The 72,089-nt window shown below is 40.2% G+C and overlaps 2 protein-coding genes and 1 non-coding gene across 5 annotated transcripts; all 3 read left to right on the top strand.

Moving 5' to 3' along the window:
• Positions 1 to 11,101: 11,101 nt before the first annotated feature.
• On the top strand, positions 11,102 to 20,860 carry LOC131895115 (disks large homolog 5-like). 3 transcript variants are annotated; one of them, XM_059245534.1, is made up of 7 exons: positions 11,102 to 11,287; positions 13,283 to 13,445; positions 14,897 to 15,028; positions 16,090 to 16,273; positions 19,261 to 19,376; positions 20,338 to 20,431; positions 20,597 to 20,860. In XM_059245534.1, exons 1-6 carry the CDS (start codon positions 11,155 to 11,157, stop codon positions 20,408 to 20,410), a joined length of 801 nt encoding a protein of 266 aa, XP_059101517.1. In that variant the 5' UTR covers positions 11,102 to 11,154; the 3' UTR covers positions 20,411 to 20,431; positions 20,597 to 20,860. The 3 variants fall into 3 exon arrangements, with proteins under 3 accessions (XP_059101517.1, XP_059101519.1, XP_059101518.1); XM_059245536.1 differs by lacking the exon at positions 11,102 to 11,287 and adding an exon at positions 11,689 to 11,799; XM_059245535.1 differs by lacking the exon at positions 11,102 to 11,287 and adding an exon at positions 12,386 to 12,585.
• A 23,443-nt stretch (positions 20,861 to 44,303) lies between these two features.
• On the top strand, positions 44,304 to 44,410 carry LOC131895396 (U6 spliceosomal RNA). Its single transcript, XR_009375158.1, has one exon. It is a non-coding gene; the product is annotated as a U6 spliceosomal RNA (small nuclear RNA).
• Positions 44,411 to 51,166: 6,756 nt separating this feature from the next.
• Positions 51,167 to 52,270, top strand: LOC131895188 (zinc finger protein 120-like). Its single transcript, XM_059245610.1, has one exon. The coding sequence runs from the start codon at positions 51,396 to 51,398 to the stop codon at positions 52,050 to 52,052; it is 657 nt and encodes a 218-aa protein (XP_059101593.1). The 5' UTR covers positions 51,167 to 51,395; the 3' UTR covers positions 52,053 to 52,270.
• Positions 52,271 to 72,089: the final 19,819 nt, after the last annotated feature.

Genomic DNA, 72,089 nt, shown 5'->3' with positions numbered 1-72,089 from the left:
TTCTCCACATTCTCCTCTTTCTCCAGCACCATGTCTGCCTGCATGCCTCTGTGTCCTGCCATGATCATAATGGACCAAACCTCTGAAACTGTAAGCCACCTGATTAAATGTTTTCCTTTATAATTGTTGCTACGGTCATGGAGTCCCTTCACAGCAATACAAACCCTAACAAAGACAGTAGGTATCCATCATAATCATAGAGAACAATGGACTCAAAAAGAATTTAACTCTCGGACCACCCTTTGGGCACGGAGCTCTGATATAAACCAGCTCAGATGCAGAATATCTTGTAAGGGTTTGCACATTTATCTGTATTTGTTACAAATGCTTTTAGACCTGTATCATCTATGTAGACACCACTGCAGAGCAAGTCCAAGGTCAATCAATTCACCTTGCTAAGTGGAAATCTGGGACAGCCATGTGTCATGCAGTGGAAAAGAGCTAATCTGTTGTTCTACTCTGAGTACCAGTGTGCAGAGTCAGAAATACCTTTCTCTTGTGTTCTGCCTTTTTGCCTCCTATTACTTCAGGCATGACCTTTCACTGATTTAACTAGAACTTCCCCAACACATGCAGTCAGTCCACCCAGTCCAAGCCAACTCCTTCCCATGCTACTCACCCTAGTTATCTCTGTGTTTCCAAAGACTAGTGTAATAAATGTTTCCCAAGTCTGCACAGAAACATAAACTAGTACATGAAGAAATTAACAACTCAACTTCTAGGCAACTAGAAGATGTTTTAGATAGAGACAGTAGTGGCCTCTACCATCACGGAGAATGATACCTCATGACTTATATATATTGAAGACTGCATTATTCAGGGGAGAAAAAATTAAAATATAGAATTAATATTAAACTACTGAAATGATATGGAGGTATTCAGAAAAAAGCATTGAAGGAAGTTTTGATATTCATTTCTAGATACTAATAGCAAAGTTTATTTCTCATATTTCTGCTCTTTGAAAGTTATATATTACATATTTTCTAATAAGGCAGATGCAGTATCTCTGTTGTAAATTAAAAAATTATGTCTTTTGAAAAAACATAACAGGCACTCAGAGTTGAAGGCAGAAAAGGTCTAACAGAGCAAGCTGGCCACACAGAAAGTTGTGCTTCCTCCTTGGCTGGGGTCTGGGAGTTTGGATTTCAGTTTATCTTTATATTTATATACACATGTATATGCTGTTAGATATGGTTGTACATATTTTGTACACCATACTGATACTTATAAAAACATGCACATAACCATACCCATAGCTCTGCAAACAACATGCGTAACATATATATGCCTACCAATACAACAAAGGTTGTTTCTTTTTAATTTATTGCTAAGCAATTTATTGTACATCTAATTTAATTCAAAATGTATTTCTGTGTGTGAGTATGTGTTTGAGTATGCATGCAATTGTGTAGACAAATACATGTTTTTAAATGTATGAATGTGGGCACATGTATGTGTGTATTCTGTGGGAACAAGCATGTGTGTATTGTAGCACAACATTGATGGTGCCCTCATCCTTTAAGATGGGCTAGTGGCACTATTACAGTGGGGTGGGGCATGCTTGAATATGCTTCGTTCTGTGCATGAAACTTCCAGGATTCTAGAGCACTGATGTTGTCTAGATGTAGCTAACAATGTGTAGATGTTTCAGGATTTTTTTAGATGGATATCTACAATCTATGTCACATGTTAAGTGCCTAAGATAACATTTGACACCAAGCACATGAAAGTTTTCAGTTTCTCCTTCTTCTTCCACTGCACTTTCAGAATATAGTAAATCACCACCACCAAGTAAGTCTAAAAGCACTTACTGCCTATGCAAAACTAGGTGAAGACCAGAAAATTGTGGGTTCCCAGGATAAAATGATGTCGACTGGAAGACTTCCAGGTGGGATGCTCCTACTGCAACTGTTACCACAGGCCTCCAGGCTGAGACAACAAAGAGGCTTCCTTGGTGGGCATCTGTATAACTTCTCTTCTTCCAGATTCTGCTGCGGCAGACAGAAAAAGTATTTCTAACTCTGTGATTAGATAGCTGGTTTAATTGAGGCCATACTCCCTAAATCCTGTTTGGCTTTGAGGGTAGCACAACACTTACATTTCATCTAGAAATAACAGGAAGAATTTCTCAGTTTTTCTTTTATAACTGAGATTTTATTGCTTAAGGACCAGTAGAAAAACATGTTAATTCAGTTTTGTTTTCTTTCTTTTTGCATGCCACAATTCTTAAGTGTAGGATTCCATCCTCAATAAGACAGAGGAATGGAGTACTGTGATACCTTGACCAACTCCTCAGATCTCTAAGATGCCTCCTTCCCACTGCCCTTCAAATGACATGTTAGGGCAAGAAAAAAGCATCCATGACAAAAAAGAATAAAATGGAAACCCAATACTACAGAGACTGAGTCAGAAGAATCGCTGGAAATCTGAGGCGAGCCTTGAGACATAAACTTCTAGGGAAGGAGAGAGGCATGAAGGCAAAGGACAATGGGAGATTGGGAAGTGATATGCTCAAAGTGGGATATGTCCATTGTTTCTACTACTAATCTCCACTAGCATTTGTTAGAAAAGGTGACAACAGCTGAGGCAGAGTCAGCACCTGTCCCAGGACTCCACTTTCCAAAACGGGACAGGATAAACTGCTGTTACACTGCTATCCAGTGTGTGACAGCCTCAGAAGTCATTAACCACCATGATGAGAACAAGTAGGGAAAGCCTCATGGCTCTATGCTTTCTGGTCAATCCTACTTCAAATTGTGTTTAATGATGGTGAAGAGACAGGCTGGAGGGCCACTTCCTGAGACTTAGAGACCAGCCCCAGCTCCCATCCTGCTCTGGACCTCCCATCTGGACAAGAGGTGAGTGCTTGGGCTCATACCCAGGGAGGCCTGCCCCTAGGTCACATCTCTGGGCACCAGCCATTCCAGGAAAGACGTGCCCAGCTTGGCCCCAGGTTCTGGCCATCTGGCAGGATCCCCTCCACCCCCACTGGGAAGGTTCCCCTTCTCCAAGACCCCTGGCAGACTCTGCAATCTCCACATCCTGCCCCTACCCCCATCCCCTGAGACCCCAGCCACTTCCTGAGAATTAGAGACCAGCCCCCAGGCTCCCATTCCACACTGGAGCTCCCATCTGGACAAGATAGAGAGGCTTCCTGAATCTGTCAGCTCTGTCTGGACCAAGAGCGCTGATAAGACCAAGAATGAATCCACAAGGAGACGGGCAGATGTCAAGGCAGAAGTACATACAACAAAATCAAGAGCAATACATCACCAGAACCTAGCCCTCCTCCAACAGCTAGATCTGAACATCACAAAATGGAAGAAGCAGAAGACAGCAACCTTATGAATAACATCATGAAGAGGGTAGAGGCTTATATAGAAGAAATCACAAATGAAATTGAGGAAAAGACAAGCAAAAAATAGGAAGAACGCTATAAAAAACTAGAGGAAAGGAGAAATAAAGCAGAAGAAAACAATAAATCCCTGAAAGAAAATCATGAAAAAGCAATGAAACAGATGAAGGAAACAGTCCAAGACCTGAAAAGGGAAATAGAAAAAATGAAGAAGACACAATCAGAGGGAATGCTGAAAATAGAAAATCTGAGTAAACAAACAGGAACTTCAGATGCAAGTATAACCAACAGAATGCAAGAGATGGAAGGCAGGATCTCTGGCAATGAAGATACAGTAGAACAAATAGATTCATCAGTCAAACAAAACACTAAAGCCAACAAAGTCATGACCCATAATGTTAAAGAAATCTGGGACACCATGAATAGACCAAACCTATGAATAATAGGGATAGAGGAAGGAGAAGAATACCAACTCAAAGGCACAGAAAATATATTCAACAAGATCACAGAAGAAAACTTTCCCATCTTAAAGAAGGAAATGCCTATGAAGATACAAGAAGCCTATAGAACACCAAACAGATTAGACCTCCCCAAAAAAGTCCCCTCGCCACATAATAATTAAACAACCAAATGTACAGAATAAAGAAAGAATATGAAGTGCAGCAAAGGAAAAAGACCAAGTGACTTATAAAGGCAAACCCATTAGAATAACACCCGATTTCTCAGTGGAGACTTTGAAAGCCAGAAGGACATGGACAGATGTAATGCAGATGCTAAGAGACCATGAATGCCAGTCTAGACTAATATACCCAGCAAAACTTTCAATCATCATAAATGGAGTGAACAAGACATTTCCAAGACAAAGCCAGATTTAAACAATACTTATCCACAAACCCAGCCCTACAGAAAGCACTAGAAGGAAAATTCCAACCTAAGGAAGTCAGATACACCCTCTAAAACACAGGCAATAGATAATGCCACAGCAGTAAACCCAGTAGAAGAAAACTACACACATAGTACACCCAAATAAAACCAGGAATGAACAATCACTGGTCATTAATATCCCTTAATATCAATGGACTTAATTCCCCAAAATGAAACTTAAGAGACAAATAAAGAACTTAATTGATGTCATGACTCAAATGGACTTAATTGATATCTACAGAACATTCCATTATAACAAAAAAGAATATACCTTCTTCTCAGCACCCCATGTAACTTCTCTAAAATTGGACCACATACCTGTCCACAAAGCAAATCTCAACAGATACAAAGCAATTGGAATAATCTCCTACGTTCTATCAGACCACCATGGTTGAAAATAAGATTTCAACAACAACAAAAACTATAGAAAACCTACAATCTCATGGAAACTGAATAATGCTCAACTAAATCACCAATGGGTTAAGGAAGAAATAAAGAAATTGAAGGCTTCCTAGAGATCAATGAAAATGAAGACACCACATACCCAAACTTATGGGACACTATGAAAGCAGTGCTAAGAGGGAAATTCATAGCACTAAATGACCACATAAAGAAGTTGGAGAAATCTCACACTAGTGACTTTACAGCACACCTGAAAGCTCTAGAACAAGAAGAAGCAAAATCTTCCAGGAAGAATAGATGCCGGGATAAAACCAAATTGAGAGCTGAAATCAATAAAATAGAAACAAGAGAACAATACAAAAAATTAATGAAACAAAGAGTTGGTTCTTTGAGAAAATCAACAAGATAGACAAGCCCTTATCCAAACTAACCAAAAGGCAGAGAGAGAGAGAGCATCCAAATTAACAAAATCAGAAATGAAAAGGGGGACATAACAACAGACAATGAGGAAATCCAGAGAATCATCAGGTCATACTTCAAAAACCTCTACTCCACAAAACTGGAAATCTAAAAGAAAGGGATAATTTTCTGGATAGGTACCACATACCTAAGTCACATTAAGACCAGATAAATTATTTAAATAGTCCAATAACCCTTAAGGAAATAGAATCAGTCATTAAAAGTCTCTATGATGATATTTTATTTGTACAGAAATGTGATTTTATTTGTATGTTAATAAATAAAGTTGCCTGAGGGTCAGAGCTAACAGCAAGCCATAGCAGAGCTGGGCATTTGTGGTGCACACCGTTAATCCCAGCACTTGTTAGGCAGAGCTAGGTAGATCTCTGTGTGGTCAAGGATACAGCCAGCATTGGAGACACACGCCTTTAATCTCAATACCAACCATAGAAGATCTGGAGGTCTGCACAAACAGGCAGTGAGGAGGCGGTCATGTAGTTGGGTTTACAACCAATGAGAAGGCAGAACAGAAAGTCTATATAAAGACAAACACTCAGGAAGTAGGTCTCTCTTGGCTGAAGAGGCTGGCTGCAGCAGACGGGTAAGGCTCTTAGCTCTGATCTCTTGGCTTTGGTTCTGTGTTTCTTATTTAATAAGATGGTTCATTACATCTACAAGTCTCCCAACCAAAAAAAGCCCAGGACCAGAGGGTTTCAGCACAGAATTCTACCAGATCTTCAAAGAAGAGTTAATACCAATACTCTCTAAATTGTTTCCCACAATAGAAACAGAAGGAACATTACCAAACTCCTTCTATGAGGCTACAGTTACCCTGATTCCTAAGCCAAACAAAGATGCAACAAAGAAAGAGAACTACAGACCAATCTCCCTCACGAACACAGATATAAAAATACTCAATAAAATACTGGCAAAGTGACTCCAAGAACATATCAAAACAATTATCCACCATGATCAAGTAGGCTTCATCCCAGGGATGCAAGTGTGGTTCAACATATGAAAGTCCGTCAATGTAATACATCATATAAACAAACTCAAAGAAAAAAACCACATGATCATCTCACTAGATGCAGAAAAGACATTTGAAAAAATCCAACATCCCTTCATGATAAAGGTTTTAGAGTAATCAGGAATACAGGGAACATACCTAAACATAATAAAGGCAATTTACAGCAAGCCAACATCCAACCTCAAATTAAATGGAGAGAAACTCAAAGCAATTCCACTAAAATCAGGAATGAGGCAAGGCTGTCTGCTCTCCCCATATTTATTCAATATACTACTTGAAGTTCTATCCAGAGCAATAAAACAACATAAGGAGATTAAGGGGATACAAATTGGAAAGGAAGAAGTCAAGCTTTCCCTATTTGCAGATGACATGATAGTATACTTGAGTGACCCCAAGATTCAATCAAGGAACTGATACAGCTTATAAACATATTCAGCAACATAGCACGATACAAGATCAACTCAAAAAAATCAGTAGCCCTCTTATATACAATGGACAAAGAAGCTGAGAAGGAAATCAGAGATACATCTCCCTTTACAATAGCCACGAATGATATAAAATACCTTGGGGTAACACTAACCAAGGAAGTGAAGGACCTATATGACAAGAACTTTAAGTCCCTGAAAAAAGAAATTGAAGATGTCAGAAAATGGAAAGATCTCTCATACTCATGGATAGGCAGGATTAACATAGTAAAAATGGCAATCTTACCAAAAGCAATCTGCAGATTCAATGCAATCCCCATCAAAATACCAACACAATTCTTCACAGACGTGGAAAGAATAATTCTCAACTTCATATGGAAAAACAAAAATCCGAGGATAGCCAAAAGAATCTTGTACAATAAAACAACCTCTGGAGGCATCACGATCCCTGACCTCAAGCTATACTATAGAGCTACAGTAATAAAAACAGCTTGGTCCTGGCATAAGAACCAACATGTGGACCAAGGGAATCGAATTGAAGAGCCTGACATTAATCCACACACCTATGAACATATAATTTTTGACAAAGAAGCCAAAATGACACAATGGAAAAAAGAAAGCATCTTCAACAAATGGTGCTGGCATAACTGGATATCAACATGTAGAAGGCTGCAAATAGATCCATATCTGTCTCTGTGCACAAAACTCAAGTCCAAGTGGATCAAAGACCTCAACATAAATCCAGGTACTCTGAACCTGATAGAAGAGAAAGTAGGAGGTAGTCTTGAATGCATTGACATAGGAGATCACTTCCTAAATATACCAACAGTAGCACAGACACTGAGAGAAACAATTAATCAATGGGACCTCTTGAAACAGAGAAGCTTTTGTAGAGCAAAGGATATGTTCAACAAGGCAAAGTGACAGCCTACAGAATGGGAAAGATCTTCACCAACCCCACATCTGATAGAGGACTGATATCCAGAATATACAAAGAACTCAAGAAATTAGTCATCAAAATGCCCAAAAGTCCAATTAAGAAATGGGCTATAGAGCTAAACAGATAATTCTCAACAGAGGAAACTCAAATGGCTGAAAGACATTTAAGGAATTGCTCAACATCCCTAATCATCAGGAAATGCAAATCAAAATAACTCTCAGATACCACCTTACACCTGTCAGAATGGCTAAGATCAAAAACACTAAAGACAGCTTATGCTGGAGAGGATGTGCAGCTAAGGAAACTCTCCTCCACTGCTGGTGGGAATGCAAGCTTGTACAACCACTTTGGAAATCAATATGGTGCTTTCTTAGTATTAAATTGGGAATCAATCTTCCCCAAGATCCAGCTATACTACTCTTGGGCATATACCCAAAAAATGCTCAATCATATCACAAGGGCACTTGCTCAGCTATGTTCATATCAGCATTGTTTGTAATAGCCAGAACCTGGAAACAACCTAGATGCCCCTCAACTGAAGAATGAATAAATAAAATGTGGTACATATACACAATGGAATACTACTCAGCAGAGGAAAACAATGACATTATGAGGTTTGCAGACAAATGGATGGATCTAGAAAAAATCATCCTGAGTGAGGTAACCCAGACTCAGAAAGACAAACATTGTATGTACTCACTCATAGGAGGATACCAAATGTAAAGCAGGGATGACTGGACTGCTACTCACAACTCCAGGGAGGCTACCTAGAGAGCAGGATGCCTGGAAAGACACACGGATCTCCCAATGACGGTGAAATGGATGAGATCTACAAAGACAACCTAGATGTGAGTGGGGGTAATGAAGGGCAATGGTCAAGGGAAAGAGAGCTTGGGGGAGCGGGAGATCCCAGTTGGATCAAGAACAGAGAGAGAGAACAAGGAATAAGAGACCATGGTAAATGGAGAACACATGAGAATAGGAAGAAGCAGGGTACTAGACAGGTCCACAGAAATCCACAAGGATAGCTCCACAATAGACTACTGGCAATGGTTGAGAGACAGCCCGAAATGACCTACTCTGGTGATAGGATGGTCAATCACCCTAATTGTTGTGCTAGAAACCTCATCCAATGACTGAGGAAATCAGATGCAGAGATCCATGTCCAGGCCCCAGGTGGAGCTCCAGGAGTCCTATTGGCGAGATAGAGGAGGGTTTGTATGAGCAAGAATTGTTGAGGCCAAGATTGGAAAAAGCACAGGGACAAATAGCCAAACGAACGGAAACACATAAACTATGAAGCAATGGCTGAGAAGCCCTTACTGGATCAGGCCCTCTGGAGAAGTGAGACAGTTGATTAGCTTGATCTGTTTGGGAAGTATCCAGGCAATGGGACCTGGACCTGTCCTCAGTGCATGTGCTGGCTGTTTGGAACCTGGGTCTTATACAGGGATACTTGGCTCAGCCTGGGAGGAGGGGACTGGACCTGCCTGGACTGAATCTAACAAGTTGAACACAATCCTCAGGGGAGTCTTTGCCATGGAGGAGATGGGAATGAGGGTAGGCTGGGGCAAAGGCTGGGCGGCGTGAAAGGGGAGAACAAGGGAAGCGGTGGCTGATATGTAAAATTAAATTAAATTATAAAATAAAATTGAAAAATAGATATGCATATTGTATAAAAAAATAAATAAAGGAAACATACAGCAAGCCTACAGCCAACATCAAACTAAATGAAGAGAAACTCAAAGGGATTCTACTAAAATCAGGAATAACACAAGGCTTCTCACTCTCTCCAAATCTATCAACATTTTACTTGAAGTTCTATCTAGAGCAATAAGATAACAAAAGGAGATCAAGGTGATAGAAATTGGAAAGGAATAAGTCAAACATTCACTATTTTCAGACGATATGATAATATACATAAGTGACCCCAAAAATTCTACCAGGGAGCTCCTTCAGCTGATAAACACCTTCAGTAACGTGGCAGGATACAAGATAAACAAACTAAAAAAAATCAGTAGACCTAAAATATACAAATGATGAATGGGCTGAGAATGAAATCAGAGAAACATCCACCTTTACAATAGCCACAGACAACATAAAATACATTGGGACAACCTGTCTGATAAGAACTTTAAATTTTTAAAAAAGAAATTGAAGAACGTATCAGAAAATGGAAAGCTCTCATATAGTCTTGGAAGGTAGAATCAACATAGTAAAAATGGAGATCTTACCAAAGGCAATCGTCAGATTCAATTTAATCCCCATCAAAACCCAACAAAAGTCTTCACAGACCTAAAAAGAACAATTTTCAACTTCATATAAAAACCAAAACCCAGGATAGCCAAAACAATCCTGTACAATCAAGGCATGCCTGGGATCATCATCCCTGACCTCATGGTCTACTATAGAGCTATATTATAAAAATAACTTGGTATTGGCATAAAAATTGACACATAGATCAATGGAATTGAATCAAAGACCCTGACATTAATCCAAAGACATATGAATACCTGATTTTTGACAAAGAAGCTAAAATTATACAATGAAAAAAAGAAAGCGTCTTCAACAAATGGTGCTGGCATACTGGCATAACTGTATGTTGACACATGCAAGAATGCAAATTGATCCATTATCTATGACCATGCACAAAACTCAAGTCCAAATGGATCAAAGACCTCAACATAAATCCAGTTACACTGAACCTAATAGAAAAGAAGTAGCACAGACACTGAGAGCAACACCTAATAAACGGGACCTCCTGCAACTGAGAAGCTCCTGTAAGGCAAAGGAAAGGGTCAACAAGACAAAATCACAGCCTACAGAATAGGAAAAGATCTTCACCAAACCCACATCTGACAGAGGGCTGATCTCCAAAATATATAAAGAATTCAAGAAACTAGACATCAAAAAACCAAAGAATCCAACTTAAAAAAATGGGGTACATATTTAAACAGAGAATTCACAACAGAAGAATATTAAATGGCCAAAAGACATTTAAGGAATTGCTCAAAATCCTTAGCCATCAGGAAAATGCAAATCAAATGACACTAAGATACCATCCCACTAACAAACTCACAGCTTGAGTGAGCTCTACTGACACTGGGGGAATCTTCATAACCATGTGACTTTTTTTGAGACCACCAATCTCTAAAATTCTGAGGATCTTCCCTGGGTGAATGTTCACTTCAGTGGTCTCATCCCTACTACTCCCCATTATCCTGATCTCATGTCTAAGCATCCTTTCTTTCTCAAATTATTGATTATTAATCTTGAGGAGGGGAAAATCCAACCCTAGACAGCGCACGCAAAATGAGCTTTCAATTTCACTTAGATGAAGTTTCTAATGAAGCAGAGGCCTAGATTTCTGGCTTTGGAAGGAGGATCTACCTAAAGGCTTCCATTGTGAACCCAGAGGCTCCTGCAAATGGCACCTTGGTTTCAAGTCACTTTTGGGTGAGGTATGAGACAGGGATGTAACAGCTATATCATGTGACATCAGCACATGGCCATTCTACTGTATCCTGGAGAGCCCTGGCATTCCATGTGATGTCACCAGTGTTGTGGCAACACCAACTGTCATTGGGGCATTTGTGCAGTGTCTCGTGTTTCACCTACAGACATGCTGACTAGACTGAACAGGATTCTTGGGAGACAGGATGGAGAGCAAATGGAGACCAAAGGGAGGCAGAAGGAAGATGGCCTTCAGTCTCCATGTCACACATCAAGAAATAAATGGTTCTGGGGAAAGCACAGTGAGTCCTGGGAAAGGGATGGGGAGTTTCCTGAAGGAGGAAGGCTTCAGCTGATCCTTCTAGGAGTGGGGCTAAGGGGGTGAGAGTTTCTGAGAAGCCATGGACCTATCCTAGTCCTCTGAGTTCTTCAAGAACAGAACAAAGTTGAGGATTTTTCAAGGTTAGTTTGGCAGAGAGCTATGGATGGTCAAGGCTGCAGCTGTTCTGTTGAGGGCCCTCTGCTTTCCCTCTGAGTGGGAAGGAAGCACAGAGGGACTAAAGAGGTTTCAGTACCAGACATGCACTTCACCCACACTGGATGTCTTTTGGTGTGTATCACTAATAACAAGGACAGCAAAGTCCTCTGGCCAGAGCTAGAGGTTCTCACAGTTTAAATAACAACCCACTAGCAGGGCAGGAGCCATCAAGTATTGCTGCATGTCAGTGACCCCTAAGGTTTCTGAGTTTCTTTCCTCTCACTCGCCAGTCCTCTTCCCTCTACCTTGAGTGCAAACTGGGACATCACTCTTCCTGTAAGTATTTGTTCTTGGTGTCAGAGGGCTCACCTGTGGATGCCCAGTCCTTAGGTATTTTCAGTCATACCTTTCAATAATTGATAACTCCTTTGCTAACATCATGATGGATGGAATGTACTCTGCTGAAGCTTTAGGCAAAAGTTTCATCATTACCTATATGATTATCATTGATCTGACAGGACCCACATAATCCTTCACCATCCCCATACATTGTAACAGCCCCGTGGATCTTCTCTAATGTGCTTGTTCACCTTGTGGAACTGATCTTCCTTCCTCATTATCCTGAGCTAATTTCTTAGTATCCTTTATTTCTCATCTTATTAGTTAGCATTCTTCAGGATGAGAAGAGCCATTCCTGGGCAGTGTTAGGAAATTGAGTCTTGCCCTCCATACATGATGAACTATTGAATTAGAATGAACTAGATTCTAATGAATCATTGAGATCTCTGGATTGGAATGACGAGGTGCTGAAGGCCCTGCTCTGTCTCAGAAAAGGCTGCTGGAAAGAGGAGCTTGGCTTTTGGTGAATTGGGGAAGAGTTTGTTATCAGATAGGTGATGACATTAGCAGTGACCCTAACAGTCCCTTCTCTGGAAATTCTATTGTATCCTGGAGAGTCATTGGCATCTTCTGTGAAATCACCAGTGTTGTGGCAATGTCAACTGCCCTTGAGTCATTTATTAAGAGCTCACAGGGTTCACCAATTGACATGTTGGCAAAACTGAGCACACTGATTCACATAGAAAGCACTGGTTTTCTAAGCAGGAGTTGATGCCACAATTGGTACTTCTCTTAATGGGGTGCAGTAGCTGTGAACATTTGAAGCAATGGCCCTATGCAGCTTACCTGGGTTGCTAAAGAGCAGATCCAAAGTGGAGGATTTCTGAGGGCAGAGGGCCAGGAAATGTCAGGGATGCAGCTGCTATGCTGGGACCTTTTCCAGTTCATTATGATTGGCAAAGTATGCTAAAGGAGGCCCAGAAACACTAATGAGGTATCAGGGTAGCATGTTGCTACACTTTATTCTCAGTGGATTTCTGTAGATTTCATGGATATCTGATATAAATACCAGGAAGGGAAACTTTCCATCCATGTACCCAGGTCTGAGACATTCAGTTGCTTTTAGTCCTGCACACAGATTATCAGGGCTGAGAGATACAAAGCACCAGGCAGTCCAGAACTTTCTTGCATCACATTAGGTATCTGGTGAGAATTCCAAACCAACATGGCTGGCCTTGCTTATGCCTTTCAGGGACAGTGGGGCTGAAGTAGGGCCTGAGGCATATATCTATCCCTAGAGATTAGAGATAGACACATAACTTATGGTCCCCAGTTTAAGAATATCTGCTCGGATTTTTGAGGGCTTCACTGGGTGCCATGCATTTCCTCTTCCTCAGGACTCCTCTTGGGACTCCACATGATCTCTCTTGGCCCTATGCCGTTCATCTGGACTAATTCACTTGTGTTTATGTACCTACAGGGACTACTAGGAAGGCATCATCCACACCCTTCTTCCTCACTGAGCAGGAGCAACAGCTGAACCAGGTGGATAAACTGACCCTTCAGCTACAGATGATGACCAATGAGAGGAATGAACTGCTGGAACTCCTGGCCCTTTATAACAACAATGAGTTGAACAACAGGTACTCAACATGCCCTTTTCTCTGGTGACTGTCTTGAACCTACTGTGTCCTGAGTGCATCTGAGAGGCAGAACTGAAGCCTGTATGATTGAGATAGGACATAGTCTGTTCTGAATCCTCCCAATGAAAACCAGAGCTTGTGGCCTGAATCACAATCTACAGAGAGGGGCAGTAGGGTGTAATATCACAACATGCATTTCAAGAGGCCCTGACAGGCATTGGCTTTTAGGAGATGCTCAGTGCTCTGAATTGATATTTATTTTTGCTTTTTGCTATGGCAGCAGCTTGAATGGCCTGGTGGGCCTACTCAGTCCATCTGTGTGTCTCCAGAAGGCCTGGAATTAATCTCCTCTCCTCTCAGCTTGTTCCTTATACTATGAGACAATGCCACTTACCTGCGTTTCTCTGACATCCTAACTGTGTGTGGGTTTATGTGTGTGAAGTGCTCTCTAAGGGGCCCAAACATGGCAGTGGCAGGTTTTTCCTTTTTCACTTCCCTCTCCCTTGATAAACCATTAGATTACATTCCTAAATTTAGTCCCCAAAGTCCATTCCCTTTAGTGGACACTGACTCATTCTTGAAACTAAACACCAAAATCTAATAATCAAAATTCATTACTTGGCTACACTGGCTAACTGATCCAATCAGATCTCAACAACTCACCCTAGCACAGATTAACGTTTTCTTCTTAAAAACCCACTGCTGAAAAAAGCCTGCTGCTTGCTGTCTGCCTTTGCCTGATCAAGAGATATGCTCCCAATGCCATGCTTGTCCTGTGGGGTAATAAATCTCTTTGTGCTGAGGATTGTGTGTCTGAGTGTGTTCGGTACTGTCTTTGAGAGGCTTACTTACAGTGTGTGTGTGTGTGTGTGTGTGTCCTTCCAGATCCTGTGAGTCAGAGCTTGATAGTAGGCCTGAATATTCACATGTCTCAAGATTTCTGGTGATGTAAGTGCTGAGGCCAGGGAGCCCCACATTGAGCATCACTGCTCTCAGCTTTGTGCTCACCCTGGTCCCTCATTGGAATCCCCTTGGGAGTTTATAAACCATCCTCATGTAGTGCCTCCTTCATGGCACTATTAATTTTGAGTTCTGGATATCCTTGTAAGGAGAAAGAATCTCTGTTCTCAAGACAGTGGAAATGTCATTGCAGATTTCAAATAGACCCCGATCTGTGCCATAGACTCCTCAGACCCTCTTAGCTGGCTAGTCTACCCCTCCAGGCCTACTGAGGGAGCTCATGTAGTCCTGTCTCCTTTCCTATTGACACCCAGCCTTTCCTGGCCCTGGGACAGTGAGGCAAGTCTAATGCACATCAGGAGGTCCAGTACATAGAATTCAGGGTGTGAAATCCAGTGGGCTAGGGTAATACAAACAGAACCTTAATTCATGTGGTCCCTGACACCCGTGTTCATGGGGTTCTTTGCTCCTGGGGCCATGCCCTACCACAGGCTGATATCTGAGCTTGAGATGCTGAAAACACAGCATGAGAAGGAGATGTCAGATGTGAAGAAATTCCCCAAGGAGATCTGTGAGGCCTCGTACAAGTGCAAGGAGCTGAGTGAGCAGACCAACTCCTACCGGTGAGTGTCTAACTTAGATGGGACTCCAAAAATTGGTAGGGACTGCTTCTGTTAGTCTGAAGTTTCTCCAGTTCTGCCTGACCCAGCTGTCAGGAGGAATCTGTCCTACTCACCTCCTGAAGTCAAATAGTCCCAAATAAACAAACAGAGGTTTATATTACTTACAAACTGTATGACCAATGGCTTAAGTTTCTTGCTAGTTAGCTCTATCATCTTAAATTAACCCATTTCTGTTAATCTATGTTTGCCACATGGCTGCTGCATGGCCAGGCTGCTGGCATGTTGCTCCTTGGGTGGCAGCTGGTATCTCCTCCACCTCTGACTTCCTTTTCTGTCTCTCCTGGATTTTTCTGCCTGGTTCCATCCTGCCTTGCCATAGGCCAAAGCAGCTTATTTATTAACCAATGCGAGAAACAAATATTCACAGCATACAGAAGACATCCCACAGCAGCTTCTCCCCTTCTACACCTTTGAACAAAGGTGGGCTGTGGTTCTAGTCTGACCTCTTAGCAAGCAGCCTGCCTCATAGCTCATGGACTTGTGCCTCCTAAACTGAGTTCTCCTAAGAGTGAAGAGTCTTAGAGCCCCTCCCAACATTTTCCTGTCAAAGTCTGGAGCTTCTAGAGAGAAAACATGGTTTTCACCATGACTGTTTTCTGTGGCTCTGGCAGGAGCTTACAGAGTTGGTTTCTATGGGAAGCGCGGATGGAATGTATTCCCATTGGGTCCTCTGTCCGCCTCAGAGCATGGTTTGACTCTACCTGCTCATGTTTCCCCAATACTGTGAACAGTTAAACACCAGAGTGTGGGGGGAGGTGGAGGATCCAGTTTTCATAGGTACATGGATCCCTTTTGCTGTCAGGGTATTCAGAAGCAGTTTGAATCTATCTAGAATTTGGCTATTCTCTGGCTTTGGCCTGCACCTGAGTGATGCTGGCATGGCTAATGTGGGTTCCTGCCCAGGGTCATGGGGATGGGGATGTGGGGCCTTGCAGTAATAATGGTATTAGAGTCAGGAGTGCAGAAGCAGGTGGAACTCATCATCTTTGGTGATATTTCAGCACCCTCTACAGTCAGCTCCTGAGGGAATGGACTCAGCTAAAGGAAAAAGTGAGCATGTTGAAAAAGAACAACAGAAAGCTGCAGGGGGAGCATATTTTACTACAAGAATCCTGTGACGAGGCAAGGATGCTCAATGTGGAGGCCTATGGGAAGACCTATGACCTCTGGACAAGGCAGCAGCAGGTAGGTTTAAGCAGCAGGGCCAAGCCCCCACTTGTCTAACCATACACATACATATACACACACCCATGTAACCATCTACTCACTTATCCACCTGACCCATCCCATCCAACAGTTCATTTCTGTGATCATTCACAAGTCTTTCTGGGGAGTTAGCCTCTTGGAAGGCATTGCATGACTGCCAAGGAAACCCTACTGCTCTGCTAGAAGGTGCAGTCCATCGAGGGAGATGGGTAAATCACATTTCACTCACTGATATGCTACTATGGAAAGAGCAGTGCTATGATGGGAGCCACATACGGAGTAGCACAGAGATCTGAGTGAGTGAGGTCAAGGGTCTGGGTCTCACTTGCTTTGCATAAGTCATATGAGATCAGAGGCAGAAACAGTATGGAAGGAGGAACGTCCCCTACAAAAGCCAAACAATGGATCTATTTTAAAATTAATAAGTAGACTTCTCTTCTTTCACGGCATAGAAGTAACTTCCCAAGAAATGTCTGGGTTGTCTTACTAGCTTTACACATGGAACCTGACATTTTGATGCTCACTCTAACATGTATATGGCTGTGTTCTTAGGAAAGATTCCTTCTCATAGTTTTATAGAGTGCTGTAGTTCAGGAAAGTGCTGTGGGTGACATAGGTAGCCTCCTACTGTCTGACCTGGGCTGTTTTAATATAACATGCACTATAATCTGGTCAAAAGTTGTTGGGTAATGACAATGGGTGACTTCCATTCTCTGGTCTATCACTGCCTTCTGTGGAGGAGTCTGGGTAAAATTTGGGAGGAGTCTATGATGGGTCAACTTGGATCTATCAGGAGGCTTCCTGTCCAGCCATCTTCCATGGGCACTTGGTCTTGTGTGGTCAAACTCAGTTGTGCAGAGGTTGTTATTTATTTGTACAATCAGTGAGTCTGGCGATAAAAACTTCCCTAGGAGGGGAAACAAGCTCAGGCCAGGGCAGAAAAGCCTGGCTGAGTCTAAGAGGCTTGTAGACAACAGGGAGGACACACTCCCTCTCCCTGTAGTACAAAAGGTGTTGCAAGATTCCAGTATTCTCCCTTGCCCTTCTGGGTTCAAGAAAGATGTGTGTGTGTGTGTGAGTGTGTGTGTGTGTGTGTGTGTGTGTGTGTGTGTGTGTGTGCCTATGTGTTGTCTTATGTGTTTCTATGGGGTATGAGAATATGTGTTTGAGCCTGTATGTGTATGTTCACTCACTCATGGAACAATGGCACATCTTTAACAATGATGGAGAGAGACTTAATGAGAAAGTAGTGTGCCTAACCTGGTTAGTACCGCTTTTCATCAGTCAAAGAACAGATGGAGCTGCCCATCATTCTGCATGTCCACACAGTTAACAACAACAAAAGGCCACAAAATTGATGCAAGCTAAAAATTTTTTCAGGTCTTTGTAGAGGCAGAATTATTTATCTGCAAAGAAATCCTCTGGAGAAAACAAAGTAATGGTGTCCATGAAGGTGAGAAAGAGGTTACTGAGAGGCAGGAAAGGTGCCTGAGGGTTTGTGTCCTTCTCTGCTCTGGGTGAATGGTGGCTGACCACTGATGACTTCCCTGCATCCTGTTTTGTTCTTCTCCTCATCGCCTGCTGCCATTTTCCTTTCACCTTTGCCTAACCTTGGTTCAGCTAACCTTGTCCTTGGAGCTTGACCTGGATTTTACTCTCTAAGAAATTCTGCACCGCAGAGGTGCTTGTGGCTGCATCTCAGCCCAGCAGAAGTCCCACAGCTATGCTGAGGTGTGAGGAGAGGCTGTCTCAGTGCACCCCTTAGACTCACCATACTCTAAAGCACCCACTCCATTTTGTGTCTGCAGCACTCAGAACCTGCTTTTATTCCAAACTTCTTCATACTGAGTTAAAATCGGCCTGATGGAGGGTTGAGAGAGATGAGAACTCTCAGACATTGCTAGTAGTGTAAGATGGTGCAGCCCTGTGTGAAGCTTTATATAATTATTCAGAATGTTGAATGCAGACTCCAGTGGTCCATTGATTCCAGAATGTAAAGTAGGTGCCCTCAGAGAATAGGGTCAACAGGGTTACAGCAGGACTCATCAGAACACCTCCAGCTAGAAACTATTCAGATGCCCATCCTTCATTAGGAAAAACATACAATGTGGTCCATGGAATATTGTGAAGCTTGGAATAATACATGCAATCCTTTGGATGTGAGTTAATCAACCTTCTGTTACTCAAAGAAATTCCTGACATAATCATATTACTTGGAGAAAAGGTTAATATAGACTTCTGACTTTAGACATTTTTGTTTTGTTTTGTTTTCTGAGCTCATTCCTTTGGGCCTAAATTGAGGCAACCTGTGGTTTAGAGAGCTTTTTTAGGAGGAAGCTGCCGCCCTTGGAGACACTGAGAAGCATTGAGTGAGAGCAAGGGGCTGGTCCACTGCCATCCAGTGGTCCTTTGCTGGGTAACTAAGCCTTCAATGTACAGACTTGGGAACTTGCTAGGAGAGCTTAGATTACTGGTCAAGGAACCCTGGGGTTCACCTGTCGGTGTACAGGTTTATAAGGCAAGCACTACATTGACTTATCGGTCCACTGAGTTTTTCTCCCATGTGCTAATCTGACACACAGGCAGGCAAAACACCTGCACATATAAATTAAAAATAAAATGAAAATTATCAAAACAGAGTAAAAGAACACCATCTTCTCCACATCCCTGTGCTCAGAGTTTCCTGTGTTTTCCTGCCTCTGGGCTGGAATATGAGTAGAGAGTCTGTGGGTCAACGAAAGGTCACTTTCTTCTCCATAGTATCCCAGATGATGTCCTATTACATTAGTGTTATCTAGGAAACTAAAAAAGGATGCAATGTAGTGTGCTTGTACATATGCATCCATGTACATATATGTGTTCTCGTGTGTGTGTGTGTGTGTGTGTGTGTGTGTGTGTCTTCATGCTTCTGTATGTTCATGGGTGCAGGAAACCCTCTCCTAAAAACACAATCTTCTAATGAGCAGGAACATCAAAGACTTGAGGAAAATCTTCAGTCCCTGCTGAAGCAGAAGGAGCTGCTCACCTGGCAAAGGGACTTGGCAGTAAAGCTGCAGCATCACTTCACTGTGTACCAGATGAGGTAGGAGCCTAGGCTTCCAGAAGCAGGTGGATCCAAGTGGGTTCACTGTACCTGGATCTCTGTCCTCTTTGAGTTTCTGTTCCATTGGCAAAGCTTCCAGCCACAGCCAGGGAAAGAACACCTCAGAGTGTCGTTACTGGCTCAGTCAACAGGAACTTATGTCCTGGAAACAATATGCTTTCTCCTTTGTCTTATGTGGATTGTGTCCCCTTCTTCCATTTTGAGACCTCTACTATGCTCTGAGTATCTCATCTCTTAATTTAGATCTCTTCACAAATATTTCCATGGTAGCCAGAAACCTAGAGGGGATCATCAATCGTGAAGGGAAGTGCATCCTCTTGCAACTTTATTTTTCATCAGGAACATCACTTCAGAGATGTTTCTACCCTTTGGTAGATAGCACACAGCAGCCTACTGCTGATTGCAGGCTCTCTGCACTGTTTATCAGTTTCTCATGACAAGATTTACACTGGTCATAAACAGAGTAGGAGTTGACAATTTAATCCCATGCAGGGGTCTGAGCTTTAGGAATAATCAAAGGCTATTCTGCATTGCTGTATAGGCTCCACTAGAGGGCAGGCATAGAGTTTTCCAGGAAGTTCACATTCACCTGGTATCTAATCAAGGCCAGCTGCATCTCTCCTGACCTGTGCCTCAGACCTTCTCATACTTATATTTCTCCAAAATGATGTCTTTGGACTGTTGGAGAAATATGCTGTTTTTTCTAATCCAGCACGGTGTGTATTTTCCAGTTCAACTTCTAGCAGTTTTTAAAATTTGAGAAAAAAAATCTTGCCCAGGACCTCTCTGACCCTTTTCCCCTGAGGAAGCAGGGAATTAACTCATCTGAAAGGTACTGCTTGATTGTCTAGCGTAGTAGATCTAGTTGGGGCTCAAAAGCTGACATGGCAGGTCCCCACCGCCCCCATGGACTTCTGCTCTTGCTGCCTTCTTCCCTTAGGTTTGAAAACCTTCAGCAGGAACGGAGCAGACTACAGTCCAGGATAAGAGCCTCCTGCACATGGAGCTGCTGAAGCAGAAACACTATGTCCCAGGCAAGTAATCCACAATTGAGCCCCATCTCCAACAGCAGGGTGTTCATGGGGTGTGTTTCCTTCCTTAACTTTTGTTTACTAGGGATGAATAGGCCCTGATTTTCTTGCCAGTGGCACAGCAAAACTGTTTCTGAATCATATTTTTCTAATGATTTTCCATAACAGCACCTGTTAAGAAGACTGAGAAGGCAAGAAGCAGCCAGGACACCTTGAAGGCATGACATTCTACACTCCAGGTTCAAGGCCTCCTCAGAAAATGCCACCTCTTTTCAGCTTTGAACTCACTAGTGATGCAAATATCAACCTACCATCAGGGGATCCAGCCATAATCTGATCCACATCTGTTGGCTCACTATCCCCAGAGAAAAGTTTGTGTCAGAAATAAGTCTAAGATACAGAGAACACAAAATAAATTACTAAAAACCCTGAGTCCATATGTAATAGGAAATCTGACAAGAAAGACTGTGTTAATGTCACATTGCCATCCAGACAGACCACACCAAAAGCATAAGATCCTCTCTAATGCAGTGCTGATGCTGACGCCATGTCATGGGCAAGTGTTGCTGAAAATAATTCTCTACAGAGAATAAGCCAGTTCCTCACCGCTTTTGCTCTTCCATAATGAAATTCCAAAGAAAGTTGTAATTTCCTCAATTTTTTTTGTTTTATATCTTGGGATATTTATGCTTTGGTTTTTGGTTTTCTTCATTTTCATTTAAGGTTGTGTTAATTTTTGTTATTGCTTTTATCTTGTCATTGTTTTAATAGTTTGCTAAGGCTATACACTGTATATAATGATGCTGTTTTGAAAGCCTCCATTGAGTAAAATGAATGTATTTTATGAATAAAATAAATTTCAAACTGTTCACTCTAAGACTCTTCTTTAGTCAGATGAGGTTTCACACTCCTGTAAACCCAGAACTCACAGGCTTGTACTTATCTCAGTAAGTTCCAGGAAGCTCAGGCTGCACAAGGATTTTCCATTCATGGGCCTCAGGGATACACAGAAGGATTGCACCTGGATGTGGATGGCATAGCCTACTCCATGTATACCCACTACATAATAGAGAAAAACTAGATGTATTGTATGCTTGAGGTCATATATTTAGCTACCAGTAAAATGTGGTACACTGTACACACATGTTCATGAAATCATAATGTACACCATATTAAAGGGAAACACAAGTATATTGATCCAGGCATTTCTGGAAATAAGAATATTCATTAAAATTGTATAAAAGAAATAAAGAAATGAAAAGCATTCTGCCTCTGGTTTTCTTGAAATATAACATGAGTGATATCCGAACAGCAGAGATAATTCCTTTAATGCATGTTGGGATATTTTGTGGTGCTTTTCTTTATACTTCTGGTGTTTTGCCACCATGTACATGCAATTCCCACAGGGGCCAGGTGAGGGCAGAGTCCACCTGGAATTTAAGTTAAAAAGGTTTGTTAGGTGTCCTGTGGGTCTTCTGAGATAGCAATAAATGCTCTTAATGGATGAGCCATCTCCACAGTCTCTGCAATTGACCTTTGTCCTCTCAGCCATGTGTGCTGTTTTATTTTGATTGGTTCACTCCCAACTAAAGACTGAAGTTTCTTGGAACCTGTAGGGACAGGTATGCTAATTGTCTTAGGCTGCCACACATCCATTTAGGGCTCTCATAGGTTCAGGATCCTGCTGCAGTCTCACTGACTGTCAGATTGGAACAGATTTGCTAGATCTCTTCTAGGTTGACAACACCTATTAAGCCCATCTAATAAAATGCAAAATAGAATAGACCCTCCTGGTGGTGTAGGTAGGATGAGGAATCCCTCATGACGGTCCTGATAAGCAATGATGGGAGGAACCTCATGACTAGGTGGAGTGGATAGAGACTGCATCAGGGGCCACATGTCTCTGGTACAGAGTGATTCTGTGCAAGACTAAAAAGGTGAGAGGTGGCTGACGCTTCTCTTTTATCACAGCAGATCTCAGATTATATTGAGAAAGTTCCTCCAAATGACTGATTTACTCTTGTGAAGCTCCTCTGGGATAGATCTGACACAAAGAGAAAAACTCCCTAAGAACCCATTGAAATGGATCTTAGAAAGGCACAAACTGTCACATGGCTTTCTATCAATTAAGTGTGGCTCTCCCTCACAAGACTACACTTTCCCAAACTTATTTCTACTAATATCTGTGCTAAATCCATAATAAAAATTTCTTTTTACCCAGGTATCATCACATGAGGCAGAAGCAGGTGGACCTCTTCAAGTTCCAGGCCTAGCCTATCTACTACGGAGTGAGTTCCAGGCCAGACAAGGTTAGAATGTGGGACTGTGTCTCAAAACAGACTCACTCCAAAATTCTCTGTTTCATAAACTTTAGGGCTGTGAAAATGTTTCGACACATGAAGTGCTCACCTTGCAACCATCCCTTTACTTGTGCATTACAAAAACAGTTACAAGAGTGCATGCCTATAATCCTGCGTTTTTAAGGCAAGAGAAAAGGCAGACAGGAGAAATCCTGCAAGCCTATTTACATGTGATAGCAAACTAGAGACGCCATCTCAAACATGGTATGGGGAAAGGACCAGCACTCCAAATTGCTCTCTGACTTTAACACCCAAACCATGACACATATGCACACCTTTCCACAAAGAAATGAGCACATACATACAAACTATCATAAGTAAATAGATAATAAAATTCAAATTGGATGATGTGGCACACAACTTTTATTCCAATACCTGTACAGCAGAGGCAGACAGAGTTCTGTGAGTTTGGGGCCAATCTTGCCTACATTCTGAATTCATGGACAGCTAGAGATACATAGAGAAACCCTGTCTCAAAATAAAATTCCAACTCTGATTTGTATTGACTCACCCTGAAAACATTTTCCAATATTCACTGAAGGGTCCCAGCTTAACCACTGCAGAGGTCCTCAGGTTAAGGACAATATCTCAAATTCATTTTAGGTGTGAGCCATTGATCCCTGAAAAATCATTTTCATAAATGAATATATTTGAGTATGTTAGCAGAGTCAGGTAGATCTCTTTGAACTTGGCCTACATAGTGCTCATGTGCGCGCGCACACACACACATACACACACACACAAATATAGTTGAATATAATCTTACTTTGTTGTTTGAGACAAGGTCCCATTAGAAAATTCTAGCTAGTCTGAAACTCACACTGTATAGTTTAATGAATAATACATATTGAAAATATGGAATATATAAAATAATATATATTGAACATAAGACAAATTTGCCATGTGGTGATGGTACATGTCTTTAATCCAGGCACTCAGGAGGCAGAGGCAGGCAGATCTCTGTGAGTTCAAGGCCAGCCTGGTCTACAGAGTGAGTTCCAGGATATCCAGGACTGTTTCACAGAGAAACCCTCTCAAAAAACAAACAAAAAATTCCAATAAACATTTTATTCTACATCATTGACTCATTATTCAAAACATGACAGTTTTCCATATAAGAGAGAGCTTCAAAACAATTGTCTAACCCTGACTTGTCTAACCACAATCTATAGGAAGAGCAGCAATTTATAATATCAACAAGGTCCATAAGTTTGATAATAGCAAATATAACTAGATTTTTAAATACGAAATTAATAATGCTTCAAAATATAGTTATGAGGTTTTTTAGCTTATAACATTTCCAGTTTCACCAAGGAGCTTACCTATGAGTATCACCCATGCTGTCTCTGGAACATTCCAAGACTCTTGCAGTACCTGAAGTCTCAGAAGGCATTGGGGCCACCCTGGAAAGCTCTGTAAAGCAGCTGGGCACCAGGAAGTATTTGGAAGGCTTTTGGACTCAAAGAATGGTCTAGAGTGGCTTAGAGACTAAAGAATCAGAAGGCAACCTGGTGGCAGGAAGGTCCTGAATAAGACTAGGTGGATGCCTGCCTCACTTTTCCTCCATCAGGTTCTCACCTATATGACCATGGCCAGCTGTTCCTGTGCTGTTTTCAGCATCCTGCTATCCCTAACAGACACAGCAGCAGCACTATGACCTCCACCTATCTGGGTTTCATCAGAAGCTTGGTTGGACTCCTTTTTCAGCTAGCTCCAGTTTCCGGGAGTTTCCAGGGATTAGTTTGAGGGCTGCAAATGATCAGGGAAGGTGACACTCCATGAACACCCCATTCAGCTTCATAGATATTTGAGACAGGCAAGGCAAGAACTGGGTTGGTGCACAGGGCCTGTGAGCTTGTGCATCCCTGCCTCCTGGCCTCCCTGCCTCCCTGGGCCAAGCCTGCCAATCACTTGGGAAAAACATCCTCTCCCTGCGGCAAACCCAACAGCAATCATCAGATGCACCTCCAGGCAAGTCCTTAACAGACACATCCGTAAAACATGCTCACAGATATTCACTACCTCTGGAAATGCCCTTCCAGACATTATTTTTAGCCTGACTTGGAGAACCTGGGAATCCTGTGGTGACCTCAGATTTGAGGAAAGAGGTCGAGTGTGGAGTGATTGGAAGGTAAACTAGAGAGCTGCTTTAAGATCAAGGCCTGGGGAGAAAGCATGGCAGCCCATCCACTACAACCACAGGGCTCTGGAAGAGGAGACCTGGACCTCCAGAGCGGCATTCATACAGGAGCTGGGAAGCCAAAGCCACAGCTGACAAAGTAGACAGACCCTGAACCCTGCAAGAAGATCTCATGTGGAAGAGAAAACATGGCCAGTACACATACTAACACAGAAGGTTTTAGGGGATCTAATGAGACCCTCTCCCTAGACCAAGTACTACAGGAAACTAATGACTATTGAGGGGGAGAATTGTATTTCCCAGGGATGAGTCCCCTAGTTGGTTATTCAAAACAAAGTTGTCTGCCCTGTAATCATATAAATAGAAGAAATAGCAAATGGACTCAGTAGCTCATATTTGTTTATGTGCACAGACATATAAATATATATGCAATAGTAATAGCAAAAGATAAACAACCAGTTTGAGATGGAGTAAGTACGGGCATGTAGCAACCTTTCTTTTGAGCCACCAACCAGCTCCCAAATTATGACACAAAGACTTCTTATTAGTTATAAATGCTTCCTATCACATGAATTATGGCACAAGATGTGGATTCTTCCCTATGCATCTACCCAACACCATGCACTCCTGAGAAATCTCTGCAGATAAGAAACTCCCTTTTTCCCTCAGAACTAAATCACACCATTGTGGCTGATGGCAGCAGAAAGTTAGAAGCATTCTAATCATGTATTGCTGAAACTGAAATTCTACCAGTTTCTAAATTATTTGTAAAATTTATAAGACAAACCTGAAAATGGAATGCAATGTTTAGAACTTCTAGAAATCAGACCTTCAGTTTTCCAATCTGTCTTCTCACTGCACATCAAAAGCATGTAAATGTGTGTACACTGAACAGTGATAATACAAGCATTGTATCTTTCCATGCCAGGGCTGCAGACTCTCCACATACCCAGGAAATCCATATACAGGGAGGCTCAAAGAACAAGGACTACTGCCCAGGTCACCACATGGAGCAACAAAACCACACTCTGGCTAATGGTCCATCCAAGTCCCAGCATAAATGACAGCTCAGCAGACCTGCTCTGAGCACTCAACATTCACCAAGACATAGCTTGTGGACTTTCTCACAACTCATTGCAGCAGAAGCAGAGGAAGAATCCTGGAAAGAACCTGTAAGCTACCTCCTGCTGGTGCTCCTGATTGCTAAGCCTTCCCAGAGCCCCTCATTAGCTGGACCACTCAGCTAGGCTTCAGGACATTAGCAGTTACCCTACTGGGTGTGCAGACATCAAAGGACTCAGAGAGAAAAAACCCTCCCAGGTGGGTCCTTCCACACTATGGCCAGAAAGGACCCAAATCTAGAAAATTTGTAGTTTATTAAAATCCTCCAATCTCCTACAGCACTTCCTGTTCCTCTTTCAAGGCACAGGATCCTATGGTGGCACAGTTCATGACACACTCAATGTCCAGTGCAGCCAACCCTTAGCTTCATAGTTGGGAAGTCTTGCAACCAAACACAGGTCACATTCAAGCAGTAACTGTTGTTAAACAAAAAGAGGCCATAGATGAGTACACAATTAAGGGTCTATGGGAGGGCTTGGAGGCAGGGAAGAGATAGTGATAATAATGTAAATATAATCCCAAATAATTCTGTTAAAAAGTTGAAACAGGCTTTATGGCCATGTGCTCCAGAGACTAGTGATTTGTATTAGATGACACCAAGTACTACTCACATCATTTCTCTTGGGGTATATATCTTAAACCTGGAAAACACAGTCATTTTAGGCAAGGCCACACCATTCTATCCAGTCCTACTGCTTAGGTTCAACTGGTGTAACTACTATAATTTGATTTCATGAAAATTCAGTTCTTATCCAGATTCTTGATTGCCTGGTATGTGGCCCCAAGAAATGACCAGTCAGAACATTTATTGATCCTGTAACATTGATTACCTCACTACTCATTGCTAAGGTCAACTACTATCACAGCAGGAAAGCTTTCACCCTTTCTTGCTCATGCCTCTCTCTGCTGTGACTATACCTGCTTCACAGTTGGTCAGTGAACTCAATTCTTACACAAGTTCTACTTTATTTCTAAATTCACAATAAAATCTAGAGAAGTTGGAGGATATTCATTCACTGGTCTATTTTTCCTTCCCACAAACCAGTCAAGGCCCAGCCTGGAAGGAGTTGCAGGACTGTCTTTCCAGCACTGGGAGGCAGAGGCAGGATTAGGTGTTTAACGCAATTCTCAATTATATTGTGTGAATCAAGCCTAAGCTACAGGACATGTTGACCTGATTCAATGGTTCACAACCTTCCTAATGCTGTGTCTCTTTAATACAGTTTCTCATGATGTTGTGACAACCCAACTATAAAATTTTTTTCACTCTTACTTCTTAACTATATTTTTGTTTCCATTATGAATTATAATATACATATCTGCACCTCCTTAGGCCAGTCCTGTGATAGGGTCATTTGATCCCCCAAAGGTTGCCATGACCTCCAAAATTGAAAAGTACTGCTATAAACTTATATAAATAAATATATAAACAAACAGCAGTTAATAAAAAAAGGAATAGAATTCCTAAACTGGGAAACATAGAAAAATAGAAAAAGCTTTCAATAATGCATTAAAAGAACCTGAATGTTAATAAATGATACCAATATTTGATGTTTTAAAATGATAAAAATAATTGAAATTATATGTAGCTATACTGACTTTGAAATGGAGATGGCACCTCCATGGTAGAATGAATACCATTAATAAGAGACTGTATGACTTTGTCCCATGTAAAATGTTAGCCACTACAAGCTAACACATGGAGTTACAGCCAGTGGCCTGTATCTCAAACCTCTCAGATGACTCTCTGTATGAACCAGGATTGCACATATCTGCACAGGAGAGTTTGCTAATTGGAAACTGAATACTTAGTAGTTCAAGCTATCCTTCCTAAACTGTACACCAGTCAATAGTGTCTGTCTTCATTCACATTGAAGGAATTAATACATGCAGAGAAATTACAGAGAAAGTCACTCACCCTGCCCCATCAGTCCTTCTTTCTAATGGACACCCCTCCAGTTCATTGCCTTTAACTGCTGTGTGTAATCAAGATATTGCCTGGTCTAATGCTGCCTGCAGAGTACATAATGGCCCTGCCCCCTGTCTACAGGATCTGCCCCCATCTGCAGGCCCCTCCCCCTGGCTGCAGGCCCTGCCCTCTGTCTGCAGGCCCTACCCTACCAGGCAGAGGAGAGAGGAGGAAGGACACAGGTGGCCCCACCCCTTCCTGTAGGCCCTGTTCTCTCAGGCAGAGGGGAAAGATGGAAGGTCACAGGTAACCTCACCCCCTGTCTATTGGCCCCGCCCCTGACTGCAGGCCAAGTGCACTCTTCCTCCTCCTTTGGTCTGCAGGAAGAAGCCATGCTCCACACACAAATCCTTTCCCTGTTGTGTAGTAGACAGTCCACTATGTGATTCAAACTGGTAATTTTAAAACTCTGTAGTGGTACAGATATGTAATCCAAAAATTTAGTGTGATTAGTCAGGGGATAATAAAGGCAATGCTCTCTGGGGCTACAGACAGGGTTCAAGTCCACCTCAACATAGAAGCTCTTGATTCAAAACTGCTTTTCAAAAAGACTGGAGATGCCCCTGTTCTAGAATTAGTATACCTCCATGGCATACAAGGACTTAAAGTTGGTTGTGACTCTGTAATAGTCTCTTGAGCAGCATAGTAGAGACCAGTTTTTTAATAGAAGGATGGTCCTTTTTACTGGTTGTAAATCAGGGTTGTCTCCCATGTTATGGAATGTAGCTGGAGTTTACCTCGTCCTGCCTGGCCTACAGTCAGGACAAACAAGTAAACACACAGAGACTTGTATTGCTTACAAAATGTATGGCTGTGGCAGGCTTCTTGTTATCTAGTTCTTCTATCTTAAATTAACCCATTTCTATTAGTCTATACTTTGCCACGTGGCTTGTGGCTTGCCAGTACCTTACATCTCACTTGTCATGGCAGCAGCTGGCAGTGTCTCTCTGCCTCTGCCTTCCACTTTCCAGAATTCTCTTCTCTGCTTGTCCTGCCTATACTTCCTGCCTGGCTACTGGCCAATAAGCATTTTATTTATGCAGAGTGATATCCACAGCACTTCCCCTTTTCTTTTTTTTTTTAAAGAAAGGTTTTAACTTTCACACAGTAAAATTACAGATAACAAAACAATTATCAAGCAAGAATTACAGTTACAATATCTTGTCTGTTTACAATAACTAGTCTATTTGTATTTGGCAAAATTTAGAAGATATCATATTTTACATTTGTGAGTTCAAGGTTTTATATCTAACTTATCTCTTATCATAATTAAGTAAAATTTAACTATCTAGTCTTCAACTGCATGGAAGACCTCAGGAGGATATAAAATTACCTGAGAAATGGGAGAAGGATGCAAGCAACTTTCAAGAGTCTTGTGAGATAGACAGAGATAGCTGGCAGCCTGGACAGTCATCCAAAGTTCCCCTGTAAAGTTGGGGCATGTCTTCAGCCCACAGGCCTAGAGTCTCTCAGTCACTTCTCTCTGTGTCCTGTAAAATGTCTGGCAGTTCCCTCTGTGAAGCAGGAACCTGAAGGACCATTTTGCCAAGCAAAGTTCAGTGGTCATCTTCCTGTGGGTCCTGCATGTCCAGTCAATCAAGCAGTCCAGGTACAACAGTTTCTTTCCCAAATGTTTATTTTTTCCAAGGTGAAGATAAACTCCATATAGAGTGTCTTTGATGCCCATCCTCCTCTCTGAAGTAAATTGGTGCTGCCAGGAGCCGACATGTCTCATTGTCCAGAAAATCTAAATTTTTAAAAACATTTTAAATGCCATATTCTGCAGGTCTTTGAAGTATTTGAAGATTATCTATCTATCTGAAATATATCTATGTATACCTAGAAAACTTAACATGACTATAAGTTTGACTATCATAGAAGATTAATTATTAATCTATTTCTTAATTATCCATTACAATTTTAAATGAGCTGTACAAACATAATACCTGAAACAAGAGTAAAAATATACACACAGTATAACAAAATTAACTTTAAATTTGTATCAATAAACTAAAATCCATAGCAATGAAAAACATTTTTAAACAAGTTGTTGCTCTTTAAAAGTAGGTTCAACAAGCTAACCTTTTATCCTATCATATCTATATCCTATATATCTGTATCAACTGGTTAATCCTGGGGAACAAACATTTATATCTTATCATACTAATTTCTAACCAGTATGGTTAGCATACTACTTACCTTTTGGGTATTTGTGATATAGCCCTCTCTTACCTAAATTCTACTTTGTGAATTAATGTCTCCTAAGCACTGTAAAGACCTTGTACCATCAATTCTGTTACCTTTGATTCTACTCTTCTACATCACAGTTTAACATTGGAGTGCAATTCTACAAAGAAAATACTGTATGCAAGCTACTAGAAATAATTCCAGTTGGATCCTAAACCTTAATGTTAAATGTTCAAAGTGTAGAACTTCTGGAAGATAAGGGAGGGACCAGGCCTCTTTGAGTTTGGCAAATCTGTGTTCCATAGAAACAACACAAGCGTGGTGCCAGTACTTTTCAGTGATGTCAACGAAGATATTTCAAAGCACACTCCCACTCCCAATGTTCTGCAGCAGCAGACTGAAGTTATTCAGAAGCTGCCAGCCAGCCCCAAGAATTGCAAAGACTATGCAGGACCATGCAGGACCACAAAGATCCACACTGGAGCATGCAGGATCAGCAGGATCATGCTGGACAATGCAGAATCATGCAGGAACATGCAGAACTCTGCATCTGACCACTTGCTTCCACCCAGCAAGGGAAGGATCCACCACACTGTCTCCCATGACTCAACAGCATGTCCCTCACTCACCATATCTTGGTTTTCCAGCTCAGCCATGCTCTCTGCTCAGCTATGCTCTCTGCTCAGCTCCCTGCAGCAACACTCCCAGGACAGCAAACAAAACTACTGGTGACAGATTCTCTTCAAAGCCAATTCTAAAGCTGGTAGCTGGAAGGACCCTGCATACCTTCTGACTAGCAGGTCGCCTGGAGGACCTGATTGGCTAGTGAGATCTGAATGAAAAGAGCACCCCCCATATGGTTAAACTGTGCTTAAAGACACAGCACAATGGTTCCTGATCCTGCTTACCCCTGCAGACCCAGAACTTTCTGAACCAGCAGAGATTTGCATTTCAATAGCATTTGCCCCAGGCTCTAATAACAGACCATGTGATCTTCCTGATCTCAAGGCACTTCCCCTTCATCCTCCTGGACACAATGTGGCTAGCATGTACAGCCCACTATACTATGTGGGATTGAGTGAGTCCCTGTAACACAGGTAGAAGGGTGCCCAGTATATTAACAACTAAAGAGAGATTTAAAGACACACAAGGAGAGTGTTTGTTATGTGACTTAACACTGACATCAGGTGAACTGAAGGTACTTTTCACCTGGTTGTCACAGGGACGTTAGACAACCAGCAAAGAAAAGTAGAAGATAGATCACAACCCAGATAATAGGTTTATTGCTTTAGGAGTATTATTCCTGAACTTCAGAACAAACTGTTGGCAAATGAATAATAATAAAGAGTAGTCTTCATGGATAGCTGAATATTTAGAGAATAATGGAGCTAGGAAGAATGTGTTTATGGACACTATTGTTAGTCAGCACATATTATTCAAGGTTCTTTACATTATCAGAATTGGTAGAACAAATCTCCCTGTAGGAAGAAAGTGGAAGTATTAGAATGTTGTACAAGCTGTGTCCATCTTTAATCTGGAGTGCTCTTAACTAGTAAGGTATTTTTCTACCCTAAGTTTTCTATTCTTGACCATGTTTCCTGTCCAAGGCAGCCTAGTCAGGGAAATAAACCTGGTGCTGATTAAAAAGTAGAATTTTCTTCCATTTGAGAGAATAAGGAAGAGATGAGCTCCCTAATTATTTGTCCAATACAACATGATCAGCCAATTACCCATATAGGTACAACCAACAAAACTGGATGCAATGGGGTGTGTTCATGTATTTCAGCATACTTATTCACCCATAATTAAAAAGGAAGAATTTAGAAGGGATTTGGGAAGGGATGGAATGAAGAGATAAAAGGGAAAGGGGATGTAATATCTTTTAATTAACAATTTAGAAAAATAAACTTAATAAAAAGAGGGGCTGGAGACATGGCTCAGTAATTAAGAGCACTGGGTGTTGTTCCAGAGGACCTATGTTCCATTTCTAGGACCCACATGGTAGCTAACCATTTACTGTAACTCCAGTTCCAGGCATCTCCTGCCTTCTTCTGACCTCTGTAAGCACTGTGCACTGATGCATGCATGGAAAACACTCACATAATTTATTTTTTTTTAATGCGAGAAAAAGGGCAGAATGAAATTTTCTACAGTGATGTCACAGCCCTGAGACAGATAGCAGCCAGGGCTAGTTAAAAGGATATCCCTATGTTCTTGCATGGAAGGAGCTTTTCACTTCCACCGAGTCAGCCTGTTAAGAGGCAAAAGCTGCTTCATTCTGAGGTTAATATAGTTCATCGTAACCACTCATCTAAGAGCAGAGTGTACAGTGACATCAAATGTCTTTTCCTTGAAGTCCTCTCTATCTTTTCCATCTGTGGCAATGGTGTTGGTACAGTTATCCTTTAGATTGAACATCAAGATTGACAGGTCGCATAGTTTCCAAAGCAATATTTTTTCCACTGTGTCATTTTTTGGTTTTCAGCTAAGACCTTGTGGTACAAGATGAACCTGCCAAGGGATTTCTTTCCATCATTTTTGTAATTTACATAAGTTTCTGCATGACATGGCAGTAAGACTATCCCTAAATATTTCTGCTTTTACATTCTGATTATGATCAGAAGTGGTTTTCTTTACTCGCCTGTTTAGGAATAGGGAGAATTCTACATGAACATGTCTAGACTTCCTAAGTAAAATCCACATACTTCCTTTGTTTAGGAAAAGCATGCTTTCCCTGCCTCTTGCAGGTAAGAAAATTTTCTCATTTCTTCTTTGTTGGCTGTTGTGATGGCTATTCTTGGTAGTCAAACTGACTACTTCTGAAATTAACTAAAACCCAAAGAGTTGATATACCTGTGAGAGATTTTTTTTTAATGTTTTGAAATTAAAGACTCATCTTTAATTAGGATCATTTGAGGTGAAATCCAAAATTAGCTGCTTGGTGGCTGTGTACACCTTTAACCCAAGCACTCAGGAGGCAGAAACAGTTGGACTTTCCTGAGTTTGAGGCTCTCCTGGTCTACAGAATGAGTTTCAGGGCCACACAGATAAACCGTGTCTTGAAAACACACAACAAAAATCAAAGTTTAAAATCCACCTTTAATCTGGATTGTACCTCTGGAGGCAGCCTACATATATAAAGTATATTGAAAGAGGAAGCTCTGTCTCTCTCTTTGCCTCCTTGCCCTAGCACCAAGTTCATCCCTTTACTAGCATTAGAGCCTACTTCCTTGGTACTTTGGTGTATAGTTAAGACCAACTAAAATATTTAGCCTCATGAACTGAACAAGTACTGTACTCTTCAAATTTCCATTGGTAGGCAGCCATTGTTAGACTACCTGGAGCACAGTTTGTAAGACATTCTATGAAATCAACTTTCTACATACATGGAGAAATTCATTCTACCAGTCCTGATCATGTAGAGAACCTTGAATAAAACAGTTGCATTTTTTTTCACCTGACCACTGAGTAAGATGTTCTGTTTAACAATGGTGCTCATAACCACATTCTTCCTAGCTCCATTATTCTATAAGTATTCAAATTCAATGAAGACTACTCTTTATTATTATTTAATTTGCTTACAGTTTGCTCTGAATTTCAGAAATTAAACTCCTGAAGCAATAGAGCCCTCATTCAGTTTTCTGATGGGAGAAAGATCTATTATCATGTTTGTGGTCTAGCTCCTACTTTTCTTTCCTGATTGTCTGAAGTTCCTGTGAAAAACAGGTAAAAAGTCCATACAATTCACCTGACCTCAGTGTGAAGCCACCTAACAAAAACATCCTTTTGTGTGCTTAAATATCTCTTTAGTTGTTAATATTCTGGGCATTCTTCTACCTGTGTCACAAGGAATCACTCCACCCCACATAGTTATAGTGATCTGTACAAGGTAGCTAGCCACATTGTGTCCAGGGAGAGGAAGGAGAAGTGCCTATGAAGGACAGGAAGCTAGCAGGATCTGCTTTTAGAGCCAGGGACAGGTGCTATTGAAATGTAAATCTCTCCCAGTTCTGAAAAGGTCTTTGTCTGAGGTGGAAGGCAAGGTCAGGAACCATTATGCTGTGTCTTTAAGCACAGTGTAACCCTATAGGAGGTGCTCTTGTCAATCAGGCCTCACTAGCCAATCAGGCCCTCCAAGCAAGCAGCCAGTCAGAAGTAGTGCAGGGTCCTTCCTGTCACAAGCTTCAGACTTGGTTTGAAGAGGAGCTGGTGCCAGTGGTTTTGTGTGCTGTGCTGTGTGTGCTACTGCAGGAAGCTGAGCAGAGAGGTTTGGCAATCTGGAAAACCACAACATGGTGAGTGAAGGGCTGCTGTCCCCAGACTGGGAGGAGTGGTGATTTCAGTCATAGGAGCCAGTTTGGTGGGTCCTCCCCTGACTGGGTGGGAGCCAGTGGCTGGATGTAGAGTTCCCCATGTTCTTGCATGGTACTTCATGGTCCAGCATGGTTCTGCTCATCCTGCATGCTCCAGTGTGTTTCTGTGTGGTCCTAAACTATCTTTGCAATTCCTGGGCTGGCTGGCAGCCTGTGTCACTTCACTCTCTAGGCTGCATGTGTGCAGATCATTGGGAGTGGGATTGAGCTTTGAAGTAACCTTGTTGACATCACTGTGTAATGCTGGCACCCTTAGTGCATAAGCATTTTTGTTATGGAACACAAATTTGCTGAACTCAGAGAGACCTGGTCCTGTATCTAATATATCTCCGAGAAGTACTGCACTTTGAACTTTTCACATTTAGGCTTGAGATCCATCTGGAGTTATTTCTATGGACCTTGTAAACAGTATCTCCTGTGAAAAGTAGCACTCCTCTGCTATACTGTGATGGAGAAAAGTAGAATTGATGGTAGTAAAATTGATGGTATAAGGGCTTACCAATTCTTAAGAGACATTAATTTACAAAGTAGAATTTAGGAAAGGAGGGGCTTCATCACAAATATCCCAAAGATAGGTATATGCTAACCATGCCAGTTAGAGATTAGTATGATAAGATGTAAATATTTGTTCTGCAGGATTAACCAGCTACATTCCCATAACAAAGGAGACAACCTTGATTTACAACAAGCAGAAAGGCCCATCCTTCCATTAAAAAACCAGCCTCTAAATGCTGCTCAAGGAACCATCACAGGGTCAGAACCAACATTAAGTCATGGTGTGCCATGAAGTTATACTAATTCTAGAATAGGGGCATCTTGAGTCTTTTTGAAAATTGTTTTGAGTCAAGAACTTCTATGTTGATTGAGGTGGACTTGAACCCTGTCTGTAGTCCCACGGGGTATTGCCCTTGTTATCCTCCTGATTAACCACCCTAAATTCCTGGATGACACATCTGTAGCATCACAGAGTTCTAAAATTACCTGTTTGAGTCACATAGTGGATTGTGCATTGCAGAACAGGGCAAGGATTTGTGTGTGGAGCATGGCTTCTCCCTTCAGACCAGAAGAGGAGGAACAGTCTACTGTGTACATTGCAGGGGGAAACACACAAGCTATGTCATGGTAGATGTAGAGTGGACTGGTAGACAGAGAAGGACTGTTGATCTGTCATTTCTTCTGGAATTTAGATGAAATGTGAGCCAGACTATAGTTCTGTTGGTCCATATGGTGACTGTGACAGTTGTCCTTGTCCTCTGAGTTTCTCTGTGGATGAATTTCCTTGGGAGGGGAAAACTGCAGCCCTGGCATGGGAGGATATGATGCTTGTAGTATCACTGTTCAGTGTGCACACACAGGCAAGCTTTAGGTGTGCAGTGAGAAGACAGATTGGAAAACTGAAGGTCCCGTTTCTAGAAGTTTTGAACATTGCACTCCTCTTTCACGTTTATCTTATAAATGCTACAAATAATTTAGAAACTGGTAGAAAGATGGCGGTGTGGATCATCTTTCAGCAATACATGATTAGACTCTTCTACCTTTCTGCTACCACCAGCTGAAATGGTGTTTTCTAGTGAAATTTCATTCCAGGAGACAAAAGGAGTTTCTGAGCTGCAGAGGTTTATCAGGTGTGCATGGTGTTGGGTGGGTGGGTAGGGTAGAATCAACATCTTGGGCCATAATCCATATGACAGGAAGCATTCATAATGGCTAAGACATCTTTGTTTCATGATTTGGGAGCTGATTCGTGGCCCCAAAGAAAGCCTGCTCCATGCCCTCAAATACTCTGTCTCAAACTGGTTATTTCACTTTTCTTATTTATATGTCTATGCCCAGAAATAAATATGAGCTGCTGAGTCCATGGTATTTCTTCTATTTATATGATTTCAGTGCAGGCCACTTCATTTTGGATAACCCACAATTCTCCCTCTCAATAGTCCTTAGTTTCCTGTAGCACTTTTCCTAAGGAGAGGGTCTCATTAGATCCTTCCCCTGAACCTTCTAAGTTAGTATGTGTACTGGCCACATTTTCTCCTTCACCTGAGATCCTCTTGCAGGGCTCAGGGTCATTCTACCTTGCCAGCCATGACTCTGGGTTCCCGGCTCCTGTACGATTCCAGCTCTGGAGATCCTGTTCTTCTTTTCCAGGGCCCTGTGGGTACAGTGGATGGGCTGCCCTGTTGTCTTCACTGTCCCTGATCTTAAAGCAGCTCTCCAATTTAGCTGCCAAGCACTCCCCATTCTGACACTTTCCCCAAAACTGAGGTCCTCACAGAATTCCTAGGTCCTCTGAGTCAGGCTAAAAATAATATCTGGAAGGGTATTTCCAAGGAGGGAGAATGTCTTTGATCTTGTTGTGTGGGTGTGTCTGTGAGGTTCTTGCCTGGGGGAGCATCTGGAGAGTGCTGTGCTTGTGAGGAGAGGTCTGGAGGAATTTCTGCTCAGTTTGCCTGAGGGAGAGGGTGTGTTTAGTAGGTGATTTGAAGGCTTGGCCCAGGGAGGCAGGTAGGTGGGGCTGCAAAAGCTCACAGGCCCTGTGCACCAACCCAGCTTTTGTCTTGCCTATCTCAAATACTGTGGAGCTGGAGGAGCTGTTCCTGGAGTCACCTGGCCTGATCACTTGTAGCCCTGGAACTAGTCCCTGGAAACACCCAGGACCTGGATCTAGCTGGACAAGGAGTCAACTTAGGCTAATGATTTAACCTAGATACTTGGAAGTCATAGTGCTGCTGTTGTAGTTGTTAGGAATAGCAGGATGCTGGGAACAGTGCAGGGAAGAGCTTGCAGTGGTCATATACATGAGAACCCGATACAGGGAAAGTGAGACAACAATCCACCTACCCTTTTTAAGGACTTTCCTGCCACCAAGTTTCCTTCTGATTCCTTACTCTGTATGCCACTCTCCACATCCTTCTTTGAGTCCAGATGCCTTCCTTATACATCCTGGTGCCCAGATGCTTTACGGAGCATTCTATGGGGGCCCCAATGCCTTCTGACACTTCAGATACTGCTAGAGTCTTGAATGTTCCTGAGACAGCATGGGTGATCCTCATAGGTAAGCTCCTTGGTAAAACTGGAAATGTTATAAGGCAAACAAACTCATAACTGTTGTTTTAAGGCATTTGTTATTTTGTACTTAAAAATCTTATTATATTTTTTAATATCAGAATTTTGGAGCTTATTGAAATTATAAATTACTGCTTTTCCTATAGATTTTGATTAGACAAGTCAGGATTAGACAATTGTTTTGAAACTCCCTCTTGTATAGAAAACTCATGTTTTCAGTAATGAGCCAATGGTATAGAGTGAAAAGTTTATTGGAATTTGTTTTATATATTCAATGTAAATTATTTTATATTTGTTTTATCTATTCTATATATTCAATATATATTGTTCATTGAACTATACAATGTGAGTGTTAGGCTAGCTGGATCTTTGTAATGAGATCTTGTTTCAAACAACAGAGCAAAATTATATTCAACTTTATTTATGAGTGTATGTGTGTGTGTGTGTGTGTGTGTGTGTGTGTGTGTATTATTGTTAAAGGTCTTTCTATCATATTCACTATGAAGACCAAATTCAAGGAGATCTGCCTGGCTCTGCTATCATACTTGGTATATTCATTTCTGTGAATAATTTGACATGGACCAGTGACTGACACCAAAAATGACTTTAAGAGATATTGTCAGCTGGGTGGTGGTGGTGGTGCACGCCTTTAATCCCAGCACTCAGGAGGCAGAGCCAGGTGATCTCTGTGTGTTCAAGGCCAGTCTGAGCTACAGAGTGATTTCCAGGACAGGCACAAAGCTACACAGAGAAACCCTGTGTCGAAAAACAAACAAACAGAACAACAACAACAACAAAAAAGACATATTGTCCTGAACCTGAGTACCTATGCAGAGGTTAAGCTGGGACACTTCATTGCATTTTGGAAAACAATTTCAGGGTGAATCAATACAAATCAGAGTTGGGCGTGGTGGTGGTTGCACACGCCTTTAATCCTAGAACTTGGGAGGCAGATCCAGGCAGATCTCTGTGAGTTTGAGGCCAGCCTCATTTACAGAGCGAGATCCAGGACAGGCACCAACACTGCACAGAGAAACCCTGTCTCAAAAAACCACCACCAACAACAAAAATTTTCCAGTTTTGTCTACATTTGGGATTATCAATATGTATTCAGTGAGTCAGGTATAGGTGATTTCTTATTGTCCCAAGTAGCCATTTCTTAATAATCCAAAATTAATTAGGATTAATTTTCTCTCAGGTAGTTTGCATAAGGGTTTGTCTCTCTTATTGATTTCCTCAAAAAACTGACTCCGCGTTTCATTGATTCCTTGTATTTTTCTTTGTTTCTATTTACTGAAATTCGATTTACTTTCTTCCTGTCTATTCCTTTGGGTATACCTATTGTTTTTGTTCTAGTGCTTTTTTGTGTGCTGTTAAGTTGCAAATATGAAGTCTTTTCCTTTTTTTACGTAGACACTCAGTTCTATACAGTTTCCTCATATCACTACTTTCATTGTGTCCTCCATGTTTGGATATCTTGTGTAATCATTTTCATTGAATTCTAGAAACTCTTTAATTTCCTTCTTTATTTCTGTCTTGACCCATTTTCTTTAGTAGAGTGTTGTTCAGTTTTCAAGCTTTTTTTTTATATCCAGCTGTAATCCATGGTGGTCTGATAGGATACAAGGAGTTATTTTAATTTTCTTATATCTGTTGAGACTTGAATTATGTCCCAGTGTGTCATCAACTTTGGAAAAAATTCCATATGGTGCTGAGAAGGTATATTCTTTTTCTTTGGGTGGAATGTTCTGTAGTGTGTTATGTTCATGTGATTTATAAAATCCATTAGCTCCAATATTTCTCCATTTGGTTTCTGTCTGGATGACCTGTCCATTGTTGAGGGTGGGGTATTGAAGTCTACCACTATCAAACACTGTGTGAGAGTCAGTGTGTCATTTAACCTGTAGAAGTATTTCTTTTACAAAAGTGGGTGACCTTGTGTTTGGGGCATAGCTATTAATAATTGAAATGTCATATTGGTGGAGTTTTTCCTTTGATGACTAAGGAGTATTCTTCCCCATTGCTTATAATTAATTTTTGTTTGAAGTCTATTTTGGTAGATAATAAAACAGCTACACAAGACTGCTTTTTAGTTTCAGTTGCTTTAAATATGTCTTTCCCAGCGTTCACCTTTTGGTAATCTCTATCCTTGATGTTGAAGTGTGTTTCTTGTATGCAGTGGAAGGATGGATATTGTTTCTGAATCCATACTGTTAATTTGTGTCTTCATTGGGGAGTTGAGGCCATTGATATTGAGAGATATCAGAAATAATGATTATTAATACCTGTTATTTTGTTGTTGTTATTGGTGGTGATGATAGTATGTGTATGAGAGTATGTTAGTTTGTGTATGTGTGTGTGTGTGTGTGTGTTTGTGTGTGTTTCTCTTCTTTTGGTTTGCTAATGTTATATTATTCATTTACTGTGTTTTCATGTCTGTAGTTAGCTTCCTTGGATTGGATTTTTTCTTCTAGTACCTTCTGCAGGACTGGATTTGTACATAGATATTGTATAAATTGTATCTTATTTTCTCTATTTATAGTGATGAAAATTTTTGAATGTAATAATCTGGGATGGCATCTGTGTTTTCTTAGAGCCTGCATCACATGTGCCCAAGCCCTTAAGGCTTTTAGAATCTCCATTGAGAAGTGAGGTATAATTCTCATAGGTCTGCCTTCAAATGTTACTTGGTCTTTTTATTTTGTAGGTTTTACTATTCTTTCCTTGTTTTGTGTGGTTACTCATTTGGTTATTGTGTGACAAGGGGACTTTCTTTGTTCTGTATGTTTACTGATTTGGTTATTATGTGACAAGGGGACTTTCTTTTCTGACCCAATTTCTTGGGTATTTTTGTGTGCATCTTTGTACCTTTATCAGCACCTACATTAACTAAGAAAAATTTGTTATATGATTTTATTGAAAATATTTTCTGGATATTTGAGCTGTTTTTTTTTCTTTTTCTTTTTTCTGTTCCATCATTCATAAGTTTGGTCTCTGCATAATGTCCAAGAATTCCTGGTTGTTTTACATCAAGAATTTTTTATTTTTATTTCTCCTTACAGAGTGTTCTACAAAAATGGAATGATTTGAATTCTTAACCAGGAAGTGAATTTCTCTTTTAATATTTTAATTAAAACTTCATTACAAAGAACTTAAAAAAAATCTGTCATCAAAACTGACCAGACCTAAAATGTCTCTTTTTTTTCATTTTTCTTTATTAAGAAATTTTCTACTCACTCCACATATTATCCACAGATCTCCCCTCCTCCCTCCTTCAATCCTCCAGCCCTCTTTCCCAAGCCACCCTGTATCCCCACATCCCTCAAATTGAGGTCTCCCTTGGGGAGTCAGCAGAGCCCAGCACACTGAGTCTAGGCAGGTCCAAGCACCTTCCCACTGCACCAAGATTGTGCAAAGTGTCACACCCCAGGCACCGGGTTCCAGAAGCCTGCCCATGCAACAGGGACAGATCCCAATTCCCCTGCCTGGGTGTCGCCCAAACAGTTCCAGCCAAACAACCATCTTCCGTATCCAGAGGGCCTAGTCCAGTCCCATGGGGGCTCCACAGCCACCAGTGCACAGTTCATGGGCCTCCAATAGGGTGGCTGGTCATCTCTGCGCATCTTCCCATTATGATCTCGACATCCCTCACCTGCCATATCTCTCCTTTCTCTCATCAATTGTATTCCCAGAGCTCAGCCTGTTGCCTGGCCATGGATCTCTGTATCTGCCTCCATCAGTCACTGAACAAAGACTCTATGATGACAGCTAGGTTATTTGCTAGGTTGGTCACCAGAGTAGACTGGTCCAGGTACCCTCTGGACCACTGCCAACAGACCAAGACAGGGTCAACCTTGTGGATTCCCGAGAGCCTCCCAAGCACCCTGCCTCTTCCTATTTCCATGATGCCCTCATCTATCATGGTATATTCCTTCCTGCCCTCCCACTCTGTCCCTGTTCCAGCTTGACCCTCACATTTCCCTATGTTCTCATTCCCCACTCCTCATCCTCTGCCACCCCTCCACACCCAGTCCACTCATGTAGATCTCATCCACTTCTCCTTCACAGGGTCATCCATGTGTCCCTCGTAGGGTCTTTCCCTGTTAGCTAGCCTCTCTGGAGCTGTGGGTTGCAGTCTGGCCATCCCTTACTTCACATTTAGTATCCACTTATAAGTGAGTACATACTATGTTTGTCCTTCTGAGTCTGGGTTACCTCACTCAAGATGATATTTTCTAGTTCCTTCCATTTCCTGCAAATTTCATGATATCATTGTTTTTTACTGCTGAGTAGTACTCCATTGTGTATATGTGCCATATTTTGTTTATCCATTCTTCAGTTGAGAGGCATCTAGGTTGTTTCCAGGTTCTTGCTATTATGAATAATGCTGATATGAACATAGTTAAGCATGTGTCCTTGTGGTAAGATTGAGCATTCCTTGGATATATGCCCAGAGTGGTATAACTGGGTCTTGAGGAATACTTATTCCCAATTATCTGAGAAACTACCATACTGTTTTCCAGAGTGGCTGTACAAGTTTGCATTCCCACCAACAGTGCGAGAATGTTCCACTTTCTCCACATCCTCTCCAACATAAGCTGTCTTCAGTGTTTTTGATCTTAGCCATTCTGACAGTGTAAGATGGTATCTCAGAGTTGTTTTGATTTGCATTTCCCTGATGACTAAGGATGTTGAGCAATTCCTTAAATGCCTTTTAGCCATTTGAGATTCTTCTCTTGAGAATTCTCTGTTAAGCTCTGTAGCCCATTTTTTAATTGGATTGTTCAGTATTTTGAAGTCTAGCTTTTTGAGTTCTTTATATATTTTGGAGATAAGCCCTCTGGCAGATGTGGGGTTGGTGAAGATCTTTTCCCATTCTGTAGGCTGTTGTTTGGTCTTATTGACCATGTCCTTTGCTCTACAAAAGCTTCTCAGTTTCAGGAGGTCTCATTTAGTAATTGTTGCTCTCAGTGTCTGTGGTACTGGTGTTATATTTATGAAGTGGTCTCCTCTGCCAATTTGTTCCAGACTACTTCCTACTTTCTCTTCTATCAAGTTCAGTGTAACTGGATTTAAGTTGAGGTCTTTGATCCATTTAGACTTAAGCTTTGTGCATGGTGACAGATATGGATCTATTTGCAATCTTCTGCATGTTGACATCCAGTTATGCCAGCACCATTTGTTGAAGATTTCTTATTTCCATGGTATGGTTTTGGCTTCTTTGTCAAAAATCATATGTTCATAGCTGTGTGGATTAGGGTCAGGGTCTTCAATTCGATTTCATTGGTCCACATGTCAGATTTTATGCAAGTATCAAGCTGTTTTTATTACTATAGCTGTATAATAGAGCTTGAGGTCAGGGATCATGATGCCTCCAGAGGTTGCTTTATTATACAGGATTCTTTTAGCTATTCTAGGTTTTTTGTTTTTCCATATAAAATTAAGTATTGTTCTTTCCAAGTCTGTGAAGAATTGTGTTGGGATTTTGATGGGGATTGCATTAAATCTCCATATTGCTTTTGGTAAAATTGCCATTTTTACTATGTTGATTCTACGTATCCATGAGCATGGGAGATCTTTCCATTTTCTGATATCTTCTTCAATTTCTTTCTTCAGAGACTTAAAGTTCTTATCATACAGGCATTTCACTTGCTTAGTTAGAGTTACCCCAAGGTATTTTATATTATTTGTGGCTATTGTAAAGGGTGATGTTTCTATGATTTCTTTATCAGCCCCTTTTTCATGTATATATGTTTTGATGAACCATAGTAATTCTTGAAATTCTATAATAATAATTTAAACTAGAAAATCATTTCATATGTCCTCAATAATTGGGTTAACTTCTTTGCTTTTTTGATTTCATCTATTTAAAAATGTTTGAACTGTGTTTATGTGTACATCCTTTTTCCATGAGGTGTATGTGGCAGTGAGAGGACAGCTTATACATGTCTGTTATCTACTTATCCTATGAAAGTTCTAGAGATGAAATCCAGGGAATCATTTGGAATCCAGTGACCTCAATGGCAATTGATTGGGTATTAAAATTATTTATGTATGTGCTGGTATGTGAGTGTGCATATGCCACATACCACTAATGTAGAAGAGGAGAAAAATTTGTAGTAGTGATATGGGTTTCTTAGAGTTTGAACTCAGTACATAAGGATTAACAGCAACCATGTTTACTCACAAAAACTATTCTCTGACATTCATTTGTTGTTCTGAGAAAGTTTTATGAACAGATATTTAGTCCTGATAATAAACTATCTCATTCCATCTGCAATAAAAACAAAAACAAAAACAAAGACAGCAGTATATCATTTTCATATGCAAATAAGTTTTATTATTCAATTTCTCCTATATTCCACTATATTTCAATGAAAACCTATTTACAACATGAAAAGACAATATGTTACTGATGTAGTATATCAACTAATCTTATTTGAGCATCAATGAGACTGCTCTGTTAGAAATGTCTGTATTGTGTAAAGCTGTGACCTAATCTTGATCACCATATGAGGATGGACAAAAGTAGACCCCACAAAATTGTCTTCTATTCTCCACATTTCCATTATGACTTACATTTCACACACACACACACACACACACACACACACACACACACACACAAGCATGCACATACACCAGAAAAAAATTTAATGTAGTGCTCACCTCAGCAGTATGTATACTAAAATTGAAACAATACAGAGAAGATTAGCATGGTCCCTGTGCAAGGATAACATGCAAATTCATGAAGCATTCCATATTTTTACAGATGTTATGCAGATACTAAGAGACCATGGATGCCAGCCCAGGCTATTATACCCAGCAAAACTCACAATCAACATAGATGGAGTAAACAAAATATTCCATGATAAAGCCAAATTTAAACAATAAATTTAAACAGTGTCTCTGACTCAGCCTTCCACTTCCCAGAATTCTTCTCCTCCTTGTCCTACCTATACTTCCTCCTGCCTGACTACTGGCCAATCAGTGTTTTATTTACTAACCAATCAGAGCAACACATTTGCCATACAGAACACCCCACAGCAGTACACCATGAAAGCAGTGCTAAGAGGAGAAAATTCACAGCTCTAAATACCCACATAAAGAAGTTGGAGAAATCTCACACTAGTGACTTAACAGCACAACTGAAAGCTCTAGAACAAGAAGAGGCAAACTCACCCAGGAGAAATAGACACCAGGAAATAATCAAATTGAAGGCTGAAATCAACAAAAGAGAAACAAAGAGAATAATACAAAGAATCAATGAAACAAAGAGTTGGTTCTTTGAGAAAATCAACAAGACAGATAAGCCCTTATCCAAATTAACCAAAAAGCAGAGAGAGAGAGAGAGAGCATCCAAATTAACAAAATCAGAAATGAAAAGGGGGAAATAACAAAATACAATAAGGAAATCCAGAGAATCATCAGGTCATACTTCAAAAACCTGTACTCCACAAAATTGGAAAATCTGAAAGAAATAGATGATTTTCTGGATAGGTACCCCATACCAAAGTTAAATCAAGACCAAACAAACTGTTTAAATAGACCAATAACCCCTAAGGAAATAGAAATGATCACCAAAAGTCTCCCAACAACAACAACAAAAAAAAAAGCCCAGGACCAGATGGTTTCAGTGCAGAATTCTACCATATTTTCAAAGAAGAGCTAATACCAATACTCTTCAAATTGTTCCACACCACAAAAACAGAAGGAACATTACCAAATTCTTTTTATGAGGCTACCATTACCCTGATACCCAAACCACACAAAGATGAAACAAAAAAAAGAGAATTACAGACCAATCTCCCTCATGAACATTGATGCAAAAATACTCAATAAAATACTGGCTAACCGAATCCAGGAACACACTAAAAAGTTATCCACCATAACCAAGTAGGCTTCATCCTAGGGATACAAGGATGGTTCAATGTACAAAAATCTGTCAATGTAATATACCACATAAATAAACTGAAAGAAAAAAAACCACATGATCATCTCAATGGATGCTGAAAAAGTCTTTGACAAAATCCAACATCCCTTCATTTTAAAGGTTCTAGAGAGATCAGGAATACAAGGAACATACCTAAACATACTAAAGACAATTTACAACAAGCTGACAACCAACATCAAAGTAAATGGAGAGAAACTCAGGATCAAGACAAGGCTGTCCACTCTCCCCATACTTATTCAATATGGTACTTGAAGTTCTAGCTAGAGCAATAAGACAACAAAAGGAGATCAAGGGGATACAAATTGGAAAGGAAGAAGTCAAACTTTCATTATTTGCAGACGATATGATAGTATACATAAGTGACTCCAAAAATTCTACCAGGGAACTCCTACAGCTGATAAACTCCTTCAGTAAGGTGGCAGGATACAACATTAACTCAAAATGATCAGTAGCCCTCCTATATACAAGAAATTTTTATATTTGACTTTTACTTTGACTGATGTATTCATTTCTTCTATTATATCCCCAGTGCCTGAGATCTTTTCTTCCAACTCTCTATTATATTGGTGAACCATGGCTCTGTACTTCCTGTTTGTAGTCCTAAATTTTTTGTTTCTGGAATTCCCTCAGTTTCTGTTTTCCTTATTGTTTCAGTTTTCATTTTCATGTCTTAAACAATTTTGTTTCCTTTAATGATTAGTTTGTTTTATCTTGGGATAATTTACATTGTTTATTGGTTTACTCCAGTTGTTTGTGTTTTCCTAGCTTTCTTGGAGGAATTTATTGATTTCCTCCAATTGTTTGTTTGTTTATCCTTTCATGAATTTACTTAAGGTATTCATTCATTTTCTTTTTAAGGGGCTCTATCATCTCCATATATTTGGTTTTAAGGTTTTTTTCCCTGTATTTCAACTATGTTAGATTATTCAGGGCCTGCTGTGGTAGGATAGCTGGGCTCTGGTGGTAACATATTGCCCTGGCTGTTATTAATTATGTCCTTATGTTAGGCATTAGGTTTGGGGTGATTATAGGTCAAGGTGATGGTTTCTGACTTTATCTTGGTTAGATGGGAGTTTTGTTCCTGGGTTTCTGTTTCTTCTCTTGAGTTTCAGAGTATATGTTTGCTGAATGTTTCCTTTTTTCCTGGACTTATTGAATTGTGTGTTCAAGGGAGAATACATGCTGGTGTTGGAAACTAGGGGAAGGGGAGATGAGGGGTTGATGATCTTTGGGATCTACAGGAGACATGGAGAGTGGAGAGGGGAAGCTGCCTCTGGTGGCCTACTGCAGTAATAGGAGCAACTGTTAAAATCAAGTCTGGGATGACAGATAATATGGTAGATCTGTGGAAAGCCTTCAGGAAGATATGACAATTAGTTGATCAAGGGTGCTGCCCTAGTTGGGTGCTTTGACATAGATATGAGGTGGGAAGGGAAGGGCAGGTGGAGATAGTCTTTGGATTTCACAGGAATTATGAACAGGTGGAGGAGAAGCTGCAGCTGAAGTTCTGTTGCAGCCCTAGGGACAGCCCTGAGTATTGGATATTGGGTAATAGAGATTGGGGAAGGTCTATGGGTAGCCTGGTCTCATACCCAACATCTTAATACTGATTCATCAAGTTCCCAGCGTTCATTTATTTACTTCTTTCTTTATTTTTGTTTCTGTTGTTATTTAATCTGTAAAAGACTTAGCTTATTGGATAAAAAGTACTCTGTGGGCAGTGCATGACTCTCAGCAAATATTCTTCTTGGGGTTGACCTTAGTTCAGAAACCAACACTCAAGTTGAGAGGCTCATAACCACCTGCTCTTTCAGATCCAGGGATCCGACACACTCTTTGGTATGTCACTTGTACACACATAGAAAACCTCTCTCACACTTAAACCTATAAATAAAAATGAGGATATACTTGTTTTCAAAAATGCTTATGACTTATAAAACAATTAGCGGAAAACAGGTTGCTTTAGGTATATAATACAAATCATACAACATTGATTTAAAAATCTCTTATCCAGCACTTGATTTGAAAATTTTTCATTTTCACACTCTGATGCAGACTTACATCCAGTCATCAATCATAGGAAACAAAAGGATTTTTAAATGATCCTAACAGACATCTTTCCTTTATTAAAAGATAATGAGATAATTTCAGTACTCAAAAACTTTTCCTATAATGTAGAACTATCAGACTTCAAGTGAACCCATCCAGTGTTGCTAGAACAGTCCTTCTCACTCAACCTATTTTCTATTATTGGCTATGGAGAGAACTGGGATGCAGAAAGTAAGTGGTGGTCAGTGATTTTTTTATCTTGATTTTCATTATAATCTTACAGTTCTTGTTCAAGAGACCATGTTAACTATGTAGGTCTCTCTTTGTGTCTCCTTTATTCAGTTGTACCATCTAGTTTTGTCAATTTTTTATTAGTTATAATTTGGTTATATCTTTTTCTGCAAAATGATGGACCTCCCCCTATTTTTATTTTCTGAAAAATTACTATATTATGTTATGAGTTCCTTGAGTTTATTGATTTGGAGACTTTCTGAGGAGAAACAGCATTAGTTTACTCTTTTTGATCTTAGAAGCTTGTTTCTCCTCACTTCTTGTCATACATGTGTTTACCTGTTGTTACTATCATCAATGTTTGCATTGTTGCTATTTAAGTTATTGACATTGTTGATAAATTGGCTTTTGGTTTTTAAAACCTCATATATTATTGTCTCTGTGTCCTAGTTATTTTCACCTGTCAACATACAGAGCCTATAGTCACCTGTAGGAACCTCAGTTGAAGATGTGACCCATCAGAACGGCTGGGTGCTATGTCTTTGAGAGATTTTGTTGATTGCTGATTGATGTATGAAGGCCCTCCCAGTGAGGGTACAATATCCCTAAGAAAGTTGGCCTGGGCTGGATAAGAGAGCTAGCTGAGCATGACACAATGACCACGTAACAGAGAAAGCTACTAAACAATAGTTTAGTTAAATGATTTTTGTCTCTATTTGCTAGCTTGAACTTCTATTCTAAGTTCCCACAATGATGGATTGTGACCTGGCAGAATCAGCCAAATAAACCCATTCATTACCTGTGGTGCTTTTGGGTAGATAACTCAATCACAACAAGAAACAAGGTAGAACATAATATGGTACACCAAAAGTGATTTTGTTCCTGCAAAGGACAAGGGAATGATGACTTTTGCCAAAAGGTTAAATATATCCATCCAGATTTACATGCCTCAGACTCTCCCATGTAAGTACTGGCAATTGGGCCCACTTATATGCAAGATCAACAAGAGCTCTTAACTTCTGAGCTTTCTCTCTTGCACTGTGTTGATTATTTATGATCAACATTTATATTACTATTGGTTTCATCTGTCTATTTGTAACTGTTTAAATGCATAGTTCCTTTTGGTAAGATTTACTAAGGTTACCATTTAAACTGAAGTAATTCAGGTATCTAGAAAATGAATACAGAGCTCAAGTGATTATGTAACTCTTTGTAGAAACTACATTAAAAAAAACTCTGAATTCTTCCTATCATTTTTGTTTATTTGATTGATTTTTGCAGAGGAGATAGGTTCTTAATTTTTACTTCTTGCTCTCCTAGAACTGATTGCATAGTATAGGCTAGCTTTCAACTTAGAGGCAGATATACCTGCCTCTTTTACCTTCATGCTGGGATTAAAGGCATGAATCAGTACACTCAGCTTGCTCATCTTTTTTTGTAGTTAGTAACTATTCATACAGTTTCTCTAACATGTAATCAGTACTAGTGATGATTTATCTTGTCTCTCTATTTGTTAATATATATTCTCTTGCAAGGTGATATCCCATTGAGAGCGTTCAGGAATGGTAGAGGTAAGTGCCCTATTCAATTTCCTTCTAAAGTGGCTAAATGATTATATTATAATGTCTGTATCATAGAATAAGTGTTTGAAATACCAGAATTATATGACTATATTGTTAAAGAAGCCTGCATTTACAATGATGTCAGTATCATATGTCTTGTTGTATGCATATGCATGACATTTATTTATGGCAAATTTTAGGATGCAGTGACCTATAATGATGTGCATGTCAACTTCACTCAGGAAGAGTGGGCTTTGCTGGATCTTTCCCAGAAGAATCTCTACAAAGATGTGATGGTGGAAACTTACAGAAACCTCACTGTTATAGGTAATACTATAAATTTTTCTTCACATTTTAAAATAAGAAGACAGCTGGTTTCTGGTTATGAATACTCTTCTGTAATTTTGAATGAGTCTGAGAAAGAATGAGCTGAAAATATCAAACATAGCTGTAAGGATCATTGAAGGGAGTAACTTTAATTTTGCACAATTTTCAATAATAGTTCATATATTCTGGTACTATATTTTAGGCTACAAGTGGGAAGATAATATTGAAGAACATTGTCAAAGTTTTTGAAGACATGAAAGGTAATTCTCATGTGCAATCTGATACAAATGTGCCTCTGTAGATAATTTAATGTATCTGTAACTTTTAAATAATAGCATCAGTGTAAATAATTACAGTTTAATGTATATTGATGATCATTAAATGATTTCAAAACCATATACCTCAATGGCAAGTGAATTGTATTTTCATGTCATTCTTTCAAGAATGAAGACAAGGTATCAATGCCTTAACAGATATCACCATTGGAATCATAGCTCCATCAGAGCTATGATGTAGAACTGTCTATCCGTTTAGTTTCCTACTATTTATATTAAAAAGTTATGCTCATTAAATATGTAATAAGATTATGTTCAAAACCTTCTAATAAGCAAACAGTTCACAGTAAAATATTGTTACTCGAATATTTGTTCTGACTTTGCTAAATTTAGTGAGAAGAGTAGTTAGAGTCAAGAGTTAAGAGGTGGTTATTGTGGAGGAACCTTAATCCCCATACCACATGTTGATGAGGAACAGAAAGTCAAACTGTAAATGAAATGTGGAAACCTTTTAGTTTTTATTCTTCTGTTAACAGGTATACCATATGTCACTTTGAAATTATGAATATAGGGACATGGAAAGAAGCAATATACATTTCTCCATCTCAGAACAGTTAGAATACATGTAGTAAGCCCCATGTTGAGTAGACTTGTTGAATGTAATGCAAGTTTACAAAAAAAAATGGTTTTCCAGCTTCATTGGGAATATATCTACAAACACACTGCAGAGAGTACCAGGATTGCTTGTATTTGTCCTGGTTCACTTTGGAAATGTAGCAGGACTCATAGTATAGGAAATGTTGTCAATGAAAGAAGTGAGATAAATGTCTGAATTCATCCAGTTCTCTTCCATGGTGTGAAAAAAATCTCATAGAGAAAACAAATGCCATCCATATGAGCCAGGTAATAAAGGATCTTGCCATCAGAGGAATCTTCAAGTATGCAAAACAATCCTTAATAATGGGGAAAAACATAAGTGTAAATAATGGGCTAAAATCTTAAGAACTTATTTCTTTTTACATTTATACCAAATTGTAAAATAAATACATACAGCTATACAGACTCAACATTGTAATGAATGTGGTAAATCTTTTACATGCATTAATTTTCCTTGCAGGCATGAAAGAAATCATACTACAGAGAAACCTTCTGAATATACTCCATGTGGTAAAGCCTTTGTATATCAGAGTCTTCTCCCAAAGCATGAGAGAACACATACTGGAGATACACCATATGAATGTAATCAATATATTAAAGTCTTTGCATATCCCACTCATCCTCAAAGGAAGGAAAGAACACATACTGGAGTGAAATCCTATAAATGTAATCTTTGTGGTAAAGCCTTTTCATGTAACATGACTCTTCAAGTGCATAAAAGGACACATACCAGAGTGAAACCCTATGAATGTGATCTGTGTGGTAAAGCCTTTTCACGTCACAATATTTTTCAAGTGCATAAAAGAAAACATACTGGTGAGAAACCCTGTGAATGTAATCAGTGTGGTAAAATCTTTGGAAGTCACAGTACTTTTCATGTGCATAAAAGAAAACATTCTGGAGAGAAACCCTATGCATGTAATCAGTGTGGTAAAGCCTTTGCACAACACATTCATCTTCAAAGTCATGAAAGAACACATACTGGAGAGAAACCCTATGCATGTAATCAATATGATAAAGCCTTTGGAAAACAAGAACATCTTCAAAGGCATAAAAGAACACATACTGGAGAGAAACCCTACAAATGTAATCAGTGTGGTAAAGCCTTTGCACAATATAGTCATCTTCAAAGTCATGAAAGAACACATACTGGAGAGAAACCCTATGAATGTAATCAGTGTGGTGAAGCCTTTACTCGTCACAATGCTCTTCAAGTGCATAAAAGAACACATACTGGAGAGAAACCCTATGAATGTAATCAGTGTGGCAAAGCCTTTGCACAACATGATGATCTTCAAAGTCATGAAAAAACACATACTGGAGAGAAACCTTATGATATAATTAGTGTGGTGTAGCCTTTGTATATCACAATCATCTTCAAAGGCATAAAATAACACATACTCGAGAGAAACGCTATGAATTTAATTAATGTGGTAAAGCCTTTGCTTATTGGACTTCTCTTCAATTGCATGGAAGAGCACATACTAGAGACAAACCCTATGAATGTAATCAATGTGGTAAAGCCTTTGCACATCACAATAATCTTCAAGTACATAAAAGAATACATGCTGGAGAGAAACCCTATGAATGTAATTAATGTGTTAAAGCCTAGTCACAACACAGAATCACCCTTTTACTAAAAGTAAAACTTTCAGTGTGTAATTGAGCTCTTAAATTCTTTGAGTATAACATTAGACACTGATGATCTGAGAAAATTCATTCCAAAGTGAATCTGAATATATATGAATTGGTATGATCTTCAGCCAACATACTTACATTCAATTATACAAGTTTATTTATTCTGGAGAAAAGTATCTGATATGTGTCAATAATCTGTTTAAACGTTATGATGTTTGTATTTTGTTTACACCTGGAAACTTATATGGACAAAAGGGCTATTAGTTTATATAATAAGGTAATCCTCTTAGATATTATACTTCTTTTTAATCACATGAGATAATGAATCCAGGTGTAATAGTTTATAGATGTGTATTGTTGCCTTTTCTCATGCTTTGATAAACCATCATGTCTAAGTGAACTTACAAAAAGGTTTCATTTGGCCCTTGGTTCCAGAGCAATACATGAACCCTGTTGAAGTAGCATGGAAACAAGCGTTAGACATGGCAGCTAAAGCAAGAGGCTAAGAAGTCACATTCTTTACCTGTAGCATCAAGCAGAAAGTACAAATTAGAAATGCTGTGCTGACGTAAATACAAAGGCCAACCCCCCAGTGACATATTTCATCCAGCAGAGCAGCATTTCCTATACCTTTCCAAATAATATCACAGACTGAGAATGAATGATTTCTCTGAATTCCAGCCTATGTGCTTGCTTTCTGTTACATGAGCCAGTTCATGATGGATCAAAACTCTGTAAGCCTTCAGATGCCTCCACACATGTATTTCAGGAATTACAATAGAAAAACATTCATGATTGCAAATTAGTTTAAAGATTTGTTTTTATTTTAATCATGCAATGTCTGTGTGTCTTTGTGTGGGTATATGTATGTGTGCTCTGGTTTCCAAGAAGGTTAGACCCTTGGAGCTTCTTGTAGCAGGAGTTGCTGGAAGTCATGAAAAACCAGACCATGTTCCAGGGAATGAACTTCTAATGAAAGCTTGGCCATGTTCTATCCCTGTCAATATTCTAAAGCTTTTTTTTATATAAAATGCCAAATGCTGTTTATTGAAGGAGGGAAGAGGTCTTAAATACAGGCTTACAGCACAATGGGAGACCCCTGGAGGGCAGAAGTTCGCTACCGATGTTTTACAATCTTGCATCTAAGCTGTTAATGCCCATTATGCAGGATACACAGACAAGGATCTTCCCTTAAGCATTCAGGAGGGTGGAACCCAGGAGAATTAGCATAGGGAGGATATCAAGGTCAAGGTCAGCAAACAAAGCAACAATTACCCAAAACAGGGGCCAGGACTCTACAGGTCCCCTTTTACTAAAAAGTGAGCTTCTGACTTAGGTTGCATGGGATGTCAGCAGGTCACCTTACCCATCATGGAGACGCCTGGCCAGGCCACACAGGCTCTCTGTCTTAGGTTGGTGAGTGCACCCAGGAATTACCTGTCTCTGAATACTCATTATCATACAGGCTCAATCATGTGTGAGGTGCAGAGTTAACTGCTGCCAAAGATCTCAAAGTGGCACTGGGCTTGCAATCTGTGTGTTCTATACAGAAAAGACCAACAGAGGTCCTATCCCACCCATATCCAGTAGGCTAAAGGCAACTGAGCCATTTCCTTCCTTAGTGAGCCTTACTGCAAATTCGAGTCCTTGTAAGATGGTATCCAAAAGCAAATGGAATTTATAATTTTCAAAGCCAATTGAACTGTATATAACTATTGAATTAAATTTATCATGCCCAATAGAATGAAAGATTAACTAACTGTGGTAGCTACTTTTGTTGCCAGGGTCTCCACTGTGCTAGCTGCAGTAAGCAATTAATCCCAGAAACAGTAGCAGCAGTGGCTGCCATTGCTATAACAGCAACAACGGTAGCAGCAATGTCAAATTCCCTTCTGGAGCATGTGGACATCCACTGGCATGGATACAACTCCGGTAACATGAACTGCCAAGGCCCATTTTTCTTGATCCCAGCATGACTTAAGCTGGCAGCTCTGCAAAAGAACAACTAAGAACCATAAAGAAAAAACAGACAGCTCATAAGGAGCGTAACTAATGGTCTTATAATGGTTACATTCAGGCTCATAAATTTTAAGGTATCTTCAAAGGGGGGGCTAAATGAATTTCAGGAGGCCAATAAATGTTGCATAGAGTCACTCCTGAAAAGTACATACTACACCAGCTTGAAAAGGATTGTGAAAATGAAAAGGCTTAGCTGGCATGCTACTGTTAACAAATGGAGGTCAGTGACCTTCAGGGTTATCATTAATCTCCAAGGTATCTGGGTGACACATTCTCAAACATACTTGAAAAAGCAGTTACCATACATTACCTTCTGGAGAATCCACCCGCATGGCTACAGTTCCTAGGCTTACATTAATAGTTGCCGAGGCTGGCCATATTGGGCTCTCAATCCCCATTGGCATCAGAAGGGTAGAGTTTTTCATGAAGACCCAATAGGTCTCTGTCATGTTGGGCTTCAGCTGCAGCCACAGGGCGCATTCAGTGCTCAGGAATCCAAAGAGGAACCTCATTGTCCTGAGGAAAGACATAAACAGAACCCCAAGCCCACACCAACACCAGGTCGGGTCTCCTCTAAGTGCCCATAGAAAGATCCTTCCATTGCTCCAGAGGGTGATTTGCAACAGGAGCCCTCCAGTGCTTATCTGCAGTGGATACTCCAGCAGAATTCACTGATAAAAATTTTAAAATATATAAAACAAGGGAAAGAATAGAATGGAGAGGAATGATGAGTCCTTAGTTCCCCCTTTTTTTACTTTAGTAAAATATGTTTGTTTGTTTATTTTAATAGTTCAAATTTTTCTTTTCTTTTTTATTTTTTTAAATTTTTTTATTTTCTAAAGCTTTTTATATCATATTAATATAAAATAGGAAATAGGGAGGAGATCATACAAAAGAAAAACCCTATTCATATGAACAATTTGATTAACACTTTACTCACAGTTGTTTTCAGTTTCAAGGAAATATTGATTCAAGTATTTTTTATTGTAGCCTTGAAGTAAGTAAATTATTAACTAAGTTCATTAAAGAATAATGTGAAGACCACATTGTGGCTTCTATTTTGCAACATTTGAAGTAGACATTGAAGTGTGGGTATGTGTGGCAAATCCAATTTGTGAAGTTTATTTTTTGGTCATTATATTCCTTCTGTGCCTTTTGTTCATCTTCTTTTGTGCTTTCCGTTAATGAGAGGTATTTATCTGCTGCAATGTATAAAATGGAGTGACTATTGTGTAAATGCTCCATTTTCATTAACTCTCAGGTGTATGTGATTATACTTTACTCTTTTTTTCTGTTTTTTCTTTTTCTTTTTTTTCCTTTTTTTTTTCCGAGACAGGGTTTCTCTGTGTAGTTTTGTGCCTTTCCTGGAACTCACTCTGTAGTCCAGGCTGGCCTCAAACTCACAGAGATCCACCTGCCTGTGCATCTCGAGTGCTGAGATTAAAGGTGTGCACCACCAACTCCTGGCTGTGATTATACTTTTCAAGTAAGTGTGTCTGTGAAAGGGTGTTGGCTTTTTGTTCCTGGTATTATTTTTTATATTTTTTTTTTCACAAATGCCCTTGAAATGCTGTTTGTTACCCAGCCTGGCTTGAATGTCAGTAATTAATCATGGATACATTTGAATTCATGATCCTTGTGTGTCAGTCTCCTGAGTACAAGTCCTGGGGTAGATGATATACTTTCAATGATTGTTGTTTTGTCAAAACATTTTAATGATAATGTTAAAATACTTAATAGAGAATATAAAAATATTAAATACTTCATGTATGTATCCAAAGAAACATTTTCATCAATCTTCAACAGATCTAATAATTTAAGTTAATTAGTAATCCACTGTATATTTCACAATATAATTTCATGTACTTTATATATATATATATATATATATATATATATATATATATATACACATATATATATATTATTTGAAGTTGCATGCATCTTCATGTTCTCTTCTTTTATCCATTTGGCACTTCATCTTGAAGTATTGTCTTCTAAGGGACTTACCCAGTGATGCCACATAATGTAATAACAGTGAGATTTACATTCATTTTTTTTTCTGGTATATGTTCATGTTTGTGTGTGTGTGTGTGTGTAATGTAAGCCATGCTGGAAATATGGAGAATAGAAAACAATTTTATGGGGTCTACTTTTGTCCATATTCATATGGTGATCAAGATTAGGTCACAGTTTTGTACTACACACACATTTCTAACAGAGCAGTCTCATTGATGCTGAAATAAGATTAGTTGATGCATTAAATCAGTAAAATATTGTCTTTTCGTGTTGTAAATATGTTTTCATTGATATATAATGGAATATAGGATAATTTGCATAATAAATCTCATTTGCATATGAAAATGATATACTGCTGTCTTTGTTTTTGTTTTTATTGCAGGTGAAATGAGTTAGTTTATTATCAGGACTAAACATTTGTTCATAACACTTTCTCAGAACAACAAATGAATGTTAGAGAATAGTTTCTGTGAGTAAAGATAGTTGCTGCTAAGCCTGATGTCCTGAGTTTAATCTCTAGGAAACCCATGTCACTACTACAAATTTTTCTCCTGTTTCTACACTAGTGGTGTGGCATATGCACACTCACATACCAGCACATACATAAATAATTTTAATACCCAATCAATTGCCATTGAGGTCACTGGATTCCAAATGATTCCCTGGATTTCATCTCTAGAACTTTCATAGGATAAGTAGATAACAGACATGTATAAGCTGTCCTCTCATTGCCACATACACCTCATGGAAAAAGGATGTACACATAAACACAGTTCAAACATTTTTAAATTGATGAAATCAAAAAAGCAAAGAAGTTAACCCAATTATTGAGGACATATGAAATGATTTTCTAGTTTAAATTATTATTATAGAATTTCATGAATTATTATGGTTTGTCAAAACATTACTGATTCCATTTTTAATCTCATTTAAGATTTAATTCTCTGATTCAAAGATAGGCCATTTTAAAAACAAATCTCTGTTGGGCTTAGATTTGCATGCCTGTAATTCCAACATTTGGAAGATAGTAGCATGTCATTCTCTTAGTTTGAGATCAGCTTGGTCCACAATAGTGAATTCCAGGAGAACCAGAGATATGTAGAGATATCATGTCTCCAAAAAAATTCCAAAACCAAAAAGTAATCTCCAGTTATGGAACTTATCCTAATATAATCTGACTGAACTCTGACTGGTTTCAACCAACACTTTTGTTATCTTTCTTTACTCACATTAAGGGAACTTTGTTGACAATGTAAGTATGACACAATGTGGAGGGAGAGTCCCTTTACAGAAGTATAGAAAGGCATTGAATCCTTTGAAAATTTCTAGTGGGGACTTTCATCACCTTCAAGTGACAGAAGACAGAAGAAATAATAGGGCATTTTCATCATTGGCATTTTAATGACATATTTGGGAACTGGAGAGTTTGCTCAATATTACTGTTCTTAGCTACCCAAGCTTGGTTCCTAGCACCTACATCGGATGACAGAGAACTACTTGTATTTCAAGGTCCAGGAGATCTGATGCAATCTTCTGGCCCCTAGAGAACCAGATATGCAAATGGTGGAAAGACAGATATATATGTGAGTCCATATTTTTTTAAAAAAATGTTTTCTTTATGTATATGTTATCCTTAAAAAAGATTAAGTTATATTTTAGTGTATAAATTTTGCCAGTATGTAGATCAGTTGCATGCCAGATACTAGTAGCGGTCACAAGAGTATTAGTTTTCCAGTGACTGTAGTTAAAGTCAGTTGTGAGCTGTCCCTTGGTTGCTGGGAATCAAGTCAGGCTCCTATGAATGAACAGCCAATGCTCATTGGTGTTAAGTGATCTATTCAGCCACATGAACATTTCATTACATCAGTAAGCAGTAAGATCCTGAATTCATCCTTACCTCAGCCCTAATGATCCAGATGAGACATAACCTGATAGCATCATTAATTTCCTTAGAATGCATGCTTAAATAAGTTTCCAAGCCTAAATATCCACAAAATGAGGGAAGAGTACAAAATGATTAAGAGTGGAACTGACAATACAAGTCTTTAAAAAATGGATGAACACTTGACCAAAGCCACAAGACTGAGTTCATTGCCAGTGTCATAAATGAGCAGCAATGCAAGCTGACAAGGGTATATGTCATGTGTTCTCTTACTGGAGTTTTTACCTCATGTATGGAGACAAAAAGAACTTGCAGGCCTGAAAACTGATCTGTCTGAAGGAGATCATAATCTGCTTCCCTGATGCCCACAAAACCTTCAGTTAGGAACCTTTTTTGTTGACTTCAGATGACATCCAGGTTGTCAGGAGATCCTGAGACTTACACAGAAGTAACTTTTTTTTTTTTTTTTTTGGTTTTTCAAGACAGGGTTTCTCTGTGTAGCTTTGCGCCTTTTCCTGGAACTCACTTGGTAGCCCAGGCTGGCCTCGAACTCACAGAGATCCACCTGGCTCTGCCTCCCGAGTGCTGGGATTAAAGGCGTGCGCCACCACCGCCCGGCACAGAAGTAACTCTTAAGAGTGGGGCACTCAGACATTTATAAAGAGCTCTGAAGTATGGAGAGATTGTTAGGGAGGGACCTTTGGGTGTAAAAGCCAAAAGATCAAATGCTCAGAGAGCAATGCAGTATATCTGAGGACAAGTTGACTCCTACTGTGCTGTCTTTATACACACATCTGTGGTGGGTTAGGCACCTCCAGGCCTTCTACTCTTTTCTTTCTTTTTCTTTTACAACTACATGTACCTGTCAGTGACAATACCCTGGAGCCCCCACTTTACATCCCTTCTTGGACCTTAATGTGCCTCAGTCCTTACCTTGACATCCCTGTAATCTGTATGCATGGCAGGAATAAACATATTCTAAAAAGTCATTTATATTACTTTCTTTGACTAACAACTAGTGTAACAGTGGAACCCATGAACTTTTAATTTCTCTCGGAAACTCATTATGGGAAAAGACTGAATCCTCAGGATGAAAATGTCTCTACTGAAGAAACATTTATTTACTCCTTATCTGACTACATGGCTGGAGAGACAGGACCTGAAATTCGGGGAAGGTTTTAGAGATGGGAAAATTCATTATATGAATTCATTAGATTACTCCTTTTTGTTTATTTTTTGTCTTCTGTCTAAACCATTTAAGACCTCAAGCATGGATTAGTTACCTTATAACTTCATTACCAAATTAGTGAAACTGAATAACTATCATGTTATCATTGTTCTTTAATAATGTGTTTTTTCTTTTTGATTCTTTGCTTCTTTCTTTCTTTCTTTCTTTCTTTCTTTCTTTCTTTCTTTCTTTCTTTTTTTCTTTCTTTCTTTCTTCCTTCCTTTCTTTCTTTCTTCACTGCCTCTTTTTGTTTTAAAGAATAGTCTTATTATAAAATCCTTGTCTCATCTGGGACTCACTGTATAGATTTAACTGTCCTAGGACATCAGAGAGATCTGCCCAGCTTGCTTCCAGAGTGCCTACATTATATGTGGGCACATCACAATTCTATAACTTGGTTCTCTTATATGGCTTAATAAAGATGAGTGGCTGAGCCTGGCTGGTTACCATAGCAAGGGTACAGGCTCTAGCCCTAACTTCAGTAACAGAAGAAGTCTCCCATCAAATTTGGCCCTCCTGTTTTAAAGTCCACTGTCTTCCAACTATGAACAATATTGTGTTAATTTATCATTCATTCTGTTATAACTAATCAAGGGAGTAAGATAGGGTTTTGTCCTTACTCTTCAGATGATGAAACCCAGGTTCAAAGAAATATTTGATTTTGAATATGGTTAAGTATAACTGCTCATCTCACTCATCCTGTCATTCTAATGACTTGTGAAATGAACTTGAAGCTGCCTGGGACAGGTATTGTGGCACAGACGTGTAATCATGGTATTTAGAAATTGGAGGCAGAAAATTTCATGATTTCAAAGTCATCTAAGGTGAACATGATCAGTTGGGTTTGGGGAAAGGCCCTTAGTACCAAAGGAGTCTGTGACTGGTTCATGGGCATAGTTAACTCTAGTTGAACCAAAATAGAAGATCTGGATATAATGATGTGATCCTCACTAAAAAGATTGTTATTTTCCAGGTTTCAGATGTTTAGCCTGAGAGAAAAGCTGTGAGTAGTCCTTGTGCTCTAATACACATTTCTAGTCTTTGGAGCACAGGGCCATAAAGGCTGTTTCAATTTCTTAATGTAATTTTGGGGACTATCATTACATCATCTCCACCATCTATTTCCTGTCTCTAAGCACAAACATGTCAGGCATTCCAGGCTGGACCTTGCCTGCTCAGTGAAAAGGCAAAAGAAATAGGGCAATAAATATTCTAGTTCAGCCCAGGGTTTTTAATGTGGAGTGGCATTGCAGAGGTACTTATGTAAGAATGGGAATTCATTGTCCACCTATTACAACCAGCAATGGTCATAGTACAGAAAAGAAGTGGTGGGAAGGAGCCATAAAATTTTCCAGTTTTCTCTTCAGTTTGGGTTGCCAATGTGCAATCAATTAATCAGTTATAGGTGATCGTTAAAAGTCCTGAGTGGCTATTTCTTGGGCTCCACAGACTAGGGTCCTTGGCCAAGTGATTGACCTATCCCTATTCAAACTTACATCTACACCCAGAACAGAGATTCTATTCTCCTGCCCATGGGCCCTTTTAATAGGCCTTCATAAGTACTTTTAACTTTCCTCCTTTCTAAGGCACCAAGAGTCACTCATCATCAGAGATTAGAGCTCCCAAAATGCTTTTGGAATATTTGGCTTCTGTCAAGGATGAAACTTCTCAGAGTCCCAGTGACACTTCTGGCTGTTAGTTAAGAAAGCAACTGCTTAATTTTCTTTGTGGTTTCTTTTTACCCTAAATTTTCTGGTTGATTTCTATCTTCAGTTCTTACCTCTCCTCCATCTGAAGGTTTAACCCTAACTGCCATTATGGGATGGGGGCAGTGACAGATCTGCCTTCTTCCAACTGAATTTGAGTTATCAGGTGGAAGTGATAGGATACCCTTCCAGAGGGCCACTTGTCAAGACAAAACTCTCAATTGTAGACAGGAAAGGAATTGCTTTACTGATGTCTGGGAAGGACTAAAATGTCCAAAGTCTAAGACATTCTAGATGGGCTCACAACAGCCTCCATCTATTAGATATTTCCTTTATACTCTACAGTTTGGTTCAAGAGTCCTGAACCCACAACTAGCTTTCACACCCTTTCATAGCTGTTTCATTAGTCAAAAGTGACAATGAAGCCCTTCTCATTTGCTTCTGGATAGGGAGAGAAAATGTATTTAGCATCCATTAATTAGGAGGTTAAAACAATCATTAGCCTGTCTTCCTTGATATGAGCCAGTGCTCAGGGAGCCAAGATCTGAAGTGTCACATCTTGGCAACATCATTTATCAAGAAGAAAATATTAGCCGGGCAGTGGTGGCGCATGCCTTTAATCCCAGCACTTGGGAGGCAGAGCCAGGCAGATCTTTGAGTTTGAGGCCAGCCTGGTCTCCAAAGCGAGTTCCAGGAAAGACACAAAGCTACACAGAGAAACCCTGTCTCAAAAAACCAAAAAAAAAAAAGAAGAAAGTATTAGTGAGGTTGTCTAAATAACATTTCGTATGGACTTACATCTAATGGCTGTGGAGTGTGATCTCCTGGGTCGTTACCAATTTTCTTAACTTTTGGTTTAACTTCCTTCCTAGTGCTGAAGACCATGTGGGTTGCCAAAATTAGTCTTTCTTTATGTCCTATCAAGGCCAGTTAAGCAACTAGTTCTCAGGGGTCACTTGGGTTTGAAAGGAACCTCAGAGTTTTCTAGTCTTTATTTTACTGGTTGTCCATCAATGTGAAGATAAATCAAAGTGTTTTCTTGATGTATTGTGGCTTTCTTGGAAGCCTTGAGGAACTCCTTCCCACACTGACCCTCTGTTTGTAGACTTGATAAGGTTTCAAATTCATGGAGTGGTGTCTCCATGGACTCCATGAACAATACAACAAATGATCAATGGCCTTTGTTCCTAGGGAACTTGCTGAGCTTGTATAGAAAGGGGAGAAATATTCTCCCTTTCTGTCCATCTAACCACATTGGAATAGCCTCCAAAAATGATTAATAAAAACCCAGAACATCAGTTTTACACAAGTTTGTTACTTTTAACTACTGTATGATATTTCAATAACCAGACATAACACAATAAAATTTGTTTTACATGTTTAGCCAGTCCTTGAAATAGTTCATATATAATCTTGCCAACTTTAATAACTACATGATCTCTAAATCTCATCCTTTATGTACCTTACACAACATACTCAAAATGTCATAACTTGCAAAACCTCTCCAGTCTTCTTTATGATGGAGCCTTCCATGAATCATAATCTTCATATAACAAAGTCCTTCTTTACTAAGGTCATTTATATTCTTCTAACATTTTCTTTTATGTATTGTTTCCTTTTTAATAATACCATGAGACATAGGAACATTAAAAGATGTGTTTATAATATGTTGTGATTTTTTCTCAGGTGGAAGGGGAAGAAGTAATGTCTATCCCATCAATATAATTCCCAATGATGATGCAAAGGACAATGTCACTGAAGTCCATCCTAGGGAATCAATGAATTTATTGAACTTACTTACTGAACATGAATGAAAAGATACTTACAAAGGTTTTGATACTGTGGTGGTTTTAATTAAAATGACCCCCAAAGTCCCATAGGGAGTGGCACTAAAGAGGTGAGGCCTTGTTAGAGTAGTTGTGGCCTTGTTGGAGGAAGTATGTCACAGTCATTTCTGCTGCCTGCTGGTCTGGATGTAGAACTCTCAGCTCTTCCTCTAGCACCATGTCTTCCTGCATGACACGATGCTTCCAGTACCACACAACTAGGATATCTCTCTTAAAAGTATGATGCTCTGCCTTACTGTAGATAGATTTTACACAGAGGATCTCTTTATCCTCTCTGTGGATGAGCATCCTGTTAACTGTTTTTACTGCAGACATGTGACCAATAACAGTATACATAAAGGTGAATAAACATTTACATCCTAGTTTCCAAATCTCTAACAACCCTGGTTAACATACTATTCATCTTTGGGGAATTTTAGAGGCAGTCCTTTTTTAGCTAAATTGTACTTTGTGTAAATTACTACCTCTTAAGCATTGGTAAATCCTTTATATCACCAATTATAATCTTCAGCATTGCAGCTACTAAGTGGAATGCTACCCAGTACATGAGATGCCATTTACAACCTCCTCAAATTAACTCCAAATGGATCTTAGACCTAAATGTCAAATGTAATATACAGAAATTTGAAGGTACTTGAAACTAGGCCTCTCTGAGTTTGGCAACCTGTATAGGCTTTGGGAGGTTTCTCTAAGAACTTCGTGTATAGAGCAAAAACATCTCCACGTTTAATACTAGGAATAGGCTTTGGAGACCTGGTAAAAATCTGGGGCCTGGGACTTTGGAAAGGGTTTCTTCAGATCCTCAGAACCCAACACTTTCCAAACAAGAGGCTGTGATTATCAGTCTCAACACCACTGTGGACTTTCTGTATAATGTTCTTGAGTCACCCAGGTTCCTCTTGAGCAACGTTGTCTGATTAGCCTCCTTTTGAATTTGTATACTTCATTTTAAAACTGAACCCATTGATTTTCATTAACAAGAGACTTGCTGATGAATTTGGCACAAATTTCCAGGCAATTGGGAAATGTCTGTCTTTAGATTGGAAACCCTGTCTGGGAACCACTGTGTTGTGTCCCTTCTGCTTACCTGGTCCTGTTACTCAGTCCTCATTAGCCAATCAGAGGTTCCAGCAGACCCGCCAGTCAGATGGGTGTGTTCTTCCAGGAGCCAGGCATCTGGTTCCACTGATTTGCTTAGGAAGTCGGAAGTTGTCACATGTGCTGAATCTTGGGCTCCATTATGGAGTGAGTCAGCTCAACAGCAGCACCATGGTGAGTGAGGGGCTGCTCTCCACAGATGGGGAGGAGCAATGGGCCAAGATGAGTGAGGGGCCACTGTCCCCAGGTGGGAAAGAGTGGCCAGCCTTGGTGAGTGAGGGGCTGCTGTCCCCATGCAGTGAGGAGTGCCTAGTATTGGTGAGTGCAGTGCTGCTGTTCCCAGACTAGATGGAGGGGCCAACTGAGGCTGGGGAACTGGTTTGGTGGGTCCTCCCCTGGCTAGGTGGGAGCAAACTTCCAGACACAGAGTTCAGCATGTTCCTGCCTGGTTCTGCCTAGTCCAGCATGGTCCTATGTTGTCCTTGTAAGACACTGGTTGGGGTTGCCAGCTTCTGAATAACTGTACTCCCTGTGCTGTATCTGCACAGAGCATTGGGAGCAGATCTATACTGAGAACTATCCTTGATGTTAACATCACTGTGAAATTCTAGTGCCTTTAGTGCTTATATTGTCAAATGTGGAGAAATATCAACAGATTTGCCAAACTTGGAGGGTGCTGTGCCTTGGAAGAGGAACAGGAAGTGCTCTGGGAGATTGGTGGATTTTAGGACACTACCAAATCCCCAGATTAGGGTCCAATCTGACCATAGTGTGGAAGGACAAACCTGAAAAGGATTTCCTCTCTAAGGCATTTGATCTCTGCTCACCCAGTAGGGTAACTTTGAATGTTCTGAAATGCAACTGAGTAGTCCTAGCCAATGAGGGACTCTGGGGAGGCTTAGCAATCAGGAGCACAAGCAGGAGGTAGCTTACAGGTTCTTTCCAGGATTCCCCTCTTGTTTTGCTGTAGGTAGTGGTAAGGAAGTCCACAAGCCATGACATGGTGAGTGTGAGGGCCACTGTCCCCAGACCAGAAAGAGCAGGTTGGCTAATCTCTCAGAGCTGCTTGGACTAGGATGGACCATGAGCCAGACTGAAGTCTGTTGCTTCTGTGGTAACCTGGGTAGTGGCCCTTGTTCTCTGAGCTTTGTTGAGTGTGGGTTCCCTGGGGAGGGGAGGCTCTGCCATCCTGGTATGGGAGACTAAAACTTGTAATGTCATTGCATCATGTTATGCAATTGGGAACAGATTTGAACACCTAATCTTGCCTCTGCTGCCCAGTGCTAGGTACATAGTCCTACAAATCCTACCAGTCTGGATAATAGAATGTGCACAAAAAGGACCCTGTGCTTTGGATGAGGAACAGGATGTGCTCTAGGAGAGTAGAAGAATGTCTACTAAAAGACATACTTTCTTGACTAAGGCCCTGTCTGCTGGGCTGGAAGGGCAGAGCCGTAAGAACTGTGTTTTCTGAATCATTTGATCTCTGATCATCCAGTAGGGAAGCTGTTAATATTTTGAGGCCCAGCTGGGTAGCTCTAGCCAATAAGGGACTCTGGGAAGGCTTAGCAATCAGGAGTACTAGTGGCAGGTATCTTGCAGGTTCTTTACAGGATTCTTCTCTGCTTCTGCTGTAGGGAGTTGTAAGGAAGACCACAAGCTATGCCATGGTGGGTATAGGGTGTTCAGAGCAGGTCTGCTGAGCTGTCATTTCCGCTGGAATTCACATGGACCCTGAGGCAGACTGTGCTTCTGTTGGTCCATATGGTGGCTGTGGTAGTTGTCCTTGTCCTCTGAGCCTCGTTGTGGATGGATTTCCTTGGGAGGGGGAGATTCTGCAACCCTGCAATGGGAGGATATGATGCTTTTAGGATCACTGTTCAGTGTGCACACATGGGCATGCTTTTGGTGTCCAGTAAGGAGACATTGGAAAACTGCAGGTCTGGTTTCTAGAAGTTCTGACCATTGCACTTCTCTTTCATGGTTGTCTTATAAGTGATATCAATAATTTAGGACCTGGTAGAAAGATGGAGATGTGGACCATCTTTGTGATTAAAATGCTTCTAACTTTCTGCCACCACCAGCCACAATGGTATTTTTCAGTGAAATTTCATTCTAGAGGATAAAAGGGGTTTCTGAGCTGCAAAGATTTATTGGGTGTGCATGGTGCTGGGTGGGTGGATAGGGCAGAATCAACATCTTGGGCCATAATCCATATGACAGGAAGCATTCATAACTACTAAGAAGTCTTTGTTTCATGATTTGGGAGCTGATTGGTGGTCCAAAAGGAAGCCTGCTACACACCCTCAAATACTCTGTCTCAAACTGGTTATTTCACTTTTCTTATTTATATTTCTATGCCCAGAAATGAATATGAGCTGCTGAGTCTATTTGATATTTCTTATAGTTATATGATTTCAGTGCAGGCCACTATGTTTTGGATAATCAACTAGGAGGCTCATTCCTGGGAAAAACAATTTTCCCCCTCACTATTCATTAATTTCCTGTAGTACTTTATCTAGGGAGAGGGTCTCATTAGATCCATCCCTCCGAACCTTGTATGTTAGTATGTGTATTTGGCCATATTTTATCCTTCACCTGGGATCTACTTGCAGGGCTCAGCTGTGACTCTGGGTCCCAGCTCCTGTATGATTCCAGCTCTGGAGGTCCAGGTCTCCTCTTTCAGAGCCATGTGTGTGCAGTGGATTGGCTGTCCTGCTATCTCCACTGGCCTTGATCTTTGAGCAGCTCTCCAATTTAGCTGCCAAGCAATTCCCATTCTTTGTTTTTACTCAAAACTGAGGTCACCATAGGAGTGCCAGGTCCTCTGAGTCAGGCAAAAAATAATGTCTGGCAGGGCATTTCCAGGGAGGGGGAATATCTGTGAGCATGTTGTGTGGGTATGTCTATGAGGGTCCTGCCTGGTGGTGCATCAGTAGATTGCTGTGCTTCTGAAGAGAGGAGTGAAGGAATTGCTCTATTATTTTCATAAAGATGGTCTTTAGGTATTTTGCTTGTTCTTCAGCTGTGTTGGAATATCCAGGGCTTCTGTAGTAGGGTATCTGGGCTTTGGTGGTAACATGTTGCCCTGGCTGTTGCTGATTGTGTTCTGAAGGTGATGTCTAGGTATCAGTCTGGGTTTGGAGTGATGATGGGTCTAAGTGCCTATTTCTCAGTTTGTCTTGGTTGTGTCGGTGCTTTGACCTTGGTGTATATTTACTCTGGTCTTCTGGTCTAGATGTCCTATGGTTGAATAGAGGTTCTCTGAGCCACAAATGGGCAGCTGGAAATCTGGTGGCAGGTTTGGCTTCTGTTCCCTCAGGGAGTTTCCATTCAAATTGGGGGCAACAATGAGGCAAAGAGGTTAGAGGGAACTGGGGGTAGTGTGATGGGGGCGCTGCAAGAGTGGGGAACGTCTATGGGCAGGTGACCTATATGGACTTCTGGCAGCTGTTGTGTCCTTTGATCCAGCAGGGCATTTCTGCCTGAATTGGGGTCTGGGACACAGTGACAAGGAAGGAAGTGGGGTTGGGGATAGTGTTGGGGAATACTGAAAGAGTGGAAGAGTTCCATGGCTAGACAGCCTACCTAGATTGCTGGCCTCTGGTCCAGTAGTATATATTCAATTGAGCTTGCTGACCTGTTCTTTGGGCTGGCATATCCTGCACTTGAGCAGAGGATGTCCACTGAATTGGGGGCAGAAACATGGCTACAGGGGTGTTGGTTGAAAGGTTGGTAAAGTATTTTGTCTGTGGGAGCTGAAGGAATGGGGAAGTTCCACGGGTTAGTAGCCTACCTGTAGTTCTGGCTGTTGTGGCCTGCTCATGAGCATGGGATGTCTGTCCAAATTGGAGGCTATAACATTGCCACATTTCTCTCATTTTGAATGGGTACACATATTGTGCCATTATTATGTTGGCAAGATTTAATTTTTTTTCTTGATTTTACAAGATGTCACATTTAAGAGATTGTCTTGAGTATCAGAAGACATTTGTACAGTCTTGTGACTGTTACAGACTATGAGAATCATTGAAGTTACACTAAATGCATTTTCATTTATTTTTTCTTTCTTCTTCTTTCATACAATACATTCTTACCTCAGACTCCCCCTCTCTACTCTTCCCAGTTTCTACCCCCCCAGTATCCCACTTACCCAGATCCACTGATCCTCTGTTTCCCTTCAGAAAAGAGTAGGAATCCCCAGGGATATCAACTGAACACATCATAACAAGATTCAATAAGACTAGGAACAAACCCTCATGTGAAGCCTGGATTAAGCAACCCAGTAGGAGAAGTGTCCCAAGAGCAAGCAAAAGAGTCAGAGATACCCCTAATATACAGTTAGGAGTTCTTCAAAAGCTCCAAGCTAAGCAACCATAACATATATGGATAGGACTGGCCACAGATCCATGGAGGCACCATGATTGCTGCTTCAGGCTCTGTGAGCACTGTGACCCCTGCTTAGTTGATTCTGTGGGCTGTGTTCTCCTTGTGTCCTTGACCCTTCTGGCTCCTACAATCCCTCCTCCTCCCATCTTCAGCAGGGTTCCCAGTACTCCAGCTAGTGTTTTATTAGGATCTTTGCATCTGCTCCAATCACCTGCTGGAAGAAGCTCCTCTGATGATAATTGGGAAAGCACTATCTCCAATTATAGTAGAATATAGTTAGGAATCATTTCACTAACTTTTTCCTTTTGGGTTGATTGTATTTGGTTCTACCCTAATTCTCTGAGCCGTTCAACTTCCAGTTCCTGTTCATCCAGGATGTGTAGGGCATGGGCTCCCTCTTGTGGTCTGGGCCTCAAGTTACACTAGTCATTGGTTGGCTATTATAAAGGCTCTGAGCTGCCATTGCCCCAGCATATCCTGCAGACAGGACCAGTGTGGGTTGAATATTTTGTGGCTGGGATGGTTTCCCAGTCCCACCACTGAAAGCCTTGTGTGGTTCCAGAAAATGGCCAGTTCAGGTTCTGTATCTCACTTACTTGGAAACCTCGCTTTGGTCACACTCATAGCTTCCAGAAAGTCTCCACTGCAGTAGTTTTCCACATTGCTCCCCTAAAATCTCCTGTATTCCAATCAGCTTTCTCTATATTCTCTCTCACTGTTCTCTTCCTCACCTGATCATTCCTGGTCCTGCCCCCATTGACCCACAAAAGCAATTCTATTTGCCCTTTCTAGGGTGATCTGTGCATCCCTCCCTACAGCTGTCCTTGTTACTTAGCATCTCTGCACTTTTGGATTATACTGTGATTATTGTTTACTTGAAAGCTAGTATCCACTTATAAGTGGGTAAATAATCATGTTTGCCTATGTGGTTCTCAGTTGCCACATTCAGGATAATAATGAACTCAGCAAACGACATAAAGAAACCAAATAATCCAAAAATGTGGTATAAATCTAAACACAGCATTTTCAACAGAGAAATATAAAACGGCTGAGAAACACTTAAAGAAGTGGTCAACATCTTTAGCCATCAAGGATGTGCAAATAAAAACTATTTTGAGATTTGTCTTATACCTGTCAAAATGACTAAGATCAATAACACAAGAAACATATCATGCTGGCATGGATGTGGAGTAAGGGAAACACTCCTCCAACTTTCCTGTTCTTGGTATAATTAGAAGGACACAATGGAATTTCTGGTTCTGCAGTGGCAGGAAGTGCAACCTTGTACAGCTTTGAAATCAATATGGTGGTTCCTCAGAAAATTGGCAAATGATCAATATCAAGACCCAGCCATATCACTCTTGGGCATATTCTCAAAAGATGCTACTCCATCCAGCCACAAGAACACTTGTTCAACTATGTTCACATCAGCTTTACTCATAATAGACAAAAACTGCTAGGTCTGTGAAAGATTTTTTCCTGGCTTGGGCTTTCATAATTTCATAAATTCCCTTGAGATGTTGTTTGTTATTTATCCTGTTGTGGATATCAGTAGTTAGTCAGGGATACATTTGAACTCATGATCCTTATGTATCAGCCTCATGAGTACAAGTTCTAGGGTAGATGATGTACCCCTAATGTGTGCTGTTTTGTCAATATGTTTCCACATTGTTAGTGTTAAAATGCCTAATAGAGGAAAATATAAAAAACATTAAATATCCCATGTGTGTATCCAAAGCATCATTTTAATCTTTCTGGTAGAGATGTAATAATGTAGGATAATCAGCAATAAATTGTATGTTTGGTTGGAGACCTGCTTTGGGAGGGGCTTCATGTGCCAAAGATGATGTGTGGAGTCAGAAAGAGGAGACAGACATGATCTGAGGGTGAATCGAGATGGCTACCAGCAGTGTTTAATTGAGAAAAGAGCACCTTTTATACTGTATAGTGGTGAGAAAAGGGCTTGTGACGTTGTGTGTGGCTTGAAATCATGGGTTGAGGAAGCTAGCTTTGAAAATAGGCATCAGCCATATGTTAATGAAAAGACCACAAGTTCCTCCTGCCACAGATGAGGAGAATGAATGCTTTAGCAGCTAGGAACTTTTCTCAAGCCCCTGAGGGAATGGAGATCCTTATCCAACTACCTGACTTTGGTAAAAGGGCTTCTGGGGAGCAGATACTATACCACAAGTTTTAGTGTTGCTATGTGGACCTGTTCCCCTCATAGTATCCCCCAAAGGGAAGGTCTTGATATCTTACTATTTTCCTATTATACCATACCATTCTAATTTCTCTATAGTTATTAACTGAACTCTTGACCTTAATTGCCTCAGACTCTGGATCTGAAAAGTAGACATTTTATTCTGGCATCAGGTGTGTCTAGTAAATCTCTAACTTTCCTGTTCTTGGTATAATTAGAAGGACACAATGGAATTTCTGGTTCTGCAGTGGCAGGGATTTTGTTCAAAGAATTATTTCATTTAGAGAGTCTACCATTTTATACATTTTTATTGTTTACCAAACCTGCACACAATTTCCCAAAGGGAAAGGCGTTAATAGTGAGGATCATTAAAAATAAAAGTAAAATATGCTGGAAAAGCATGATTGGTGTGACATATTAAAATGCTGGAAATTTGTCAAGCATCAATGGTCACCATGTGGTCCACACCAATATTTCACAACATAGCTTGACATGCTATGGATATGTACATATTATTTGAAGTTTCCATGCTTCTTCATGTCCCCATTAATTTCCCATTTGGCCCTTCATCTTGAAGTACTGCTTCCAGGGGATTATGCAGACATGCCAGATAATGTAATGGCAATGAGATTTATTAAAAACAAAACAAACAAAAAACATTTCTGGGGTGTGTGTGTGTGTGTGTGTGTATTGTGATTATGTGATTTTTAGGCCATGACAGATATGAGGAGACCAGAAGGCAACTTTTGGGGACATACTTTTGGTCTTCTCCATATGGTAATCAAGGTCAGGTCCCAGCTTTACACAGACATTTCTCACTTAGTTGTGTCACTGGTCTTCAAATAAAATTAGCTGAAATATTACATCAGTAAAATAGTGTCTTCTTTTCAAATTGTAAACATATTGTCATCTAATGATAGAGGAAAACAGGACAATTTGAATAATGGATCCTATTTGCAAATGGAAATAATATACTACTATCTCTTTTTTATTCTTTTTACTTTTCTTTGAGTTGTATTTGTTTATTCTGAGGATGAAACTCTTGTTCCTAACAATTTCTCAGAACCACAACCTAATGTCATAGAATTGTTTTGGTTGGTAAAGTTGGTTGTTGCTAAGCCTAATGACCTGAGTTCAATCTCTGGAAGACTCAAATTTCTCCCATAAAATTTTCACTTATTTCTACACTCAGTCTGTGGCATGTGTACACTGTCACACCGGAACATAAATAAATCATTTTAAAACCCAAATAAGTGTCATTTAGGTCACTTGCAGCCAAATGACTCCCTGGGTTTTACCTCTAGAACTCACATAGGAGATAGATAATAGACACCTTTAAGTTGTCCTCTCATTGCCACATACACAC

Source organism: Peromyscus eremicus, chromosome 18 (assembly GCF_949786415.1).
Source record: "Peromyscus eremicus chromosome 18, PerEre_H2_v1, whole genome shotgun sequence".
Classification (NCBI taxonomy): Eukaryota; Metazoa; Chordata; class Mammalia; order Rodentia; family Cricetidae; genus Peromyscus; species Peromyscus eremicus.
This window is presented reverse-complemented; position numbering and strand designations above follow the sequence as displayed.

What these genes read in the sequence shown, in the direction of transcription:
- LOC131895188 (XM_059245610.1), top strand. Translation starts at nt 51,396, where the DNA reads ATGACTCTTCAAGTGCATAAAAGGACACATACCAGAGTGAAACCCTAT.
- LOC131895115 (XM_059245534.1), top strand. Translation starts at nt 11,155, where the DNA reads ATGCTGACTAGACTGAACAGGATTCTTGGGAGACAGGATGGAGAGCAA. An exon ending in GAGCAGACCAACTCCTACCG is followed by an intron (nt 15,029 to 16,089) that starts GTGAGTGTCTAA and finishes GTGATATTTCAG; the next exon opens with CACCCTCTACAGTCAGCTCC. An exon ending in TCTGGACAAGGCAGCAGCAG is followed by an intron (nt 16,274 to 19,260) that starts GTAGGTTTAAGC and finishes TCTAATGAGCAG; the next exon opens with GAACATCAAAGACTTGAGGA.